Genomic DNA, 72,089 nt, shown 5'->3' on the forward strand with positions numbered 1-72,089 from the left:
CGGAACAATTGGGAACAAAAGAGAGAAAAAATAAAATAAAAAATAAAAAAATATTCGATAATGTAGAACATAAAGCAGGTAGTCGTAAAAATATAAGTTTAGATGAAGAAGCACATAAATTAATTAGTAAATCTTTAGAAACTTTTCAATCATAAATGGACAAACTAGTTTCATACATTCCCAACGATGAGAAAGAAAAATGGAAAAAAGATTTAAAACCTATTATTACTGAAATAGACAGATTAGAAGATGGAGCAAAAATAGTCGGTTTCAAACAAGAAGTAGTAGATAAATATATTGCAAGAAAAACAGCTAATTTATTCCTTGAACAATTAATTATGACAGACTGTGAACTAGAATCCGCTAATAATAAAATCGATGAATTGGAATATAAATTAGACAACTACAATAATTATGATCCTAAGAAATTAGCAGAATTAAGAAACAAAACAGTAGTAATACCATCAAACATCGGTGATGTAAAGAAAAGAACTCTCAAAATATTTGAAAGACATACTAAAAATATGAGAGCAATAAATGAAAAAACTCAAAAATTGTAAATTAAATGTATTCAAGAATTTAAATATATTCAATGAAGAATATCCAAAATTCAGAAAAAAGTTTTCAAGTCTTATTCAACAAGTTAATAAATTAAAAATTATTATTTTTATTCTTGCGTTTATTATCGTAATTGTTATTATTGTTTTCTTAATTTATTACTTCAACGCTAATAAAAAATAGTTCAACAGTGTCCATGAACGTACCTATGATGATACTAATACGTGTCCATAAGCTAATGTATCTGTAGAATTAGGTAAAAGATATCTTTTATCATCTTTCCAACTTAGAGACTTTTTCTTTACTTCTTCAGTAAAAATATCATGTTTATGACTCCTAATCACTCTCTGTCTATGGAAGTATTCAGTTTGATTGAATAAGCAATTTTTGTAATCTTCAAAACTTATTTCTTTCTTCAATACTGCTTTCTTGATACCTTTTAATTTTTTTGAAACACACGTTTCAGTTCTGTAACTGTACATTTTTGACCTTAAACCTATGTATTCTAATATCTTAATACCATTCAATTCATCTTTGAATTTCCCTATTACTTTCTTATTTTTATCAGAATATAATGGATGGTCCTTTGGATAATCAGATGTATCAAAATAGTCGGGCTTGTTTTTCATAAATTCATAGAAATCAGCCATTTTAATCTCATATATGAAACTGTCGGTATCTCCATAAAGAAGTTTTATTTTTTCATTAAATTCTTTTTTAATTACATTGTAATGGAAGTTATACATTAATAATTTCGATAAATCTAATACGGCTTGCCCAATGTAAATTGGTTTATTAAACAATACTTTGGTTTTATAATTGTGAACTGCTGCCAGGTGTTTGCTAAATATAGTTCTGTGTTTAAAATTAGGTTTGTTTATCGCTTTTTGTAATTTTTCTTCATCACAATATAATTTAATATTTTGTTGGTTTCTAACAGATTGCATAGACTTACCATATGGTGCATTAACCATTAGTTTCCAGAAATCTTTTTCAAAATCATTTTTCGCCTTCTGTCTTTGTTCAGTATTAAATTTTACATATGGTGCTATGAAATTTGACTGAGTAAATTTTATACCTCTGTGAACCTTTGTTATTCTAATACCTAAACTTTCGTAAAGTTTTAATGTTTTGTAATGAATTATATAATTTTTCTTATCATAGAAATGACAAAGTAGTTTTTCTACTTTTCCGCCCGGGGGAATTTTATTTTCCGGAGCCAAAGGCAAGTCATTGAATTTGTTATGAATAGCCAAGTCTATAGGGAATGCTAAATCAACTTCTAAAACATAACCGGTATCACTATCTGATAACAGTATACCATCAACATTTTTAATTTCATCACAAGTCAACCATTTAAAGTTTTTTTCTGGTAATCTCTGAGATAAAGCCCATCCATATAGATTATTAGCATCTATATAGATAATCTGAGTATTTTCATCTGCCTGCGAATACCTGTTACTACTCTGTGAAATACCTCCTCTAATTCCGTTTTCAAAAAACAAATACATTTCATAATCAGTTAATAATTCCAACTTCACTGAAGTATATTTGAGCATACAGTCCCAAGCTAACCCCGGAGTTGTATAATACCAAACAGGATCCAGTCCATAACTCTTTTCTAAACATAAATCTCTAAAATTTTCAAATACATCAGTTAATAGCAAAACATCTAGTTTTAAGTATAAATCATGCCATTCACCCAAGTTTTCAATTTTAAAATATTTCCATACTTTCACTGCATGTTTGAATTCTTCTTGAGAAATTCCTTCTTTTGTGAGCGAAGAATAAAATTTATCTATTGATGGAAGTTTTGTTTCAGAAAATTCCTTTTCTAATTACCTTGCTTTTTTCTTTCCTAAATAACACATCTAATTCATGATTTGAAAAGTATTTAATTATTTCTCTCAACTGACTTGATTCCAGATTAGATGACAAATTGTCTAGGCTACTTGCTAAAAATCTAAATGAATCGATAAATCTCAGTTCGATATATCCATTATCATCCATTCTTAAAATTTTACTGAAAGAAATATATTTCTCTTCGTTATTAGGTATTAATTTCAATTGACTTTTATCTTCTCCTAGATTTTTTATAAACAAATGACAATCGTAAGCGCTTAAATTATGAAACAAAATTGGAATAAACAATGGTTGTCTATATTTCAAATTGCATTTTCTACAAGCAGCTCCTCTATATTTTCCAGTGTAGTGATCATGATCTCTTACTTTTGGGTTTTCTATAGAAAAAAGATAACAAATTTTTGTTTTTTTTTATATTCTTCTAGTTCGATATCTTTTATGGGTTTATTTTCTTTTAATAACTTGTATATTGTTCTGGCATATTCAGTTATTCTTTTTATAAAACATTTATCACTTTCCTCTCCTCTGTAAATTTCCAATGGGTTACCAATATTATTATAAGCACTCTTAATGTATAATCCATAACCACAGGGAATATGAAATTGTGTTTTATGAGTATATGATGATTCAGGATTTGGTTCGCATGTATGAATAGGTTTCAGAATAGATTCAAAATCAGAATAAATTACATACGGATGTCTTAACATTCTTTGAATATTTTTAAATTTTAATATATTATCTTCAGGCATGTTCGGAACACATGGTTCATTACTAAAGCACACATTTTGATGTTTCTTTAAAGCATCTTCAGTTCTAGCGGAGTAGTTTAAACATCTTCTACAGAAATGTTTTTTGTTTCTATTTACTTCCAACTGATCATTCAACAATCGACTCAAATTCTTGATCCAACAATAATGATTTTTGTCTTTATTTCCAAAGTATAGTAAGTCGATATTCATTTCATATATTTGCTTATTATTATGATACAAAGGATAAAATATTTGTTCTTCGTAACTAAACACGGTAACATTAATTTTATTATGTGATTCAAATTTAGGTATGTCCTGGATTTTGACAGGAATTTAATTCATTTATATATTCCGGCTTATTATAATGATTCAGTCTATCTACTTGTTCTTTTGCTTGATGTAAACATGATATTACGCTGTACATAAAGCATTTATTATCGTTGTTTTTAACATTAACGCAAGCTTTTTTATCTTTAATCCACTTGGGTAATTCTACATATGAATTTCCGCTTAACGGTGTATATTTGTTTATATTAATGCGCAAATAATTTATATTTTTCAAAGTCCATCCAGATCCCTTATCTTGCAATTCATCACATCTTGATATAAATAAATCCTTTTGTTCATCCCAATATTCCTCCAGATCATCTTGTTCTCTTAGTATAACATTTGGTAACTGAAATTTATGTATCATAATAAAGTCTTCATTTTCCAGTTTCATAAACTCGCATTCCATCTCTAAATTGATTTTAATATTTTTATGGAGATTTAAAGCATTTATAACTACTTTAATAGCCTTTTCTTTTATCATATCCATATATGTTTCTATATCTATACCTTCTTCTAGATTATTATGCTGATAGGTTAATAATCTTCCTTTAAAAGCAACCTGAACTAAAATAAAATCTGGCTCTGGATTATGTCTTGCTTTATGCAACTGCATTCGACTTTCCTTAATATATTTTCCACATTCATCACACTTGATCTTTTTTACTCTTTCTTTTTTCGGTTTAGAAAATATGCCATCATTAAACGGAAATATTTCCAAGCTCTTTTTGTTTTCTCTTGTTATTTTTAATTGCTCTTCAGCATGAATAATCTCGTTTACCAATTCTGCCTTATTGTATCTTTTAATGTATCTTATACCTAAAGATTTTGCCATATTACGTAATTCAAGCAAACGACGACTATTCAAATCATGTTTTAATTTATGCAAATGTATTCGAGTTTCCTCGATATATGTTCCACATATATCACATTTGATCTTCTTTACTCTATTTTTTTTTGGTTTAGCAAATATATCGTCATCAAACTGAAATGTTTTTAGGTTCTTTTTGTTTTCTTTCTCTTTATGTAGCTGCATTCGGGTGCTTTTGATATATTTTCCACATATGTCACACTCGATTTTCTTAACTCTCTTTTCCTTTGGTTGAAAATGAAAATATTTCTGAATTCGCTTCGCTCATTATTTTGTTTTCGTTTTTTATTTTCTCATGTAATTGCTCTTCAGCTTTAATAATAGCTTTAATCAAGTCTGCTTTATTATATTTTCTAATATATTTAATGTCTAATGATTTTGCAATATTAAACAGATCAGATAAACGTAGATTACTCAAGTTCCTTCGTTCCATTTATTATAGAAAAAAATCTAACAAACAATTTTTAGCAAATAAATAAATTCAATCCATTTTTATGCAAATCTGTTTTTATATGCCTTTTAAAATTAGTTCTAGTGTAATATCTACCACAAACACATACCAAACGAGTAGAATTAACTGCTTTTTTACATTGTTTACATGTTTTTTCATATTTATTTCTATAGTTATAAAAATCACCTGGACATTTTGGTTCTAAACAAACCGAGCAACGACTAGTCATTTATTAGAAAATTTATTCATCAAAGACTTCAAGATTAGGAAAGTGTATTTTAAGAAAACCTAATTTTGCCAAGTTTAACATATTGTTTTCATACATCTTAAATTGATTATGCATATTTTTAAATACTAATCGTTCAAAGTCATTATTTGGTTTGCTTCTCATATCGTTAAACTTTTTTTGAAACAGTTGCCATGCTTCTTGGTCATCGTTATGTAAGCGATTCATTTAATTTATTACATTTTTTTTCACAAGAAATTATCCATAAACAGTGAGTGCTAAAACACACTGTCCCTGTTTAGGTAAAATTGTGAGAAGCCTCGAGATTCAAAAAATATGTGTTGTATATGGAGGTGATCAATTTAATGTTTATTTAATTAATTGTCGAAAAAAATAATACTTGTAATCAATCAAATTACATATGAAGAAATAGAGTAGATGGAATGAATGAATATATACAAAATGATTAAAAATTTTAAAGAATTAATAATGATGTTGAATAACAATAAGGCAAAAAAAGTTATGAAATATTATTTTAATTAAAAGAGTTGGTAGATAAATAGGAAAATTACGGTAACGAATATAATCTTTTAAAGCAATATAAAATTAATCCTAATCCATTAAACCAGTTTGAGTTTATAAATACAAATAACTAGTCCTATAAAATTAATTTGAGTACGTGGTTTACCGATCTATGGTTTCCGTTATTCAAAAGAAAAATATAATAATAACAAATGATCTTTTATGCTTTATACAATATGGAATTTCAGTGGAGGATAGCTATCTCCCACTGAATTTACACGATATTAAGAAAGATTTAAAGAAAATTTTAGGAAATTATAAAATACAATACCAAATAATAAATTTATGATAATATTAAAAATGAATTATCATATTATAAAAAAAATAATAACAAAAGATATTATATAGGTTTCACCAAATAATTTAAAAAAAACAATAAGGATTTTATTGGGTGTTCGTAATTTTAAATCCCTAATTATATAAAAATTATTAAATACAAATACAAAAACAGCTCAAGAAATTAGAGAATACTATAATATTACTTTGGAAGAAATATTTTATTCATATTTGGAATACACTAAAGACTTTTATTTGAATATAGAAAAATCACTCCATAAAGCAAATTGAAACGATAATCTGAAATTAAGAGAGATTGTCATGTTTTTTAGTCCGCATAAATCTAAGTGTGGGAAAGACATGTTTTCATGATAATTTAATCGATGATGACAACGTAAACAGATAACTCATCTTTTGATAACAAAAATTTTTGGACTGCAGATGTAAGGATCATTTTTAATGTATTTTGACACGCTGAATTCAAATCTGTGCTCAGTTTTTCTCCATCAAGTCTAGATTTTGAAATAGCATATGATTGTTGACCCCTCGTGATTGGTCGCGGGTCTCTGTCAAACTGAAAATATATTCAGAAATGGCAAGTAGAAAGTGTATGTTGTGAGTATGTTTTGCGTGGCTGTGATAATTATAACCTAAACCTACCTACCCAGTGTCATTTGTATCCAAACATTCCCTAATGTAAATTCTGAAAATTCTTGGATGTAAGTTGCTGTAGGTACGTTCTTTTTGGGAAAATCTTGTGAGAAATTACTGGATGACAAGTGCGAAGTCAAATAATAAACGTTTTTATAAACTGAATATAGGTAGGTATGCCCCTTTAATTATTCTATTAATTGCTATCATGTTTTGGGCGTGAAAACAACGTTTCTTCTTTTACGACATTGGAAAACGATACACTATACCACGTGGCTGTTCAGATGTTTCATTTATTTTAATTTTCGACACAACCGTTAAAAATTACCGAAAAGCAGACGACTTATATTTAACTTATAAACTTATAATACTATTAATAAATAACAAGACATTTTATTACTTACCAGCAGCTTTAACAATTAACACCAAACCAAAACTGAAACGACTGAAACTGTCAATCATCTGTCAACGCAGAACGCAGCGGAACGGACAAAACTGAATTATCGACCGAAAGAGCGTCGCGCGCCATCCTGGTCTAGATGGCGCTAAGCATATTATCGTTTCAAGACCGACTCTATCCGTATAAGAGGCCTGTTCGCTCCCTATTAAAACGGGTTCCCGTCTAGCAAGCCATGGACGTGCGGATTGTGGCGTCACCTACCTGCTAATTCGAATAACTAAATTGTCAAATCTCCGCTGTCAATCATTTTCCGATTCGTAATTCATCGTTTTGGTGTCTTTAAGTTCCTCTTTTGTGGTTACCAGCATTTCTCATCTAACAAACCAACCCTCTCTTGCGTTCTCCTGCCCACGGACTTGCTTTGTCTTCGTTACTTCGTGTTCAGGACTCCACTTGACCTTGATGCCGCAGTTTAGAAGAAACGGTGGGTGCTGTGCGGTGTGCGTCTCGTTCATTTTCATTTAGGGGGGTTGTTGATCGAGTACGTCGCCTTTTTTTCACTTTGGCTAACGCGGTTTTAACTATTGAGATCGAATTTCTTTGATCTCCATGGCATGGCTGCACCCGACTACCTTCCGCGGATTGTTTCTTATTAGACGGCACCACTTTATGAAACGGTTGCGTTATATTGTAGAAAATCTCATGTATCCGTCGATTACTACCCCAAAATCTTCGCGGAGTCCCGCGCAGAGGGTTCTGTTGTTACTTCCGCACCGATAAGGGCTGTCAGACTTTCTCTTCGAACCCGCTTCACGCGCCTGGCGTAGAGAGTCATCATGCGTTCCCAATATTAGCGTAAAAGTGCCTATTTTCGATAAACAGTGTAACTACTGGCGTAATTGACAAATCAACATAACCTATTTGTCTCGTTAGTGCATTGACTTTAACTAAATAACCTAGATGGTGCAAAGTACCCGCCATGATGTTCCTACTCACCAGCCATATTGGAAATAGTGGATTCAAATTTTTTGACAAGCCGCAATTCTCAAGAGTAATGTTTTACTCTAAGTTGAAATAAACCACCGAAAATAGTTTGAAGAAACATGCAAAATTTAATAAATTATGACTAAAGTTGTATACCAAACAACCAAAATAATAAACAAGAGCTTTAATTAGAAAATGCTAGGTTCTATTTGACCAGTTTAAAAATTTTCGAAACTTATCATTATCACTCCTACATTTTTAAATATTTTTATACAATATAAAAACTACAGACCATTTAGTATTTACACTTATTATTATTAGATTACAATAAATTAGGAACTAGTTTATCAAAAATCACTGGAAATTCTACGGCAGCAAAGAAAAGAAAACAGACTATTTAACTTGACTTTTTACAAATAAATTTTTATTATAAAACTCATTATTTTAATAAATAACGATGCTTGTCAACTTGTGTTAATGACGTCGTCGAAAAAACATCTTAGATAAATTAAAATTACATCTTTTTTGCTTTTCAAAATGTAAAACGGATTTTGCAATATAGGCAACATTTGATACACCGGTGTACCAGATTTATATCATTGCATACACAAATGCTATTTCCAAGATGGCCCATGCCAGGAACACGGATTTCTACCACCACCACCGGCTTTTCACCGTCTAGGTATATTATATACTTTTCCAATTTGAGACTCGTTTTTATGAGGGTGCTTCTTTGTGTAAAAGTTAAATTTCTTCACAATGCAGACCATAAAGTGCGGTTGCAGGTCATCAGTAGGGTTCGACCAGAACCGCACCGGACACAAAACTTGCATTTGGTGCCAAAGCTATCCGTGACACTAAACCCTAAATATTTTCTTTTATTTTTTTTTAAATATATGTACCAATTTTACTAAGTAGTGTTAGGATTTATTACATTTGCTAAATTTTAAAAAGAAATCAGAAAAAAATTAGAAAATGTCAGCAGCCCTTCCTGGTTTGAGATCTCTCGGACTACCTAGGAAATAATTTATGGCAGGGTTCTTTACAACCTTGAAACCACTGATAATGTTAGCGGTAACCGTTATTGCAGGGCCATAATAACGAGTCTCAACTTGGAAAAGTGTAACATGTCACTGCGTTAGTGACAATGACTGTCCCAGTAGTAGGGGAAAATATCACAAGACGGCGCCACAATCCGCACTTTTTGGCAGGAACTTCTAAAAGGCCCGAGCGGACAGGCCTCTTAAGGATATAGTCGGCCTTGATCGTTTTTATTATAAAAATGTGTAATCACAAAATAAAAAGCCTCAAATTTAGTAAGTTGTGTAACAAAAACAAATTATACTTATACCGTTCGCACCGTTACTACAAAACAATAATGACATTATTGGTTGCCTACCGTTGAATACAACAAACAATTTCTATAACGGGAAAAACGAGTTCTAGGGTATTTTTGAGGGATGTTTATAGACCATACCAAGATACATATAAGACTGGTACGTCAACTCCCTACTGTAAAAATGTGTCGTATTTTTGGGTCCAGATAAAACCTCACATAGATGGCGACACTCTAGCGAAGGACTGTCAGGTAATTGTCAATTTGTGATTTTGAGGTTAAGAAAATTTTGTACTGATCTTCATGTTGATTAAGGAGTAATTTTTCAAATAAATATGTAGGTGTATATTACCGAAGGAACTCTAAAAATAGAAACATCACTGTTTAAAGGGCCCCACAAACCTCGTTCTTGCACGACGTGTTTGAACGACGGTTTCGACGGTTGGAACGAAACGGTCGGAAAAACCGAGGTTTGTGGGCAAAAACCGCCGTGTTGACCGACAGTTTTACCCACAGACCTCGGTTTTTCCGACCGTTGAAACCGTCGTTCAAACACGTCGTCCAAGAACGAGGTTTGTGGGGCCCTTAAAAGTTTAACGTGTCCACAAATGACGCACTTCTTCATTTTTAACCTTTACACTGCTCGGCCCGGAAAAATCCACAAAATAATATTTCGCTCAAACTGCTCCGAACGGATATATTCGCATTGATTGCAATGGTCAACTGCTCAAAACAAACACAGTCACAATAGCTTTAATTTTTTTAAATACATTTTTTTTACCGTTCCCTGCTCAGAAAGTATATATCCGTCTACGACTAAAATTCATTTGAAATCTATTCCATACATTTTTTTATCCACGCAGTTTAAAAGTAGGTCCGAACTAAGGGCCAGGTAATATCACCATAATAATCAGCTCTCATCTCAATGTTACCTTGTTAATATATTGACTTTGTGGAAAATTAAAATCTCTATGAACATTTGTAAAACTAGTTAATCGGCCCAGTGCTCAAGACGTTAATAAACGCCAAGGCAAAACAGCGATCAACTGCTCGGAACGTATATTAACGCAGGAGCTGACAAACCGCGCAGAGTTACAAAAAATTTTCCAAAAAACATTGCGCAGTGAAAAGGTTAATGGTTCTTGTTTAATGTTTAAACACAAAATCACCGTACAGAGAACTGAAAAACTGTGTCTTTTATTAGTAACGGTTGGGTTACGGGTTGAGGTAACGGCTTTCAGTTTAAGATTGACAGTTAATTGACAATTGTCAGTACGATGACAGTCCTACACTATCCTAGCGACACCTAGCGAGTGTTTGACCTGGGCCCAAAATTACGACACAAAATGGCTACCGAGTTGGCGTACCAGTCTTCTATCTATCTTGGACCATACCAACGCTCGAGCATCGGCCGTCTTCTGTTTAATGAAAACGCTCAAAAGTCAAAATGCGTTATTCGTTATTAAATTTAAACGCTGGACGATCGAGCGTAATATAGCTATTTATTTGAGAAGGATATTAAGTAATTCATAATGAACGAGGACGTTACTTGTTAACGTCCGAGTTTTTTATGAATTACTTAATATCCGTAGTAAATACAAAGCTTTATCGAAACATGTACGAAGGTGGCAATGTTACCACTCAACAGTTCTGCAAATTTCCAATTTTTGACGGAAGTTTTGAACGCGATGAAACAGCGAGAAAAGCATTATCCAAGATATTTTATGTTAGAATTAATATAAATAAATGCAGATCTTCAGAATGTTTTTAATTTTGGTCTTTGGATTTGCTTTCGTTTGCATAAAAACGTTGAATATTATGGATTAATGGCAACTGTGTTATTATGAAACGGTAACTATGCTATTATGAAACAGTAACTATGCTATTATGAATTATTTGTATCATCACTATTATGATGTACTTTACACGTAAGCATACAAAGGTATTAGATACATCTTAATGTTCATGTTTCGATAAAATAAATTTAGATACAATTGTTATAATTTGTTATAATTTGGACAAAGACCTCATGAGCGTCCACGGTGAATCGAGTATATACGGTGGCCGCATCTCTCTAGCCGAACAGAATGATGACGTCACAATCGCCCTGTAGACAGCGCTTGCATGAACATTTTACGATTATTTCAATTAAATTTCGCAGAAATAATGTTTAAACTTTTATTAACATATCAGAAAATTATACAGCGATTCTTTTCACTTTAGGGAAAAGCATTTTCAAACCATTTCTTAGCTATAATTTAGCAGAAATATTATTTTAACAGTAGACTATAAAATGTTACTTCTGGACCACGGCATTTGGCGTCTTAAAAATCACGGCAAAATCCTACAAATTTAACTGTTTGCCTAAAAGCAAACAACCAAAAAAGGGCTAAAACCCTTTAAAAAGCATTAATTTTTATGCACCCCAAAAGTACCCAAATATCTGTAGACCACCAAAAATTGGGCACACGAAAAAACGGGGTAGAATTCTACAAATTTAGTGTTTTTCCAAAAGTAGACAACCAAAAACGTTCCAAAAAACTTAGAAAATGCCTTGTTTTTAAACACCCCAAAATGGCTTTCTATTTCTGGACCAGGGCATTTGGCGTGTTAAAAAACAGGACAGAATCCTACAAATTTAGCTGTTTGCTCAAAAGTCAACAACCAAAAAAGGCATTAATTTTTATCCACTCCAAAAGTACCCAAATATCTGTAGACCACCAAAAATTGGGCACATGAAAAAACCGTTAAAATCTCCCAAAATAATGCAAAATCATCTCAAGAGCACTCTGAAAAACTTTCCAAATCCGTTGTTTTTAGACATTCCAAATGGCTTTGTATTTCTGGACCAGACCAGTTGGCGCATGCAAAAAAAAGTAAAAACATTACCAAATCAAAGAGGTATATTTGGCGCCCTACAAAACAAGGCAGGATCCTAAAAATTTATGTTTTCCCAAAAGTTAACAACCGAAAAAGACATAAAATCCTTCAAAAATCATAGTTTTTAATGTGAGCAAAAAATACTCTAAAGTTTCTTTTCTTGTAAATCAATAGCCCATCAGAAATTGGACATATGAGAAAACTGTTGTAAATCATCCAAAATCAAACCTAATTATGTTAAAAGCACCCAAAAAAAACCTTACCAGAATTCCTTGTTTTGAGTCACCCCAAAATGTATTTACTTCTAGACCAATACATTGGCGCATGCGAAAAATTCACCGGTCGGAATGGCGACTGGTAAAAATATTAGACAAATAAGAGCTCTTGTTTTTAAATACCTCAAAATAGATGAACCAAGTATTATGCTTCCCATCTACGATTATGCACATTGTTAATATTAGTTAATAAAAATCTGCCATCTAGCAGACAAAAAGAGAATAAAGTCTTCCTGTCTGCGACTCACAGATCGTTAAACCTAGCTTAATTGTCTATGCTGTGACTAAACATAAGGCCCTTTAAAATTTTTTGGAATTTTTTGATTCGTTTTGAAATTCAGGCGAAGCCCTCATGAGCGTCCACACAGTGGACTAGTGCGTAGCATGCGGAGCGAATTTTATTTTACAACTAGAATATATTCTATCGCTATGAAAAAGATTTTGCGCTTTATCAAGATTTGAACACGCAACAAATGAGCGCACATGTTTAAAGTGCGACGCTTAAACTTCCGGGCTAACACGGTTCTGTTTTATCAGCACGCCTATAATGGATTTTATACAAACGGTTTCGGATTGAATGTATTACGTTTATGCTAATTTTCTTATTAATTAAAAAAAATAAATTTGCTTCGCATGCTACGCACTAGTCCACTGTGTGGACGCTCATGAGGTCTTTGTCCAAATTTAATTATAACAAATTATAACAATTGTATCTAAATTTATTTATTACGCTCGATCGTCCAGCGTTTAAATTTAATAACGAATAACGCATTTTGACTTTTGAGCGTTTTCATTAAATAGAAGACGGCCGATGCTCGAGCGTTGGTATGGTCTATAAACATCCCTCAAAAATACGCTAGAACTCGTTTTTCCCGTTATAGAAATTGTTTGTTGTATTCAACGGTAGGCAACCAATAATGTCATTATTGTTTCGTAGTAACCCTGCGAACGGTATAAGTATAATTTGTTTTTGTTACACAACTTACTAAATTTGAGGTTTTTTTATTTTGTGATTACACATTTTTATAATAAAAACGATCAAGGCCGACTATATCCTTAAGAGGCCTGTCCGCTCGGGCCTTTTAGAAGTTCCTGTCAAAAAGTGCGGATTGTGGCGCCATCTTGTGAAATTTTCCCCTACTACTGGGACAGTCATTGTCACTAACGCAGTGACGTGTTATAATATACCTAGACGGTGAAAAGCCGGTGGTGGTGGTAGAAATCCGTGTTCCTGGCATGGGCCATCTTGGAAATAGCATTTGTGTATGCAATGATATAAATCTGGTACACCGGTGTATCAAATGTTGCCTATATTGCAAAATCCGTTTTACATTTTGAAAAGCAAAAAAGATGTAATTTTAATTTATCTAAGATGTTTTTTCGACGACGTCATTAACACAAGTTGACAAGCATCGTTATTTATTAAAATAATGAGTTTTATAATAAAAATTTATTTGTAAAAAGTCAAGTTAAATAGTCTGTTTTCTTTTCTTTGCTGCCGTAGAATTTCCAGTGATTTTTGATAAACTAGTTCCTAATTTATTGTAATCTAATAATAATAAGTGTAAATACTAAATGGTCTGTAGTTTTTATATTGTATAAAAATATTTAAAAATGTAGGAGTGATAATGATAAGTTTCGAAAATTTTTAAACTGGTCAAATAGAACCTAGCATTTTCTAATTAAAGCTCTTGTTTATTATTTTGGTTGTTTGGTATACAACTTTAGTCATAATTTATTAAATTTTGCATGTTTCTTCAAACTATTTTCGGTGGTTTATTTCAACTTAGAGTAAAACATTACTCTTGAGAATTGCGGGTTGTCTAAAAATTTGAATCCACTATTTCCAATATGGCTGGTGAGTAGGAACATCATGGCGGGTACTTTGCACCATCTAGGTTATTTAGTTAAAGTCAATGCACTAACAAGACAAATAGGTTATGTTGATTTGTCAATTACGCCAGTAGTTACACTGTTTATCGAAAATAGGCACTTTTACGCTAATATTGGGAACGCATGATGACTCTCTACGCCAGGCGCGTGAAGCGGGTTCGAAGAGAAAGTCTGACAGCCGTTATCGGTGCGGAAGTAACAACAGAACCCTCTGCGCGGGACTCCGCGAAGATTTTGGGGTAGTAATCGACGGATACATGAGATTTTCTACAATATAACGCAACCGTTTCACAAAGTGGTGCCGTCTAATAAGAAACAATCCGCGGAAGGTATACTTTTCCAAGTTGAGACTCGTTATTATGGCCCTGCAATAACGATTACCGCAAACATTAGCAGTGGTTTCGAGGTTGTAAAGAACCCTGTCATAAATTAGTTCTTAGGTAGTCCGAGAGGTCTCAAGCCAGGACCGGACCGCAATTTTTTTTGGTTTTCTCCTTTCATTTTAAAATTTACTAAATAAAATAAATCCCTGATTAGTATAATTTGTATATTAAAACAAAAAAAAACAAACAATTGAAACAATTAATCGGAATCATAATCACTTACAGAGTCATCGCTATCTTCTTCTAAATTAATTACAAAAGGTGTAAAATTTGGCGACATAAAAGTATTCTCTACATCGACAACATGCCTGATACGATTTTTCCAAGTTTCCGACGTTATATCTGCAGCTTCTTGGCGAATTAAATCTAAAACTTTTGAGCTTAGCGTCGGGAAAGTATTTTTTCTTCTAATTGATCTTTTTAATGTGCTCCAAATCAACTCGATTGGGTTGAGAACACAGTAGTATGGCGGAAGACGAAGAACGATGTGGCCCTGTTCTTTTGCATATTTATCTATCAAGGAATCTTGAAAAAGACTGTTTTAGTAAAATCACAACCAGAAAAACCAACAAACAAACAGAACGCAACCGATCACCAAAAAAAAGCTCCTTACTGCACTGAGTACGAACGAGAAATAAACTTCTACGTGAAAATAGAAAGTTTGCTCAAGACTACCTGATTATCCCTTAAAACCTGCCCTTATTAGGATTTACCAACGGGTTGAGGGTATTATGGAATTATCTCTAAATTTTACAACAAGACAAGAGGAAAAAGTTTTTCTAAGACTATTTGAATAGAGTTCAAGCAAACTTTTGTACCTGGCAAACGTCATTAAATTATTATTTGTACAAAATCTTTTTTTCCAAATTTTTCACCAAATGTTGCCCTTGTGCTTGGCTACAGAAATTGAGATAAACTAACGCTTGTGATAGTACAGTTTCAGATACAGAAAATTGTTGGATCAAATCTTGGTGTTGGCAAAATTTTTTTTATCAAAAATACAATTTACATATTTCCAAACACCAAATTTCGTCAAAAAATGTTGACGCGTGTTTTAATAGCAATCCTACCATTACCAGAGCGATGATTAAACAGTTTAATCTAATTTAAAACTAATTTTATCCTTATCCAATGTACAGCATCATTACGCTAATTAGCAAACTTTTGTCAAATTATCATTGGACACATCAACAGCATTTAAATCATGACAAAAAAAGTTTTGATCGTATTTGATCGAAGAGTTGGCACCAAAAGCACTGTTGGGTCCGGTGCGGTCCTGGTCGAACCCTAGTGATGAGTTGCAACCACAATTTATGGTCTGCATTGTAGAGCCATTTAACTTTTACACAAAGACGTACCCTCATAAAAACGAGTCTCAACTTGGAAAAGTATAGTCGGGTGCAGCCATGCCATGGAGATCAAAGAAATTCGATCTCAATAGTTAAAACCGCGTTAGCCAAAGTGAAAAAAAGGCGACGTACTCGATCAACAACCCCCCTAAATGAAAATGAACGAGACGCACACCGCACAGCACCCACCGTTTCTTCTAAACTGCGGCATCAAGGTCAAGTGGAGTCCTGAACACGAAATAACGAAGACAAAGCAAGTCCGTGGGCAGGAGAACGCAAGAGAGGGTTGGTTTGTTAGATGAGAAATGCTGGTAACCACAAAAGAGGAACTTAAAGACACCAAAACGATGAATTACGAATCGGAAAATGATTGACAGCGGAGATTTGACAATTTAGTTATTCGAATTAGCAGGTAGGTGACGCCACAATCCGCACGTCCATGGCTTGCTAGACGGGAACCCGTTTTAATAGGGAGCGAACAGGCCTCTTATACGGATAGAGTCGGTCTTGAAACGATAATATGCTTAGCGCCATCTAGACCAGGATGGCGCGCGACGCTCTTTCGGTCGATAATTCAGTTTTGTCCGTTCCGCTGCGTTCTGCGTTGACAGATGATTGACAGTTTCAGTCGTTTCAGTTTTGGTTTGGTGTTAATTGTTAAAGCTGCTGGTAAGTAATAAAATGTCTTGTTATTTATTAATAGTATTATAAGTTTATAAGTTAAATATAAGTCGTCTGCTTTTCGGTAATTTTTAACGGTTGTGTCGAAAATTAAAATAAATGAAACATCTGAACAGCCACGTGGTATAGTGTATCGTTTTCCAATGTCGTAAAAGAAGAAACGTTGTTTTCACGCCCAAAACATGATAGCAATTAATAGAATAATTAAAGGGGCATACCTACCTATATTCAGTTTATAAAAACGTTTATTATTTGACTTCGCACTTGTCATCCAGTAATTTCTCACAAGATTTTCCCAAAAAGAACGTACCTACAGCAACTTACATCCAAGAATTTTCAGAATTTACATTAGGGAATGTTTGGATACAAATGACACTGGGTAGGTAGGTTTAGGTTATAATTATCACAGCCACGCAAAACATACTCACAACATACACTTTCTACTTGCCATTTCTGAATATATTTTCAGTTTGACAGAGACCCGCGACCAATCACGAGGGGTCAACAATCATATGCTATTTCAAAATCTAGACTTGATGGAGAAAAACTGAGCACAGATTTGAATTCAGCGTGTCAAAATACATTAAAAATGATCCTTACATCTGCAGTCCAAAAATTTTTGTTATCAAAAGATGAGTTATCTGTTTACGTTGTCATCATCGATTAAATTATCATGAAAACATGTCTTTCCCACACTTAGATTTATGCGGACTAAAAAACATGACAATCTCTCTTAATTTCAGATTATCGTTTCAATTTGCTTTATGGAGTGATTTTTCTATATTCAAATAAAAGTCTTTAGTGTATTCCAAATATGAATAAAATATTTCTTCCAAAGTAATATTATAGTATTCTCTAATTTCTTGAGCTGTTTTTGTATTTGTATTTAATAATTTTTATATAATTAGGGATTTAAAATTACGAACACCCAATAAAATCCTTATTGTTTTTTTTAAATTATTTGGTGAAACCTATATAATATCTTTTGTTATTATTTTTTTTATAATATGATAATTCATTTTTAATATTATCATAAATTTATTATTTGGTATTGTATTTTATAATTTCCTAAAATTTTCTTTAAATCTTTCTTAATATCGTGTAAATTCAGTGGGAGATAGCTATCCTCCACTGAAATTCCATATTGTATAAAGCATAAAAGATCATTTGTTATTATTATATTTTTCTTTTGAATAACGGAAACCATAGATCGGTAAACCACGTACTCAAATTAATTTTATAGGACTAGTTATTTGTATTTATAAACTCAAACTGGTTTAATGGATTAGGATTAATTTTATATTGCTTTAAAAGATTATATTCGTTACCGTAATTTTCCTATTTATCTACCAACTCTTTTAATTAAAATAATATTTCATAACTTTTTTTGCCTTATTGTTATTCAACATCATTATTAATTCTTTAAAATTTTTAATCATTTTGTATATATTCATTCATTCCATCTACTCTATTTCTTCATATGTAATTTGATTGATTACAAGTATTATTTTTTTCGACAATTAATTAAATAAACATTAAATTGATCACCTCCATATACAACACATATTTTTTGAATCTCGAGGCTTCTCACAATTTTACCTAAACAGGGACAGTGTGTTTTAGCACTCACTGTTTATGGATAATTTCTTGTGAAAAAAAATGTAATAAATTAAATGAATCGCTTACATAACGATGACCAAGAAGCATGGCAACTGTTTCAAAAAAAGTTTAACGATATGAGAAGCAAACCAAATAATGACTTTGAACGATTAGTATTTAAAAATATGCATAATCAATTTAAGATGTATGAAAACAATATGTTAAACTTGGCAAAATTAGGTTTTCTTAAAATACACTTTCCTAATCTTGAAGTCTTTGATGAATAAATTTTCTAATAAATGACTAGTCGTTGCTCGGTTTGTTTAGAACCAAAATGTCCAGGTGATTTTTATAACTATAGAAATAAATATGAAAAAACATGTAAACAATGTAAAAAAGCAGTTAATTCTACTCGTTTGGTATGTGTTTGTGGTAGATATTACACTAGAACTAATTTTAAAAGGCATATAAAAACAGATTTGCATAAAAATGGATTGAATTTATTTATTTGCTAAAAATTGTTTGTTAGATTTTTTTCTATAATAAATGGAACGAAGGAACTTGAGTAATCTACGTTTATCTGATCTGTTTAATATTGCAAAATCATTAGACATTAAATATATTAGAAAATATAATAAAGCAGACTTGATTAAAGCTATTATTAAAGCTGAAGAGCAATTACATGAGAAAATAAAAAACGAAAACAAAATAATGAGCGAAGCGAATTCAGAAATATTTTCATTTGATGATGATTTATTTGCTAAACCAAAGGAAAAGAGAGTTAAGAAAATCGAGTGTGACATATGTGGAAAATATATCAAAAGCACCCGAATGCAGCTACATAAAGAGAAAGAAAACAAAAAGAACCTAAAAACATTTCAGTTTGATGACGATATATTTGCTAAACCAAAAAAAAATAGAGTAAAGAAGATCAAATGTGATATATGTGGAACATATATCGAGGAAACTCGAATACATTTGCATAAATTAAAACATGATTTGAATAGTCGTCGTTTGCTTGAATTACGTAATATGGCAAAATCTTTAGGTATAAGATACATTAAAAGATACAATAAGGCAGAATTGGTAAACGAGATTATTCATGCTGAAGAGCAATTAAAAATAACAAGAGAAAACAAAAAGAGCTTGGAAATATTTCCGTTTAATGATGGCATATTTTCTAAACCGAAAAAAGAAAGAGTAAAAAAGATCAAGTGTGATGAATGTGGAAAATATATTAAGGAAAGTCGAATGCAGTTGCATAAAGCAAGACATAATCCAGAGCCAGATTTTATTTTAGTTCAGGTTGCTTTTAAAGGAAGATTATTAACCTATCAGCATAATAATCTAGAAGAAGGTATAGATATAGAAACATATATGGATATGATAAAAGAAAAGGCTATTAAAGTAGTTATAAATGCTTTAAATCTCCATAAAAATATTAAAATCAATTTAGAGATGGAATGCGAGTTTATGAAACTGGAAAATGAAGACTTTATAATGATACATAAATTTCAGTTACCAAATGTTATACTAAGAGAACAAGATGATCTGGAGGAATATTGGGATGAACAAAAGGATTTATTTATATCAAGATGTGATGAATTGCAAGATAAGGGATCTGGATGGACTTTGAAAAATATAAATTATTTGCGCATTAATATAAACAAATATACACCGTTAAGCGGAAATTCATATGTAGAATTACCCAAGTGGATTAAAGATAAAAAAGCTTGCGTTAATGTTAAAAACAACGATAATAAATGCTTTATGTACAGCGTAATATCATGTTTACATCAAGCAAAAGAACAAGTAGATAGACTGAATCATTATAATAAGCCGGAATATATAAATGAATTAAATTCCTGTCAAAATCCAGGACATACCTAAATTTGAATCACATAATAAAATTAATGTTACCGTGTTTAGTTACGAAGAACAAATATTTTATCCTTTGTATCATAATAATAAGCAAATATATGAAATGAATATCGACTTACTATACTTTGGAAATAAAGACAAAAATCATTATTGTTGGATCAAGAATTTGAGTCGATTGTTGAATGATCAGTTGGAAGTAAATAGAAACAAAAAACATTTCTGTAGAAGATGTTTAAACTACTCCGCTATAACTGAAGATGCTTTAAAGAAACATCAAAATTTGTGCTTTAGTAATGAACCATGTGTTCCGAAAATGCCTGAAGATAATATATTAAAATTTAAAAATATTCAAAGAATGTAATTTATTCTGATTTTGAATCTATTCTGAAACCTATTCATACATGCGAACCAAATCCTGAATCATCATATACTCATAAAACACAATTTCATATTCCCTGTGGTTATGGATTATACATTAAGGCTGTTCTACCCCTCAACTAAAATTCGTGTTTTGAAAAATATGCAACCCAACATACTAATCATTTGACACATGCCAATCATCCATAAGGCTATGTCCTACCCCGGCCGAAGTGCATAGGAAATAGCGCAAAACGCCATTACTTTTTGGGGCCACAAATTAAGAGTTGGAGTTTTCATTTTTTTTCTACGTGTAGACAATATCGAAATGTACACGGGAAACTCTGTGATTTTCAAAAATTCTTAATAGATTTATTTAAAAAAAATAAAAACTGAAAAAACGCCATGTCGTTTTACGGGCACAGTTTTAGGAATTTTTGCTTGAACTACGACTTGATAAATAGAGAATTGTATTCTACACCCGGGAAACTCCTTGATTTTTTTCAATTATGAATAGTTTTTTTAGAAAAAAATATAATGTAATGTAAAAATGGTCCCCAATTTTCTAAAAGTCGGCAACCAACACTTCAAAATACAAATGATTTACAACCCCTCACAGCAGGGGTCTCTAATCCTAATGACGGTTCGACGACTACGGCTCGACCGAGTCGGGATTGACCATTGGAACCCCAACCAGATATATAAACCTACTCACTACCGAGAGCTAAAGCTCATGAATCCCTTAACATTTTAATCTCATTCTTATCAAGATTATTATTACTAAATTTACTTGCCAGGCATAAAGCTGGCCCAATTACCAACGAACGAAAATTGTAATTATCAATTAAATTACACTCAATTAAAAAAATAAAGAAAATGAATTATAATAAGAAGAATTATAATACCCCACTTTTTTTTTAAATTACCTAGTTTACCCCTTCAGATTGACACATTTCTAAGAAGTAAAATTCTGGTTTGCTAATGTTATTTGCAATCAGTGTTTACAAATATTTAATACTTTTAAAATAACAACTTCTAAGTTAAAAAAACCTTATCTTTCGTATAATTGAGATGCACTCTTGTTTTGAGACGTCAAATTTTGAATTATCTTTTGGATCTCAAAGTCTATCCTTTGGATTTCAAAAATATGTACCTAATAAGTAATTCAGTAATCGCTATGCTTTTTCCATCTGTTAGACTTGATCTTTATTGATTTATCGACTACAAATTCCAACTCGAATATAAGATACATTTCAATTTTCGAGATGCAAAAATAGTAAGGTAGTAAGGCTAAGTATTTTTTTTGACCCAAGATTTTTATTGTTTGTTAGTTTGTTGCGAATTAATCTCATATTTTCCAAAGCGATGAAAATAAAAAATAAATAAATAAACAAAAAAATAAATAACAACACATACACCCGCGGACACAAAATCTTAAACGTCACTTTTCTGACGTTTCAAAAATTTGTGTGTAGTCTGTGCTTTATTGTCATTGCTATTACTGACGTTTAAAACATCAAAGTATTGACAAGTTGACAATTAAGAATTATCAAGACTGAAACGAATAAAATTAGAATATTATCTTTAGTACAGAGCGGTATGATCCTACAATCAGTTCCTTGCAATATTGAAAACACTGAAAATTTTGAAATTAAAAAATTATAACTCAAAATTGACAGAACAAAAAAGTACGGTTGCATATTTTAAGTGGGGTTTTACACCATGTGACAATTAAATGACATTGACGTCTAAGATTTTTTGTCCGCGGCTGTATATGTACAGGTGTCCGAAAAGTGGCACACCATCTTGAAAGGAGGTAATTGGGTGGTCAGCAGAGTACCAAAATTTTTTTTAAAAAAGTGCAGACTCTATTTTTGCAGGAGGACTAAAAGAAAATTAGGAAAAAGAAAACATTGCTGAACTGTTCCCCCAATAATATAAATTTCTAGTATTCAAAGCCATAGGAACGTCGGTGTTGTATTGTTGGCGTTAGTCAGGTCGGTTCATGAACGAATAATGTAACTATGGTTTCAAGTGAACGATGCCACACTGATAGAGATTGTTGATTACAAAATCTTATAAACAGTTTTCTGGCATTTTTAACAAGTTTTTTTGTTTTTTTTTTGCACCATGCCTTTGCGTAAAATGTCCTTTAGGTAAAAAATTCTTTTGAACGTAAAATTTCTGCACAGAAATCGTTAATTTTGGCATTAAACTTTTCCTCTTTAATCCATCAAAACTCGAAAAATTGGAGAAAAGTGGTGCGCTACTTTCCGGACACCTGTATGTATCGAGCGATCAAATAAAAACTCACCCTCAGTTGGGTTTGTTTCTTTTGATTCTGTCATGTGAAGTGTCGGTTAATCACATTTTAAAGACAATTTAATATAATACTTAGAATTCTTCTAGAACGATGGATTAGCTTTCTTGCTTTTAAGATTCTACCTGAAAACTAGTAATGACTATGGTTTCTTCGCAAACCTCACTCTAATTTCTCTACCTGTCAAAGCACATTTACACAGATTTTAAAACTAATTTTGTTTTCCGAAATAGTTTACCTGAAATATTTTGTTTTATTTTGAAGTGCTCAAAACACACATGCGCCAGATTTTTAAATTTGTTGCAATGGATTTTATTAATAACAGCGTAAACATTGAAGCAAAAGAAATAACAAGATGGGAAAACATCTTTATTTTATTCTTTTTAATTTATTATCATTAATGATAATTTTTTCAATACATTAAATTAATTTCGAGGGACATCGTATTTCGAAATAAGAAAAATCTATGAAACAAACTCTGAACCAAGGCAAACTTATCTGCCTGCTTTATTGCTGTACTGCGGTAGAAAATATGCGAATTTTACAGACGATTTTCACCCTTATGAATGATTGGCATGTGTCAAATGGTTAGTATGTTGGGTTGCATATTTTTCAAAACACGAATTTTAGTTGAGGGGTAGAACAGCCTTAAGGGTGAAAATCGTCTGTAAAATTAGCATATTTTCTACCACAGTACAGCAATAAACCAGGCAGATAAGTTTGCCTTGGTTCAGAGTTTGTTTCATAGATTTTTCTTATTTCGAAATACGATGTCCCTCGAAATTAATTTAATGCATTGGAAAATTATCATTAATGATAATAAATCAAAATGAATAAAATAAAGATGTTTTCCCATCTTGTTATTTCTTTTGCTTGAATGTTTACGCTGTTATTAATAAAATCCATTGCAACAAATTTAAAAATCTGGCGCATGTGTGTTTTGAGCACTTCCAAATAAAACAAAATATTTCAGGTAAACTATTTTGGAAAACAAAATTAGTTTTAAAATCTGTGTAAATGTGCTTTGACAGGTAGAGAAATTAGAGTGAGGTTTGCGAAGAAACCATAGTCATTACCAGTTTTCAGGTAGAGTCCTAAAAGCAAGAAAGCTAATCCATCGTTCTAGAAGAATTCCAAGTATTATATTAAATTGTCTTTAAAATGTGATTAACCGACACTTCACATGACAGAATCAAAAGAAACAAACCCAACTGTATCATAATGCCATAGATCACCGGAAAAATGTTAAAAAAAATCATGTCTTAAATTTTTCGAGTTTTGATGGTTTAAAGAGGAAAAGTTTAATGCCAAAATTAACGATTTCTGTGCAGTAATTTTAGGTTCAAAAGAATTTTTTACCTAATAGTCATTTTACGCAAAGGCATAGTGCAAAAAAAATTGAAAAAATCTTGTTAGAAATGCCAGAAAACTGTTTTTCTATTTCGCGTTCATAATGAAGATATTTCGATACGCGTTTCAGCGTATTTCGGTATCGTAATGGACCAATCCCGTGCCAATATTTCTAGGAGCATAAATTTTTCTTACGTTTGCAGCAGTACCGTCAACCTGCCGTCAACGTTGACAATTTAGATTTTGGTTTTGATAAATTTCTTGTTGTACTTGGCTTAATAATTCATCGGAGAAAAACTCTTTGGATGCAAGAGAACCATCATGATCATGATCAACATCTTTGCTCTCTTGGCTCCCTTACCTCAAAACGTCACAACTGTCAAACTGACATTGGATTTGACTACTTCGAATTTTTTTCCCGAACATTTTGCAAATGCCAACGACCCTAAAATTCCCTAGATTTCGAAATTAAGTTTTTTCGTTTAAAACAAGACGAAATAGAAAAAATAGCGTATGATACTTGTTCATAATGCATTTTGCCGCACTTACTACTTTACTTTACTTACTACTTACTACTACTCGCTGCGCTCGTCGTGTCCTAAAAACATGCGTGCGGCAAAATGTTCATTATGAAACGCCTTTCATAATATACTATTATAAGATTTTGTAATGAACAATCTCTATCAGTGTGACATCGTTCACATGAAACCATAGTTACATTACTCGTTCATGAACTAACCTGACTAACGCCAACAATACTGCAGCAACGTTACTATGGCTTTGAATACTAGAAATCACGACCTGCTGTATATCTACGACCTGTGCAAAATCTCATTTCCCCGTATCAAGAATGTTTCCGAGAAAACGCATTTTTTTGCCGAGGAGGGCGCTGCTGCTCGGGCGCTTTTGACATTGTTGACAAATTGAATTTGGGGGTTAGTAAGATTTTTGACTTTTGAAAGCTAGAAAAAACACAAACGTAGAACAAAGTAACGATCGTAAACAAAGCACACAACGAAAACTTGAAAAAGCAACAAACAACATGTAATAATTTCAATATTCAAACTTAAAATTTGAAATGTCAAAAACAATGTTGGTAATAAACCCAATATGGTAAAATGTTCCCAAAAGTGCCCGAGCAGCAGCGCTTTCCAAAGCATATGCGGAGAAACAGTGGAACTACACGAATGCACAGGTCGTAGATATACAGCAGGTCGTGCTAGAAATTTAAATTATTGGGGGAACAGTTCAGCAATGTTGCCATTTTCCTAATTTTCTTTTAATCCTCCTGCAAAAATAGAGAGTCTGCACTTTTTTAAAAAAATTTTTAGTACTCTGGTGGACCACCCAATTACGTCTTTTCAAGATGGTGTGCCACTTTCCCGACACCTGTACATATACAGCCGTGGACAAAAAATCTTTGACGTCAATGTCATTTAATTGTCGCATGGTGTAAAACCCCACTTAAAATATGTAACCTTACTTATTTGTACTGTCAATTTTGAGTTATAATTTTTTAATTTCAAAATTTTCAGTGTTTTCAATATTGCAAGGAACTGACTGTAGATCATACCGCTCTGTACTAAAGATAATATTCTAATTTTATTCGTTTCAGTCTTGATAATTCTTAATTGTCAACTTGTCAATACTTTGATGTTTTAAACGTCAATAATGGCAATGATAGTAAAGCACAGACTACACTCAAATTTTTGAAACGTCAGAAAAATGACGTCTAAGATTTTGTGTCCGCGGCTGTATGTGTTGTTATTTATATTTTTATTTATTTTTTTATTTATTTTTTATTTTCATCGCTTTGGAAAATATGAGATTAATTCGCAACAAACTAACAAACAATAAAAATCTTGGGTCAAAAAAAAATACTTAGCCTTACTACCTTACTATTTTTGCATCTCGAAAATTCACTCAAATTTTTGAAACGTCAGAAAAATGACGTCTAAGATTTTGTGTCCGCGGCTGTATGTGTTGTTATTTATATTTTTATTTATTTATTTATTTATTTATTTATTTATTTTTTAGTTTTATCGCTTTGGAAAATATGAGATTAATTCGCAACAAACTAACAAACAATAAAAATCTTGGGTCAAAAAAAATACTTAGCCTTACTACCTTACTATTTTTGCATCTCGAAAATTGAAATGTATCTTATATTCGAGTTGGAATTTATAGTCGATAAATCAATAAAGATCAAGTCTAACCGATGGAAAAAGCATAGCGATTACTGAATTACTTATTAGGTACATATTTTTGAAACCCAAAGGATAGATTTTGAGATCCAATAGATAATTCAAAATTTGAAGTCTCAAAACAAGAGTGCATCTCAATTATACGAAAGATAAGGTTTTTTCTTTTAGAAATTTTTATTTTAAAAGTATTAAATATTTGTAAACACTGATTGCAAATAACATTAGCAAACCATAATTTTACTTCTTAGAAATGTGTCAATTCGAAGGGGTAAACTAGATAATTTAAAAAAAGAGGGGTATTATAATTTTATTATTTTCTTTATTTTTTTAATTGAGTGTAATTTAATTGATAATTACAATTTTCGTTCGTTGGTAATTGGGCCAGCTTTATGCCTGGCAAGTAAATTTAGTAATAATAATCTTGATAAGAATGAGATTAAAATGTTAAGGGATTCATGAGCTTTAGCTCTCGGTAGTGAGTAGGTTTATATATCTGGTTGGGGTTCCAATGGTCAATCCCGACTCGGTCGAGCCGTAGTCGTCGAACCGTCATTAGGATTAGAGACCCCTGCTGTGAGGGGTTGTAAATCATTTGTATTTTGAAGTGTTGGTTGCCGACTTTTAGAAAATTGGGGACCATTTTTACATTACATTATATTTTTTTCTAAAAAAACTATTCATAATTGAAAAAAATCAAGGAGTTTCCCGGGTGTAGAATACAATTCTCTATCTATCAAGTCGTAGTTCAAGCAAAAATTCCTAAAACTGTGCCCGTAAAACGACATGGCGTTTTTTCAGTTTTTATTTTTTTTGAAATAAATCTATTAAGAATTTTTGAAAATCACAGAGTTTCCCGTGTACATTTCGATATTGTCTACTCGTACAAAAAAAATCAAAACTCCAACTCTTAATTTGTGGCCGTAAAAAGTAATGGCGTTTTGCACTATTTCCTATGCACTTCGGCCGGGGTAGGACAGAGCCTTAAGACTGCTTATAATAATATTGGTAACCCATTGGAAATTTACAGAGGAGAGGAAAGTGATAAATGTTTTATAAAAAGAATAACTGAATATGCCAGAACAATATACAAGTTATTAAAAGAAAATAAACCCATAAAAGATATCGAACTAGAAGAATATAAAAAAACAAAAATTTGTTATCTTTTTTCTATAGAAAACCCAAAAGTAAGAGATCATGATCACTACACTGGAAAATATAGAGGAGCTGCTTGTAGAAAATGCAATTTGAAATATAGACAACCATTGTTTATTCCAATTTTGTTTCATAATTTAAGCGCTTACGATTGTCATTTGTTTATAAAAAATCTAGGAGAAGATAAAAGTCAATTGAAATTAATACCTAATAACGAAGAGAAATATATTTCTTTCAGTAAAATTTGAAGAATGGATGATAATGGATATATCGAACTGAGATTTATCGATTCATTTAGATTTTTAGCAAGTAGCCTAGACAATTTGTCATCTAATCTGGAATCAAGTCAGTTGAGAGAAATAATTAAATACTTTTCAAATCATGAATTAGATGTGTTATTTAGGAAAGAAAAAAGCAAGGTAATTAGAAAAGGAATTTTCTGAAACAAAACTTCCATCAATAGATAAATTTTATTCTTCGCTCACAAAAGAAGGAATTTCTCAAGAAGAATTCAAACATGCAGTGAAAGTATGGAAATATTTTAAAATTGAAAACTTGGGTGAATGGCATGATTTATACTTAAAACTAGATGTTTTGCTATTAACTGATGTATTTGAAAATTTTAGAGATTTATGTTTAGAAAAGAGTTATGGACTGGATCCTGTTTGGTATTATACAACTCCGGGGTTAGCTTGGGACTGTATGCTCAAATATACTTCAGTGAAGTTGGAATTATTAACTGATTATGAAATGTATTTGTTTTTTGAAAACGGAATTAGAGGAGGTATTTCACAGAGTAGTAACAGGTATTCGCAGGCAGATGAAAATACTCAGATTATCTATATAGATGCTAATAATCTATATGGATGGGCTTTATCTCAGAGATTACCAGAAAAAAACTTTAAATGGTTGACTTGTGATGAAATTAAAAATGTTGATGGTATACTGTTATCAGATAGTGATACCGGTTATGTTTTAGAAGTTGATTTAGCATTCCCTGTAGACTTGGCTATTCATAACAAATTCAATGACTTGCCTTTGGCTCCGGAAAATAAAATTCCCCCGGGCGGAAAAGTAGAAAAACTACTTTGTCATTTCTATGATAAGAAAAATTATATAATTCATTACAAAACATTAAAACTTTACAAAAGTTTAGGTATTAGAATAACAAAGGTTCACAGAGGTATAAAATTTACTCAGTCAAATTTCATAGCACCATATGTAAAATTTAATACTGAACAAAGACAGAAGGCGAAAAATGATTTTGAAAAAGATTTCTGGAAACTAATGGTTAATGCACCATATGGTAAGTCTATGCAATCTGTTAGAAACCAACAAAATATTAAATTATATTGTGATGAAGAAAAATTACAAAAAGCGATAAACAAACCTAATTTTAAACACAGAACTATATTTAGCAAACACCTGGCAGCAGTTCACAATTATAAAACCAAAGTATTGTTTAATAAACCAATTTACATTGGGCAAGCCGTATTAGATTTATCGAAATTATTAATGTATAACTTCCATTACAATGTAATTAAAAAAGAATTTAATGAAAAAATAAAACTTCTTTATGGAGATACCGACAGTTTCATATATGAGATTAAAATGGCTGATTTCTATGAATTTATGAAAAACAAACCCGACTATTTTGATACATCTGATTATCCAAAGGACCATCCATTATATTCTGATAAAAATAAGAAAGTAATAGGGAAATTCAAAGATGAATTGAATGGTATTAAGATATTAGAATACATAGGTTTAAGGTCAAAAATGTACAGTTACAGAACTGAAACGTGTGTTTCAAAAAAATTAAAAGGTATCAAGAAAGCAGTATTGAAGAAAGAAATAAGTTTTGAAGATTACAAAAATTGCTTATTCAATCAAACTGAATACTTCCATAGACAGAGAGTGATTAGGAGTCATAAACATGATATTTTTACTGAAGAAGTAAAGAAAAAGTCTCTAAGTTGGAAAGATGATAAAAGATATCTTTTACCTAATTCTACAGATACATTAGCTTATGGACACGTATTAGTATCATCATAGGTACGTTCATGGACACTGTTGAACTATTTTTTATTAGCGTTGAAGTAATAAATTAAGAAAACAATAATAACAATTACGATAATAAACGCAAGAATAAAAATAATAATTTTTAATTTATTAACTTGTTGAATAAGACTTTTTTCTGAATTTTGGATATTCTTCATTGAATATATTTAAATTCTTGAATACAGTACTTTCCATTTAATTTACAATTTTTGAGTTTTTTCATTTATTGCTCTCATATTTTTAGTATGTCTTTCAAATATTTTGAGAGTTCTTTTCTTTACATCATCGATGTTTGATGGTATTACTACTGTTTTGTTTCTTAATTCTGCTAATTTCTTAGGATCATAATTATTGTAGTTGTCTAATTTATATTCCAATTCATCGATTTTATTATTAGCGGATTCTAGTTCACAGTCTGTCATAATTAATTGTTCAAGGAATAAATTAGCTGTTAGCTCTTGCAATATATTTATCTACTACTTCTTGTTTGAAACCGACTATTTTTGCTCCATCTTCTAATCTGTCTATTTCAGTAATAATAGGTTTTAAATCTTTTTTCCATTTTTCTTTCTCATCGTTGGGAATGTATGAAACTAGTTTGTCCATTTATGATTGAAAAGTTTCTAAAGATTTACTAATTAATTTATGTGCTTCTTCATCTAAACTTATATTTTTACGACTACCTGCTTTATGTTCTACATTATCGAATATTTTTTTATTTTTTATTTTATTTTTTCTCTCTTTTGTTCCCAATTGTTCCGATTTGTTCTCTTTTGTCCCGGATTGTTCCCGTTTGTTCTCATTTGTTCTCGTTTTACATGCAATCTTAATTCCAACTGAATTTAGTCCCATATTTAGGGAATTTCTAGAAATATTTTTAGATTTGCAAAATTCTGTCTTTGTTAGTTTTTTATTTACAGTCGAATTGAGATATTCAATGGCAAAATTACGATTTCTCATTTGAGTTACTTCATTGAAATTGTTGGAGTTCAGATGGTTGTCTTGTTTTTAATGGTGTATAATATTCTGCTACAATTTTGTTCTCTTTAGTATTGGTCATTTTTTTATTTATTGTAAAAAATTTATTTTGAATCTTTTTAAATCATTTTGAACGGAACTTTGTTAATATTTTTTTACTCATACAGATTACAGATAAAAAAATTCGTTGAATATAAAATTTTTTTCAGGTAGATTTGATGGAGGGCTCCTCATCCTCATCAAAGCGCAAAAAAGTCGAAAGTAAACCTGTCTATTCAGACCAAGTAAGACCAGACATATTATTGTATCACACGGTAACATGGTATTACACTTTTGTTATAGGAATTACTTGGATTAAATTTACTGGATGATGTAACATCTTTGGACACTTCCGGAGGCTCAAATGAAAGTGAAGACGTAAGTAACTTGCTTCGAACAAATGTACAATTTGTTTTATGTTCAAATAGGAATTCATGGAAATTACAATTTGTTATGTCTTTTCAGGATCCTGACTTGGTTTTTGAAGTTCTTCGTTGGACATCGACTTTTGTGGACAAGTCTATGTTTATTAAATGCGTTATGAAGGATGCACATAGAATACTTCTCACTGCACCGCCCAGATTTGGCAAGACTATGGCTTGCAAAATGCTGGAGAAGTTTTTTGAAATTGTCAGCAGTGAACAACAAAAGTTGGAGAAATATAAACTTTTCCAGGATCTCAGAATTTACAAATGCACTGAAGAATGCATAGAGAATCATGGTTGTGGAAGTAAAAGATTTTTTCGCAAGCATTGCGGACAGCATCCAGTAATTTTTCTTGATTTTGCACAATTATCAGTAAGGTCATATAGCGACTTTTTGGAGAGTCTTAGAAATATGATAATGAAGCTGTTTAGAAAATATAAAACATGTTTAATTCACGAAGATGGTGAAAAATTCAGCTGGTCAAGTAACAATATGGGAAGACTGGATATTGAACCTTTCTTGCGCTATTTGAAATATGCCGATGATAATGATCATTGGAAAGAGGCAATGGATCGTAACACAGCACAATCATACATAAAAAGGGCTTTTAAATATTTGATCGAGGTTTTGTCGGTCCACTATCAAACAAAACAAACCCATAAGAAAATTATTATATTGATTGACGAGTTCGACGCACCTTTTATGAATATGTTATTTAGTGAAAACTCATCAGACCGACAGATTATGTTTTTCATACGAGAACTAATGCGTCTTTTATGTAAAGATGAGATATCAGCACAATTTGTTCAACGAGTAATAATTTTTTCTGTCACTGCATCAGGCGGTATGCTTTCATTAGGAGCTAACAATGTGCAACGTAGAACATTCTTGGACAAGGATTATGATTATTATAAATTCTTTGGATTTACCAGAGAAGAAGTAAACGCTTTAGTTAACAACTGTGTCAAAGAAGGAAGTCAAAGAGAAAAAGCTCTTGATGAAATTACTCTGTGGTACAACAATTACACTGTAGTGGGAGACAAAGATACAACTATTTCTAATCCTGTGTCTGTTACCAATTATTTACCGAATCTCGTACGAAAAAGTTATTGGATTGAATCGGTTGGAACCAAATATATCTGCCAACTATTTAAATTCGAAAAAATGCGGGAGAAGGTGTTTCCTGCCGTTAGAGACAATGAGAAAATTTCCATCATAGCAAAAACTATAGAGTTGAACGATATTTATAATCTGAAATCATTACGTGAATCAATTTTGAATTGTATCGAACTAGTGCAGGTAGACTTAGCTCTTCAGTTTCTCACACAATGTGGGTACTTTAACGTTATTGACAAGAATGATGGGAATTGGACATTACAAATTCCGAATCTAGAATTGAAACAAGTATTTACGGACAAACTTCAGGAGGCTTTGGTAAAATTTAAAACTAACCTGTTTACTGTAGAACAACAAGAGTCATTTGTGAATGCATTAAAGTCTTTAGGAAGTGGAGAGAAGCATGAACCTATGAAATATGTTGCGTTTAAAAAATCTGTGGAAAATTTGTATACCGACCGAGAATTACCAAAAGCTCATTTTCACTTTCACTGTGACCTTTGGATGTTAATTTCTAGTTGTGGGAAGTTGGATTGCTTTTCAGAATTTGCAATCAAAAAGGGATGCTCACCCAAGCTTGATTTAATTATTATTTCAAAATGTGCAGTAATTATAATTGAACTAAAGCGGCATAAACAAGATTCTGCAAAGAAGGCCCTAAAACAGTGTCTACGGAAAAAATACTATGAAGCATTTGAACTTGAAGGAAATGAAAGAAAGGGTTTAAAGAAAATTTTAATTGGTCTTCATCTCTCTGATGATCGTAAAGTTAGCATCAGGTATTTAGAAAATTTTGAGAAAAAAACACTGCAAGATGAACCAAACATAGAAACAATTGTAGAGGATAGCTATGAATGTTAAAATCATTCTCTCTGTTAGTTATGTACCCTGTTTTATTTTATGTGCATTTCGCTGATTTTAAGGTAGTTTGAGAATCTGTAAATTGTAATGGAAAATAATCTCATTTTTTTGCCCTTAATCTTTGATTAAATTATACATTTCTACTTGAGTATTTTTTAATATTTCATTAAACCGGGACTTACGACTTTATGTTAGTTGGTACATAATATTTGATATGGTAAGAAAATAAGTTGAAAAAAAACCAAACTATTATTATTTATATGTTCAATGAAAATTATAACTAAATATAAACAATTCTCTTAATTACAACAAAGTAAGATAAGAAAATCTGTACCTTTTTAATATCAAAATAAGAAAATCAATTTTAGTTAGTAGTTGTGTTACAAAAACAAATTATATAATTATAAAGCAAACAAACTAATTTTTCGTTCGTGTCGTTACTTTGGTGTAATAATAATTTATTTTTTCTACTCCCATAGTAGTAAGTAACTAGGCAAGAACCCTGTCGTTTGTTGATTAGTAACTATGACACTATGAAACATGCATGTAATATGTAGATATATGTATGTATTTTCATTATACGGAACTAACTCACGTGACTTTAGTAACTTTTCGACTGTGAAACCAACGTTTTAGTTCCACCATGCCATTTTTAAGGTTAGAGTTATCAGATGTCACTAATCTGACAAATTTCAAAGAACTAGTCAATTATTTTATTTATCAGTTATTTCACTTATTATAATAATACATAATTAAAAGTGTCACGCCAAATATACAGAAATATTCTTATTTCGTTTGCTCCAATTTGAATTCACATCAATTCTCAAAATAGTTGTGGATGTTTGTTGAAATCTTGAGACAGCATAAAGATGTTTGTGAAGGAATGCTGTAAAACTTTGGCGGATTTGAAAGAATCTTTCCGAAAGTGTAAGCGAAATTTTGAAATGGCTGGAAAGTGGCAATCCAGAGCAGACTGAACTTTTGATTCACATGAAATGTGAATGTTTAAATGGCCGTGGTTTAAAATTTTGTCTCTAACTTTTTATACTATACTACCTATATTGTAACAAAATTTAATTGTGATATAACAAAAACAACCTAAATTCAATTTTTTTAATTAATAAGAAAATTAGCATAAACGTAATACATTCAATCCGAAACCGTTTGTATAAAATCCATTATAGGCGTGCTCATAAAACAGAACCGTGTTAGCCCAGAAGTTTAAGCGTCGCACTTTAAACATGTGCGCTCATTTGTTGCGTGTTCAAATCTTGATAAAAACCGCAAAATCTTTTATTCACAATCAGTCAACAATTGTTCATTTTCTAACTTTTCGTAAGGTGGAAAGTGAGCTGTTACTACGGTAATTCACTTCCCAACTCGCTGGGAAGTGACCATTTCCCGACCTCCAAATGCCAGATATCTAGATTTTTATAAATGAAGCAGGCCGCATTACTGAATTTGACATTTCTATCTTTTCATTTGGCGTCGAAGTTGATTTCAAAAAGTGTGTGAAATGGATGTTGAAGCTTCTAAACCGTTTAAAACTAGTACATTTTCCGGTGAATTTTACAAAAACTGAGAGGAATGTGAACATTTTATGAGGAGAAACAACCCGCGATCTGCAGGAGTTTTAACTTTTCAAGTGAACAACGGAAACAAGGTCTGACACTGTATGTTGCAGGTTATGATCACACTTCGTTCACATTCAACATTAACAGTGTTCCCTCTAATATAATTTAACTTGTTAGTTTTAAGTTTCGTTGGTTAAATATATTGTTCATCTTACTATTCAAGATATTTATAATAATAAAGTTGTATTGAAATCAAAAATTCCTAACCTAAAACTTCATGAGTTGACAGTAGCGACTTTGGTAGGAGGTTGAACCGACCAAATTGAACTCTTGATGCGTGCGCGTGTGAAAAAGTGGTTGTCTAGATATATCCACTCCAGCAGATGAGTCATTTCCAATGTAGAGCATGGACGGAAGTAATTTGGTAACAGTTTTTGGAAGCAAATAAACGTTTAACAATATTGGACTTTTAACTTTCTATATTATTTTTTTTAAATGATTGTGAATAAAATAGTAGATTACATACCGAGGTGGGAAGTTCATGATTCCTCTCGAGAGAAAAAGTTTGTCACCGAGGCGTCAGCCGAGGTGGACAATTTCTCGAGAGATAGGAATCGAACTTCTACCGAGGTTTGTATACTATTTTATTCACAATCATTTTAAAAAAATAATATAGAAAGTTAAAAGTTCAATATTGTTAAACGTTTATTTGCTTCCAAAAAGTGGTTGTCTAGATATATCCACTCCAGCAGATGAGTCATTTCCAATGTAGAGCATGGACGGAAGTAATTTGGTAACAGTTTTTGGAAGCAAATAAACGTTTAACAATATTGGACTTTTAACTTTCTATATTATTTTTTTTAAATGATTGTGAATAAAATAGTATACAAACCTCGGTAGAAGTTCGATTCCTATCTCTCGAGAAATTGTCCACCTCGGCTGACGCCTCGGTGACAAACTTTTTCTCTCGAGAGGAATCATGAACTTCCCACCTCGGTATGTAATCTACTATTTCATAGCGATAGAATATATTCTAAAATAAAAATTTCTAGTTGTAAAATAAAAAATTCGCTCCGCATGCTACGCACTAGTCCACTGTGTGGACGCTCATGAGGGCTTCGCCTGAATTTCAAAACGAATCAAAAAATTCCAAATAATTTTAAAGGGCCTTATGTTTAGTCACAGCATAGACAATTAAGCTAGGTTTAACGATCTGTGAGTCGCAGACAGGAAGACTTTATTCTCTTTTTCTCTGCTAGATGGCAGATTTTTATTAACTAATATTAACAATGTGCATAATCGTAGATGGGAAGCGTAATACTTGGTTCATCTATTTTGAGGTATTTAAAAACAAGAGCTCTTATTTGTCTAATATTTTTACCAGTCGCCATTCCGACCGGTGAATTTTTCGCATGCGCCAATGTATTGGTCTAGAAGTAAATACATTTTGGGGTGACTCAAAACAAGGAATTCTGGTAAGGTTTTTTTTGGGTGCTTTTAACATAATTAGGTTTGATTTTGGATGATTTACAACAGTTTTCTCATATGTCCAATTTCTGATGGGCTATTGATTTACAAGAAAAGAAACTTTAGAGTATTTTTTGCTCACATTAAAAACTATGATTTTTGAAGGATTTTATGTCTTTTTCGGTTGTTAACTTTTGGGAAAACATAAATTTTTAGGATCCTGCCTTGTTTTGTAGGGCGCCAAATATACCTCTTTGATTTGGTAATGTTTTTACTTTTTTTTGCATGCGCCAACTGGTCTGGTCCAGAAATACAAAGCCATTTGGAATGTCTAAAAACAACGGATTTGGAAAGTTTTTCAGAGTGCTCCTGAGATAATTTTGCATGATTTTGGGAGATTTTAACGGTTTTTTCGTGTGCCCAATTTTTGGTGGTCTACAGATATTTGGGTACTTTTGGGGTGGATAAAAATTAATGCTTTTTGAGAGGTTTTTTTTTGCCTTTTTTTGGTTGTTGACTTTTGAGAAAACAGCTAAATTTGTAGGATTCTGCCTTGTTTTTTAAGACGCCAAATGCCCTGGTCCAGAAATAGAAAACCATTTTGGGGTGTTTAAAAACAAGGCATTTTCTAAGTTTTTTAGATCTTTTTCGGTTGTTTACTTTTGGAAAAACACTAAATTTGTAGAATTCTACCCCGTTTTTTCGTGAGCCCAATTTTTGGTGGTCTACAGATATTTGGGTACTTTTGGAGTGGATAAAAATTAATGCTGTTTGAGAGGTTTTTTGCCTTTTTTGGTTGTCGACTTTTGAGCAAACAGCTAAATTTGTAGGATTCTGTCCTGTTTTTTAACACGCCAAATGCCCTGGTCCAGAAGTAACATTTTATAGTCTACTCATTCCTGTTAAGGCAGTCTCTTAAATAGGTTTCCATGTGCCTAACGTAATTTGGCAATGCTGCTGTGTTACTGCCTCAGAAGTAGTATGTATTTTAGCATACAAGTCACCTTCATTTACTGGTTGACTTATTTTAATAGTATTTTTCCACTGGTTGAACAACTCTTCTATAGGGTTTAAAAAGGGACGTATGGGGGGTAAGAATATTAGAAAATGACCATGATTTCTTATTAATTGTTGGATTTCTTCAGTCCTGTGAAATCTCACGTTGTCCATCACCAAATGAGCGCCTCTAACATTGTCTTGTTGTAAATGATTGATCAAGTTTATCAAAAATTCTTCAAAATGTTTAATGTTGTATGGCCTGTCTTGAACTGTAAATAAATACAAGGAATTTACAGACATTGCGGCAGCAATAGAGTAATTTCGACCCCGTAATTGTGCTTTTACTTTGTTTGCTCGACAGTTTTTGGTGCGACCGTCTTGAGTGTACTTGAATTCCATATTCATCGATGAAAAACACTTTTTCTCGTTCAACCATTATTCTATTGTATTGTATTGCATATTCAAATCGAGCTTCAATGGTTTCTGGTGTATTTCGTCTATCTGGAACCCTCGAAATTCTCTTAACAGAAAAATGAAATTCTTTAGTAGCCTTGTTTATAGTTGATAGACTTATTTGCAACTCGGGAACCTATTTTAATAGTTTTTTTTTATCTATTGAAGAGTTAACGAAGAATCGTCATCCATCCAGTCACAAATTTCTTGTTTTTGTTGTTCGGTTAATTTTCTTGGACGGTGCCCACCACTTCTCTTCGCCACCTCGTTGGTTTTCTGGTATGTTGCGAAAATTTTTCGACAGTGTTTGCTAATACATTGAATTGTTGTCCTATACTCGCTGCCGTCCGACCGCTGTTAATGCCTCTAATAATTAATGCACGCTTTTCGTTTGAAATTTTTGTGCTTCGTCGTATTTCACGATCCATTTCAAGAAATAAATCAGTCGTGACTTTCAATTGACAAAACGTGAAACTGTTTTGACAAATGAGGAATGTGTTTGAAAACCAGCACTCTATTTTTTGCCGAGGGGAAACACTTTTGAGAAAAGGTGAAATGCTTTTGACAAAAGAGGAAAACCAAAAGAAAAACACTGTAATGTTACATATTAACTTATTAGTTATCATTACAGATCTATCAATGTTTCGTCCTTGTCTTCATTTCTACTAGTTCCATCCCCAACAAAACATTTGTTATCAAAACTTGTTCTTGTCGATCTCTTCGAAATTTGCAATCGAATTCCATCATCATTTTCAGGACATTTTTCATACTTCAACAGTCGCTCGAACGAGATCATTTGAATATCCAATTCAGTCCATTTGTGGAATCCTAATTTCAACCACCACGCTAAGAGAGTTATTTGTATAATGGTAACACTTTCATTTTCTGAAAAAACAATCTTATGCGATATTTTTAAAATTTCGCTACTTACGATTAGTACAAATAAAATAAACTACAATTATTACAGTGTAAAGTGTAACAACTAAGTCTTGTAGGAAACCAAACGCTTTTAACATGCAGTGAAGAGTGTAAGACGCAGAAGTGTGTTGGTTTATTAAATGTTCATGAAATTCTTCCTTGAGTTTGTTATTCATGTTAAAAGAACCAATTGTTGTTAAACCGTTCATAGTTGCACTGATGTATCCAATTATAGGACTAACACCTGAAAATATAACTCAGTTTTAGGAAGTCAGACAAACTTACCATTACTTGATGCTTCAAGAGTTTTGAAATTTCTTAGGCTTTCGAGAAACCACTGACGAAGTATGAACAACACAACAAAGAGGACAAACGTTGGAATCAAAAACAACACGTTTATGTAAACTATCGCAACAACGATTTCAAAAATTTGAAGTAAGATCTATTGGAAAACAGAAGTAGAGTGTTGTATTCCAATCAGTTTTGTTACCTGAAGTAGATCACCAAACAAAAAGGGTATCACCTCATCAACTGCACTGAGGTCTTTAGAAAATCGGTTAATGAGGCTTCTAATGGTGTTGTTTTGACAAAACTCCATCGAAATGTTGTTAATCAAAGTTTTGTGCAATTTCATCGAACACCTCTTGGCGAAGTTAAAGACGACGAAGCTTTTTACCAAGAAAGTCGCTCCAAAGAGCAGATTCATGATTCCATATGTTTGGTACCAAATTCTTAGTTTCGGGCTTTTGGTACTTGTCATGTTCGTCCTTAAACAAATCGTAAGTTCAAAGTTTACACTCGTAGCATACATACTCAAAAGTCAGTAAATTATTCATGTAACTATCTTCAACTTGTAGCATTACAAAAGAGGTGAAAACTATCATAAACGTGGCAAGACCACCCGTCAGAAGAAAGTACTTCTTGTAAGATTGGAGCCTGAACTTGCTGGAAAAGTCTTCTACGTCTAACAACTTGTCGTCTTTATCTTCGTTATCTTTAAAAGAAACTCGCGACTTGTCCAAACTTGCAGTCCAGAAATCCTCGCCCTTTTGTGTGTATGTAGCTCTAGCAAAATGGATTTTATACTTCAAGCTACAACTCGAGTTACCATCAACCATCGCCAGGTCACGATTCTCCAAGCTGTCCACGTCTTCCGATAGTTCACATAGTTCTAAGACTTTTTCGTAACGACCCTCATCAAACTGTTGGCCAAACAAGATATTCTGGCGAATGGTAGAATCAAAGACCCACGGCTCCATCAAGTCAGTTCGAGAGGTTTGGAGCAATCCTACTTCTTCAAAAACTTCTTCATACTTTCTAAGCGTTGCAAGGAACTCCGATGTTGAATAAACTGCTTGTGGAAGCTTCGTGCTCAGACTTTCCGACAACATAGAAATGTAAAAAAGAAGGTAAAGCAACGCCTCACTTCCCACGTGAAGATGAGCTAAAATTGACACATACAATATCGCCCTCATTGTTAAATGCCCAATGGTAAAACCGAACGCTTTCAAGTAGAAGAACTTCTTGACTGCAAATTGACAGTTAATTTGATTTAACACTTTGACACAAATACACCTTCTAGCTTCCAAAGTTTTGGACCGGTTTTTCTTCGCCAGGAAAGAGAGTCGTTGCGCGGTTTCCCCAAACATTTCTTTTTTAAAAAACATGATGTTTTCTCCAATCAAACCTGCAACATTGGAGGTTGAGCAATTCTGAAATATTTCAAAGCTTACCATGCACTGGTAGTACCACTAAAATTATACATGTAACGACTAAAACTGTGGGCCCAATTCGCAAGTAGAGAAAGTACGAAACTACAGTTAGTTTTACGAATGTTATCCACAACTCGTTCGCAGTTTTCATGAAGTTATCGATGACGATGGCGTTTTTAGCAAAGAGGCTGACAACAGTTCCAAATAACGTGTCTGTGTGGGTCAGATTCGATGTCAATATTTTCGTGTATAGTAAAGAGCACAGTCTTGTGCGCACCTTGAAGCAGAAACCTTCCATGTAAAGAGAGTAATTCTGTGTAAAAACACTGTTTAAGAACTTGAAAAGTGTCATTACCACCAGATAAAACCCCGCAGTAAAGTAATCTCTTTTCAAATAATACAACACTTTTTCTAAAAGATAAGGTTCGCTGATACTGTAAAATCGGTCGTATTAAACGCTCAAAGCGATTTTATTCCTTACATGAAAATTGTATCGGCTAGTAGTTTCATCAGTCCAAGACTAAAAAAACAAAGTCCAAAACATTTTAGAAATGTTTTGCGAAAAGCACTGTTGTCCTCCAAGGAGATTTCGTACATATTTTCTAGTTTTTGTGATCTCAGGTTTTTGGGAACTTCGTATAAATCGTCTTCTGTAAAAGGAGTGTGACACCCTTTTTTCAACAACTTGATGGCGTAGCTAAATTAAATAATTGAAATGTGATGTTGGCAAGTTTAGTGTACTCACATAAAACATATTTGAGATAAAGTGCTGGCGGTGTCTTTGGGATGTTTGATTCTTTGGTGTTTTGGTTTGTGATCCATTGTAACATTGACAGGACTGTAATGATCTGTAACCCAATTCCGCCAAAATTCAAATGAACCGCCAAACTCAAGAACCGCGAAATTTAAAATAAATAAAATGGCCGAATATCGTGATCGTCTGAAACGGCTAGGACCTACGTTGTGTTGTGAAGGCGGATGTTCGTTGGATACAAAGCAGTGCATCGTCTTTTGGGGAAGAGCGTACCAACACAAAGCAATAAAATACACCAGACCAAATGTGGTTTAACTTGTTTTATTCAGACTTTAAAAGTTTGAATGGTTTTGATTTAAATTTTACAGCTAATTGTTCAAGAATTACAAGCATTTGAACAGACGAACTGATCATGTTACAAAATTCTTAATAATCTTTAATGTCAAAAGAAGTCACTTTACAAAGAAACGTTTCGGTACAAAAATGCAATAAACAAATTAACGGAAAGTGAATTACATCAAAAGAACTACAAAAATCTCCCATTCGCTCTGTTGTGAGTGTGATCAAACTACAAAAATTATTGAAAACAATATAACAATGAAAAACAACACACAATTTACCAAGTAAACATATACAAACAATTTATCAATAAACATTAATAATAAAAGTTAATTATTTTCAAAGGCGACACACAGAAACAGGACGGGATTAGGTTTTCGGAAGACCCGAAAATAATCCTTCCTATTCCGCAAGCATAGTACAGGCGGTGCCTTATCGAGAGTACTAACAAATTATGGCCAGATTAAGAGTAACCAACATCTCACCCGCGGAAGACCCGCTAGTTAGGTGAACCCTGACTACCCCGCGAGTCCCACGTAACAAGCTTCCAGCACTGGAGGGTTTTCGAAAGTCAAAATCAAAGTTTAATTTTGAATTGATCACACTCTGAAAAATCTACTAATATTAACGCGAGAGGCTGTTTGTTATGTTGAGTCTTTTGTGACGAAGAAAATCTGGAAAGGAGCATTGGGTTCGGACAAGTACAGAGCAGCTACGAAAACAAGGGACATACATAAAATACATAAACATATAAATTTTCAGTTTCAGTTTCAATAAAATACAATGGAAGAGAAAGTCGTGGACTTTAGGAAAAATGTACTCGTTTTTGCTCACGAATGACATAGAGCGATTCAAAAAGACATTCCCAGTTAATTTGATGTATTTCACAATTTCTTTAAAATCCTATTCTATTTTTAATCCTTCGAACTCAACAGTAAAAATTCCTTGAACAGAATCGAATAAAATTCAAGTTCCCAAAAGTATCGGGTTTCCACGAATCTAAACTGCTTCTGCACGTGTCTTATCGGACGGTGGGCGAACACTGATTGAATCCAGACGCTTACGTCATCGGAAAAACGCGTTACTTTAGAATTGTACAGAAAATAGCTACTTTACATGAATCCGGAGAAACTTCCTTCTTAAGACAACAAATGACAAAAATTATTACATACCAAAAGATGACAACACACAAGCGCTTCTACAAGAAGCCCTAAAAGAGTCACTACACGCCCGTCAAAGCCAATGGGTTTAAAAAAAATTATTTACAAGATTTTGACAAACTACAAATTAACAAAACACAAAATGAAAAATTAAAACAAAATAGGAATTAAAATTAACACTTGGAAAAATTTGGCGAAACGCACTCGATAACACAGCACCTTGGTAACTACCAAAGTCGTACCAAGAATGAATGCCTCCGGCGTCGCCCGCCTCCTCCGCTGTGGCGGCGGTGAACTACCAAGTCCACCAACTTAACGCAAAAATTCCTGCTGTCGTTGTGGCGCGAAAAGTTTGAAATTTAAATTTGAAGTGGGACACTACAGTACTGACTAGGTAAAGATTTCTGGTTTGGTATTAATTAATCTTTACACAATGACAGGTAATAAAGTACGAGATTGTCCGGACGAAAATATTTTTCTGGTAATTGCTTGATACGTTGTGGCTTATTAGCATCATAGAAAAAAACCGTAAATGAAGATAAACATCACGATAAAGGTACAATTAGGAACGTCGTTGAAGTTAGCGTCATTTTATCGGATTCATTTTCATAAATTAAACGCCGCAGTACTTCGCCTCAAATGACGCATGCATGCCGGTCGCACTTTTCACATGCGAATTTCCACCGATCGTCGTCTTTTTTTCACACAATTTTTGACCAAATGACACCGTAATGACCTTCTGCCCCATCTTCAATCAAAATTCTCCTTCTACATGAGAACAAAGTGGTAAAACTCAACCCTTAACCTAACTAGAAAATTATTATTCATTTCAACCTTCAATAGTAATGTAGCTTCTTCATAAATACGACATCAAAAAATTACAAATAAATCACTTAGTAATCCCCCCATATCGCATATACGCCCACCACCCGTCAGAGGGTGGCAATCTCAACCCCTCAAACACCACCTCCGATTATTTTGAAAAATCCGCAATGTAGCCTTTTGAATTTGACATGGAAAAATTACAAATAAATCACTTAGTAATCCCCCGTATCGCATATACGCCCACCACCCGTCAGAGGGTGGCAATCTCAACCCCTCAAACACCACCTACCACTATTTTGAAAAATCCGCAATGTAGCCTTTTGAATTTGACATGGAAAAATTACAAATAAATCACTTGGTAATCCCCCATATCGCATATACGCCCACCACCCGTCAGAGGGTGGCAATCTCAACCCCTTTCTACAACTTTCAACTTTTTTCAAAAAACTTTTATTTAGTCCGATGACATCGCTAATTTCTTATATCCGGTTTACACCCTCCAACTGTTAGAGGGTAAAGGTGTAATTGTTTAAACAAAATAATACCTTTTAGTCTGGCAACCCAGAATGCACCTTGTTAAATTGTAGGTTGCATTCTAATTTTTTTTATTGAATTTACGGCCATTGTGTTTTTGACTATGCACCAGAATTTTTATGAAGTAATTACTGAACATGGGATTTTTTACGAGAATACGTTAAAATCGATATTTTATCTGAAAATTAAAACTGCCCGTTTTTGCCGTTTAATCTTACGCAAAATGTCTCGAGGTTTTCATTAAATTTTCCTTTTAGTTTCTTTAAACTTTAGATACAAAAATAGAGGTTTTATAGATTATAGATTACCAAGCAGGTTTGCTTGACTTTTTTGTTATTTAAAGGAAATAGCTATCTGTTATGTCCCCTTCTGCTGTCTCTTTAAAAAATAGCTGCAGCAGGTTTTCGTAACACATTTGAAATTTCAATTTTGCATGGACTTTGGATTTTTATTTTAACTAAATTTACTTTTTATTTATAAGGTAAATAAATACAAATAATTTTGAGAAAATCAATGCATATACTATGTAGGTGTCTCAGAATTTCTGAACGACTCGATAACCTCAGGTTCTGGCTAATTATTGCATTAAGCAAATGAAATTGAAATAGCTCCTTAGATTTTACATTAGAGCAATGTAACGCTAACCAATCACAAATATTTTATGAATCAATATTCAAATGTACCATACATTGTTAGATACTTAGCAACATCGTTTTTGTTATAAAAAGAAACGTATTTGATTGTTTAATTTTATATTGCATTAATTAATTTGTTTTTAGCAAATTAACTCATCTTCGCCAGTTCTGAGACACTCTGGATGTTATATGTTTTGAGTACCCACCTAATTATCTAATTAGACTAATAACAATAAAAAATTCGCTAAGTTGGTTGTTTTGTTTTGACCATCCTTTTCGTTGACACGTCACCAGCAAGGAATTGTTGTGTGCCGTTGTGTTTCTCTGTCGTGCTTACGGGGATTAACTAGTGAAAAAGCGAGATTCCTTAAATTGTGGTTTATTGCTAATATTTACATTCCGGGTTGGAGTCCGGATCAGTACCTCTTAAGAACTAAATCTAAAATCTAAGAAAAATGCGTGGTCGGAATACTCGCACCCCCACTCCGTCTTAAGGGAGAGTTATGAGATGTGACTAATTGAACATATGTGAATGAGGGTGGCTGGAATTAATTACAACACCTCCCCCCTTGAATTAAAATTTTGCGGCTAGTCGCAAAATTTTTACAAAAGTGAAACAAAAGGAATAAGAAAATATATAACATAAAACAATGCATGAAGTCTCAATCTAATAGTAGTAATAACTAATATAAAATATACAAAAATTGAAATACGACATTAACAAAAGAATATTTTGTGAGATAAAAAAAACAATTAAATCATAATTAATACAAATAATATATGATAGAAACTATGCTAAAAAATATATATACAGGGTCCGGCAACACTTGTGTCCACCCCCAAAATCGTCTTTAATTTTAAAGATAAAATTTTGAAAATTTTGCACTCGCTCACAGTTGACAAAGCTCTAGAAGCTGACGCAAAAATTTGTTTTTTATCACTGATAGTTTTGGCGTCGCGATGCCTTAAAATGTAATTTTTAGGGAATTGTGAAGGTCTGTGATATCAACCCTTAATTTATTTTTTTTCCAATATAAATGTGTTAAGACTATCTCAGTTGTTATTTTAGATCCAATGCAAATTCTCTTCAAAATTTGGGAAAAAAATGCGGTTTTATCAAGTTAGTTTCCAATTTCATTACGTCAAAATTGGGAACTACGTTTACACCCATCTGTCAACATTTTGTGTCACAAATGACATCTATCATTTGGCTCGCTTTAGATTGTAACAAAAGTCATACTTGGTGAAATTGTCGCTTTGTCGATGTTATTTAACGATTTCTGGTGTCCATAAAGTGTAACATGCCCGTGTTAATCAAAATTAACCTTTATAAGAATGAATGAAGTGACTTGTGAAATTTTGGTGTAAACGTAGTTTGCCGCTGCGCTGTCAGAATTTTGAAAACTAACTTGATAAAACAGCGTTTTTTTCCCAAATTTTGAAGAGAATTTGCATTGAATCTAAAATAACAACTAAGAAATTTTTAAGACATTTATATTGAAAAAAAATTAAATTAGGGGTTGATATCACAAACCTTCACCATTAACTAAAAATTACACTATTAAGGCGTCGCGACGCCAAAACTAGCAGTGATAAAAAACAAATTTTTGCGTCAGCTTGTAGAGCTTTGTCAACTGTGAGCGTATGCAAATTTTCAAAATTGTAACTTTAAAATTAAAGACGATTTTGAGGGTGGACACAAGTGTTGCCGGACCCTGTATATACATATGAAATTAATTCCGACATTATACAATATATAATGTGGTACATACATACATATTCGTGGGACATAACATCAAAAATAGAATAATGTATTTAATTTATTAATTTGATACGTGATGATAGTAAAACACTCCTAATTTAAAATGAAAATAGTTGAAACGAGGATCAATTCGGATGTGTGAAAAAAAAATCGTAAGAAAGAGAAACAAAAATAATTATACGTCGTTTTCTGGTAAATTATATTTCTTTAAACGATTGAAATGGACTTTTTGGTGTTTTCTGTTTACTAAAATGGTACAATTGACATCAGAGTCGACGGAAACAATTTCATATGGGCCTTTGTAAATTGGTTGGAGCTTTTTACATTTACTAACAGGAACACTTTCATCCTCTAACAGAACCAAATCGCCCACACTAAAATTTTCAGTTTTAGAAGTTTTGTCGTAATAAATTTTGGCTTTTTGTTTGGCGTTAAGTAAATTCTCTCGAGCTGCTTGATGACAATGCTGTAATTTAGATTTAAGTTCATTGGCGTAATCGTCTAAGTTATAGGATACTTCTGGGGATTTTTTTATTGAGGTAGGTAATTTGGGTAGTCTGCCATAGACTAATTCAAAAGGTGTAAATTTTGTAGCTGAATGAGGAGTAGAATTGTATGTAAAGGTGGCATAAGGAAGAAAATTATCCCAGTTGTCACTGTCTTTGTTGACAAAATTTCGCAAATACTCGTTTAATGTTCGATGTGATCTTTCTACGCTTCCTTGGGTTTGTGGATGATAACTAGTTCCATGTAACTTTTTAATTGACAATAATTTACAAATATCTTTGAATAAAGTAGACATGAAATTCGTTCCTTGATCGCTTAATATGGAATCGGGTATTCCGTGCTGACATATTACATTTTCAACAAAACTTTTTGCAACTGTTGTACTTTCCTGATTCGGTATTGGTGCACTTATAACAAATTTGGTTAAGTCGTCCACGATTGTTAAAATGTATTTATTGTTATTGTCGGTAATTGGGAATGGTCCAGAAATATCTAAGTTTACTTTTTCAAATGCTTTTATTACTGATGTTGTTGATACTTGCATTGGCATTTTGATTTTAACTGTTATTTGATTTTAATCTATTAAAGGTTCTGTTAACACCTTGATGACCACCTAAAGGTGTTAAATGATATTCGCGTAATATTTCCTGTATTTCTTGTGATGAATATTTTTTTTTTCTAATTTGCTTCTAGAATAAATCTATTCAAGTACCCGAATGACGTATTTTGGGTGTTAGAATAAGACGTTGGCGTGCGAGAATAAACTAGTAAAATTTACTCTATTGATGTTGGTAGCGTTGATCTTGAATTGTCAACCGCTGTCAACGACAAACGTGAAAAATGAAACTCACCAATAAACGAAAAGAAATTGTGTTTAATTAATTATTGTTAAGAAAAGTGCAGTTATTATAAACATTAACTGTTATATGAGAAGTGTCATGGGAATTTACAGTGACACCATGGACATTCTTGTCTGATACAATATTCTGTTGCAAATTATTTTGTTCTAAATTAACAGAACAGCTTGGTAGGTTCGAAGCAACTGACCCAAGCATTTCAGACACTTCAATTTTTTTTCTTGTAGATGCCTCAACATAACCTTCAGCAACAGCTGAAGATTTCCAGCCTCCGTGGCGCTTAATGGTTAATAGATCACCACCATGAGAGCCGTTGCGCTGGTTCTTCGGAAACAATGTCCTGTAAAACCTTCTGGGTTTGACAACTTGAGAAAAACTGCGATTTCTTTTGGCACTTTACCCATGGTATTAATGCCAATTGGAGAATTCACACAGAAACCTTTCCGATAAGTTAAGAAAAATCGCTTATGTGTCACATTTTTAGGTCTTAAGTTAGCATATTTCTTGATTAAATTAATCCATTGTGGATGTGTTATTAGAAATTGTCTTGGAACGTTGTTTTTTGTTTTAAGAATCGACACCATGATAGAATCTAATCTATATTCAATATCCTCAATCGACAAATTCGTTAATTCCTCACGCCTACATGCTCCGTTATATCCAAATATCAGGATGACCTAAAAGTTCACCAGTTATAAAGCAACAATCAAAAAAGTAAAATTTAGTTACTTTCATCGCCAAGTATGTTTCATCATTTGCTTCTTGAATAAATTTATGAATATCCCCTTCTTCTAAGATTTCAGATTTCTTTGGTTTGTAACCTAACGATCTTTTTAACAGTGCCTGTAATTTTCGGTATTTGGCGATATCTACATCCATTTTGATGTTTATACAGGATCTTAACATCGAATAGATCCTCCATAAGGTAGATGACTTATACTTTTGGCGTTGAAGATCAAAATACGCAAGTAGAACACTTTCGGATATTCCTTCTATGTCATTTTCATGACGCCACTCTTAAAATTTTTGAAATTCCTTTTCATACTGGGATCTCGACTTGTCCGGCAGTAATGATTCTAACGTTTTTTTCGCAATTTCTTTAATTTTTGGCGGCGTAAGAGATGTATTTCTTTCAGCATTCATTTTACGCAAAAATTGACACTGACGTTTTAAATTAATTTTTTCAAAGCCGCCTTAAAATATTGTACATAAATCTTACCAACCACTTCCAAAATCCCTAGATTGAAATTTTTTCTGTTTTAATTTATAAAAGTGCATGAGAGGGCAAATTAGAAAAAATAGTATAAAACACTCATTACAGAAGGGCATTCAAGCACTCATTTGTTCCTCAACGCGCCACTTCGCGGCTTGTTTCGGAATTTCAAATTCGTGCTTGAATGCATGCCTTCTGCAATTCGTATTTTAATATACTATTCTGGTGTTGTCATGAAAAATTAGAATTTGAACTGGTGATGATTTAAAAATGTATCGAAGCATTGAACGAACTGCTGAAGTTTTCAGATTTTGAGCTTTTATGGATGCGCTTGAAATAGCAATTTTTGTGATTTTATTATGTTCACAAAAACTTTTTAAATTAATCAATCCTCGAAAAACGTTTTGATTGGAAGCTGTATCTGCAACGTTATCTTTTACGATTAAGTATATCAAAAATCTTCCATCTGACTTTAAGTGAGCAATTTCTTGTATGTCGGCATTTTGCGCTTTTAGCTCGAATAAACTGTTGTAGTGTTCAATTTTTGTATCAAAGTTTATGTCCGTAAAATGTAAATGATCGTACTCATCGGAACAATCTGCGATTGAATCCGTAGTATCAATGATATTAGGATTGTTGATCACGGTTTTTTCTACAGCTGATTTATATTGTTCGAACTCTTCATCTCGTTCACTTTGTGTTAAGTAAATTCGGCTTAGAGCATCGGCATTTGAATTTTGTTTTCCTGGCTTATAAATTACTTCGTACTCGTATTCTTCTAATTTTAATCTGAATCGCATGAGTCGTGAAGATGGGTTTGAAATCGAAAATAAGTAAATTAAAGGTTTATGATCTGTTAAAATTTTGAATTTCTTTCCGTAGATGTAGGGACGAAAGTGTTGAACACCATAAATAATCGCTAACAATTCTCGTTCGATGGTGGAATAATTCTTTTCCGATTTGTTTAATGCTCTGGACGCGAACGCGATTGGCAAGTCTCGACCAATTGGTCCCTGTGACAAAACAGCGCCGATTGCATTTTGACTCGCGTCTGTAGTCACTATAAATTCTTCAGCGTAATTGGGGTATTGTAAGATTGGCGGATTTGTTAATTGCAATTTTAATGTTTCGAAAGATTCTTCGCACAGTGCGGACCAAACAAAAGGAACATTTCGTTTTAATAAATTTTCGGTAATAAGAGGCAAGTCCAAGAAATGATCTAACTTGATCAGCATTTTTTGGTCTAGGGTAATTTTTTACGACGCTGATTTTACTCGGATCCGGCTTAATACCTTCGTCGGATATTAGGTGACCTAAGTAAGTGATTTCTTTTCTAAGGAATTCACATTTAGAAGGCAGTAATTTTAAATTATATTGTCTGAGTCTTGAAAAAACTTCAATTAGTTTAGTATTATGATCCCGTAATGAACCACCGTATATAACTATATCGTCAAGGTAGACGAAACATTTTATCCCTTGCAGACCTGAGAGTACAGTATTCATCAATCTTTGAAATGTTGCTGGTGACGATTTTAATCCCATAGGTAAACGTTTGTATTGGTAATGCCCTTCAAAAGAAAATGCTGTGCACGGTTTACTTTCATCATCTAATAAAATTTGATGAAATCCTGTTGCCAAATCAATAACTGAAAAATATTTCGAATTTCCTAATTGCTCTAAAATTTCGGAAATATTAGGCAAAGGATAAGCGTCTGATTGCGTAACATCATTAAGTTTCCTGAAATCGACCACTAATCTCCACTTTTTATTACCGTTACCATCTGTTTTCTTAGGGACTATTAAAATTGGCGAATTATAGGGTGAATTGCTATTTTCAATTACATCATTTTGTAACATGTCGTTAATTTGACGACGAATTTCGGGTTTTTGATTTTCGGGTAACCGATAGGGTTTAACGTGAACAGGCTTGTTAGATAATAGGGAAATATGATGTCTTAGAGCATCTGTATAAGTAAGTTGATCTCCTTCTAAATAAAAAATATCGTTGAATTCTCTGCAAATGTTAATTATTGATTCTTTTTCCTCTATATTCATATAATTTGTTTGAATTAAGGATTCCAATTTTTTCAATCTTTCGGATTCAACATTATTTTGCGATAAGGATATGGCGTGATAATCTTCGAGATTATGGAATTCTAAGTCGTGCGGATCAAATTGTACAGCTGTCTAGTTGGTATTAATTACGTTTAGGATAAAATGACCTTTGGTGTTTCCGACGATGCAGTTGGGAACGAACAACCCTGCTACTAATTCCTTTTGCACGCATAATTTAGGTTTTTTGACTGAATCGGCGTCGATCGGCACCTGCACTCTGATTTCGGATCAGGCGGGTATTTCACGCTTATTATTTGACATCTGTTTAGGGGAGCTTAGATTGACATTAGTTTTCGGCAAGATTTCCAACTGAAATCCGTGTTCAAAGTTGACCGCATCCTGATTAAAATTTATTACTGCCCCTAGTTTTGCTAATAAATCTCGGCCAAATATACCATCATGGGGTATGGGAAAGTTCGAAGGAACTATATGAAACGGGTGGATTACGACTGTGTCGCCTAATTGAATTTGTGCGTTACAAACACCAAGAGTTTTAACGTTTTCATTGGTAATGCCTTTTAATTTCATCGTCTGTGCGGTATTTACTATAAAGTCTTGATCTGCCACGTTTCGTTTAAAAATACACAGATCAGCACCGGTATCTAGAATTAAATTTGCTGTTTTAGACGCAGCTAAATCTATCGGAACAGTTACAAAATTTGGTTGTGACTTTATTGTGATGTTGAAAACTTTTGAATGAATTTCTGCGGTACCATTTAATGGGCGTTTTCGAGATTGCGCATCCGAGTTCCGTTGCCCGATGAACTCGGAGCAGGCTCGTTTCCCGGATTGTTTTGAGAATTTTGTGAGTTATTCGAATTATTATAACGTGAATTATTATATTCTCTTTTTCGGCATACATCTATGGTATGACCCCTTATTTTACATTTTATCGACAAAAATTGTTATTATTATTTGGATTTTGAAAGAAATTATTTTGTCGATTTGAATTTGTGAAAGGTCTTTGATTCGTGTTATTAGAATTATAATTAGAGTGATTGTTGTGAGACCTTTGATTTGCATTGTTGGAATTGTGATAAGAATTAAAAGAGGATCGATTTAAATTTAAATTATTAGATTTTTGAGAACCTTGCAGTTTAGCTGATTTTTCTTCCTCAACTGCAGCCTCTATAGCTTCATGCAATTCTTGAAATCGCGACGCTTTGATAATTAGTTTACTTGGCTCATTCAGACCGTCTACAAAGGCCTTTAACGCTGAATGTTTATTTAACTTTTTGACGTACTGAGACGCATCTGCGCCTTGTTCTTTGATGCACGCGTCGTCCAGATCGGATGTCAATTGTATGATTTTATTTGCAAATTCTCGCACCGGATCTTTATTTTGTTTAATACTCAAAAGTTCTGTTTGAATTTGAGCAATTGATCTTTTTTCTCCGAACTGATTCTCTAATTCATTTTTTAGTGATTCCCAAGATTCAAAGTTATTATGTTTTACTAGATCATACGCGGGACCTGACAATTTTGTTTTTACGACATTTAAAAGACTAATTTTGTGTGAATTTTGGGTACACATCCCATAGACAATATCGACACAAGTTAAAAATTTATGCAGATTATATTTATTTCCTGAGAAATCGGGTATCATTTTTAAAGCAATATCTAGTGAATACTTCATTGTGTTGTCTTGGGGATTATCTTCACCAGATTCTGGCATTTATACTAAAATAATATTAAAACTAACGTGCATGAAATGGAGCGACAAAATATCAAAATTTACCTAAAGTTAAGCAATAAAAATTTCAAAATAAAGTAAAAACAACACAACACTTATCTTGTTGCTTTGGATCTTGTTGTCCGTTCTTGATCGGAGGTAGAAGACGGCGATCGAAAGGTAATTCTCGATGACGACAGATCAATTGATGAATCTCGATGACGATGGATGATTAGATGAAAATTCAAATGGGTACTGATGATTTTGTAGATGGACACAATTTCTGTAGATGGACTTGGAGCACTCGACTTTTCCCAAAATAATTTTGGACACTCCGTAAATTTTTCGCACTATCGCACTTTTATTTCGTAATTCACTTGGACTGCGAATGCGTACTAATGAGTACCGACTTCCAAAGTAATTAGAAAAAACAATGCACAGAAATACACTTCGACGAATTACACACACAAAAAAACTTTAACCCCACACACCTGACACCACTGTTGTGTTTCTCTGTCGTGCTTACGGGGATTAACTAGTGAAAAAGCGAGATTCCTTAAATTGTGGTTTATTGCTAATATTTACATTCCGGGTTGGAGTCCGGATCAGTACCTCTTAAGAATTAAATCTAAAATCTAAGAAAAATGCGTGGTCGGAATAGTCGCACCCCCACTCCGTCTTAAGGGAGAGTTATGAGATGTGACTAATTGAACATATGTGAATGTGAGGGTGGCTGGAATTAATTACAACAGAATTTATGTATGTGATTGTTATCATTAATCGTTTACTTATCAGACGTACGTGATTTTGTCAAGGCTCGGAGCTGAGTCGACACGTAGGTACAGTTCACGCAACGATTTAGTGCTGTTATGGCTTTGACTTTTTAAATCGTTTACAGCTACTTTACCGCAAACCCCCATAAACATAAACATTCTCTGGTGGTTAGATCTGAACCGGAATACACATTTTTACCCAGCTGGTCAGTCTTACAAATCGAAACAATAGAATTCTTCAAAATACGTCTATCCTAGGGGTTTATTTTAATGCAGATAAGACCCAACCACTTGAGGACGATTATGTTTATGAAGGTTTGCGGTAAAATTGCTATAAACGGTTTAAAAAGTCAAAGCCACAACCGCACTAGATCGTTTGGTGAACTGTAATGGAAAACCCTGGGTGGTGTCTACCTTACACAGGATAATAATTGATATTTTAAGGAATAGGAACATGCGTATAGATAATTTTACTTGGAATTTGCAATTTCGATTTGTAACATTTTGTAACCTCTTGCACATTTTGTCATTTAGCACCTATTAGGCATGAAATTGTAATATTTAGTTTCGTGACGGAACCATTTAATTTCCTTTAATTTAAATTAATTTACCTAGCTCTTTATTGATTTACAATATGAAATGCACTTGGCTACATAATCAGTCGGCCCGCCATTTTGTCTACGATGTTTTCAAATGAAATAACGTTTCTTCAGATCCAACTTGAGGAGCAGACTTTCAAAGTGCAGTTTATCCATTTTTTCACAAATTGAGATATTGGCGCCATTTTGTTTTTTTGCGAAATTCTCTTCTATTCTAGTCGTGAAATTTGTGTGCAAATAGTACATAATTTTCCTCATTTTATTGCCACATGTTTAAAAATGCAAGTTATTTCTTAAAGGAGCTGCAAATTTTATTAATTTCTAAAAATATGCAATTAAGGACAAACTGCATTTTGAAAGAAAGTCTGCTCCTCATTTGTAAAATGTATCCCCTGTAAAGTCTGCAAATCTAAAAAAGAGAATCTGTATTCTGGGTTGCCAGATAAAAAAAACTGGCTATTTTGTTTAAATAAAACTCTTTGAGAGTTAGTAAAGCTATTTTTGAAATTAAACATTATTCAGTAATTTTTTTTATTTTTTTTGATACTAATGACGTTATGCTAAATTTTAAATTTTTTACATTTACCAGAACGTGAATACATAAAGGGTGCTGGTTTTCTACTCTTTGACGGTGGGGGCAAATCCTTATGTAAATAAATTAACAGACGATTTATTTATACATTTTTTTATATTATTTTGAACGGGCTACATTGAGGTGTTTCGAAAAATGCCGGATACTGTAGAAAGAGGGTTATGATTGCCACCCTCTCAAAAGTAGTAGGAGAAAACGCAATATGGGGGATTACTAAGTGATTTATTTGTGATTTTTCGAGTTTAAATTCATAAGGCTACATTGCGGATTTTTCAAAATAATCGGAGGTCGTGTTTGAGGGGTTGAGATTGCCACCCTCTGACGGGTGGTGGCCGTATATGCGATATGGGGGATTACTAAGTGATTTATTTGTAATTTTTCCATGTCAAATTCATAGGGCTACATTGCGGATTTTTCAAAATAATCGGAGGTGGTGTTTGAGGGGTTGAGATTGCCACCCTCTGACGGGTGGTGGGAGTATAAGCGATATGGGAGATTACTAAGTGATTTTTACCTAGAAGACTTTGGAGGCTTGGACCCGAAGTAAAAACTACTTTGAGATCCAAACCCTGGAAAATTCTTTCCAGTCCCTTTGTCACTGAAGGTGAGTAAGGGATGGTGACAAAAGAAGTCTTCTCAGGTGTTTTCTGAAAAGTAGTACATTCATTGACCAATTTCTTAAATCTAAATTTTTAACAATTTTATCAACAATGTTGGAATCGAAACCGTTACACCTGGCAGCATCTTTAATTAATTTTAATTCCTTTGCGAATCTGAATTTGTTTAATGGAAAATTCAAAAGCCTGTGAACAAGAAAATTTAGACTTGCCATCTTATGTTGAGGACAATGATGGGAGTCTGCAGTGATGTAGCGAAGAGTACTGGTTTCCTTCCTATAAACATCAAACTCTAATCTAACTCTAAACTAATCTGTTGTTATTTTTAATTACAATTGTGTCTAAAAATGGAAGTTTTCCGTCTTTCTCTATTTCGCAAGTAAATTTTATCGTTGGATAACGGTTATTTATTTTGATTAAAAAGTCATCAATATTTGACTTGTTTGTATCAAAAATGGCAAAAATGTCATCCACATACCTAACCCAGATTTTTGGAAAATATTCAAGCTCGGATTCAAGTTCCTTTTCAAAGCGGCTCATGAAAAGGTCAGCAATGAACGGAGACAATAAATTACCCTTCATGCTGGAAAAAGAAATTCCCGGAAAATTGAAAAATGTTTTGCTTCATGCAAAGGTCTGTGAGTTGAATATATTCCTTGACAATCTTCGGGTTGAAATTGTTTTCAACTAGGAGTTCTTCCAACCAGAGAAGTGTTTGTGGAACGGGGACACTTGGAAATAGAGAACTTACATCGAATGAAACTAATAATTCACCCTCTTGCAGCTGTTCGTTTTTGATTTTACTGATGACTTCAAGAGAATTTTTGACTGCAAGGCTAGGCTGCTTTTTGGTTAAATTATTAAATTCATTTGTCAACCATTTTGAAATTTGTGAAGTCGGTGCATTAATGGCCGAAACAATTGGTCGCACTGACTTCCCCGGTTTATGAATTTTTGGCAAACAATTCAATTTTGGAACAATCGGGTTGGAAATGTTTAATCTAAACTTAAGCTGAGGGGTGATAAGGTTGTTACATTTTTTCAAAGTGTTAGTGACTTCTCTGATCATTTTGGGCAATGGATTTTTCTTTAGTGACTGGTAAGGACCATTAGTGATTAGGTTGTTCAACCTTTCATAATAATCCTTTTTGTCTAAAATAACAACCTTTATCAGCCTTAACGTAAAAACAATCTTTCTGTCTCAAGGATTTGATGATTTGGAGGTTTGAATTCTGGACTCTACACTTTGACTGGGTTAAATTACAAGAAATTTTTTGTCTGCACGCCTCCCTGACAAAATGTTTAGTCGGTTCATTAAACCGGTGGATAGATGATTCAATTCCGGCAATAACTTCCTCGACATTTGATCTAGCAGGTGGCAAACTCAATTTCAAACCCTTGTTCAGCAAATTGATTTCATTTTCATTAAATACTTGAGATGAATGATTTTCAACAATATCAATGGCCTTCATAGGAAAACTTTTTCTTGAAATTTGTGTTATGAGGTTTATAAGTTTCTTCTTATGAGAGAAGATCTTCTTTTTTAGTTTACAATCAATTGAAGTAAACATTTTCCTTTGATAGTCAGACCAGTGTTGAAATTCTAAATTATTAAGACCTAATGTTAGTTTAGTGCCTAATTTTAGGCAAGTCTAAATTTTCTTGTTCACAGGCTTTTGAATTTTCCATTAAACAAATTCAGATACAGGAATTAAAATTACTTAAAGATGCTGCCAGGTGTAACGGTTTCGATTCCAACATTGTTGATAAAATTGTTAAAAAATTTAGATTTAAGAAATTGGTCAATGAATGTTTTACTTTTCAGAAAACACCTGAGAAGACTTCTTTTGTCACAATCCTTTACTCACCTTCAGTGACAAAGGGACTGGAAAGAATTTTCCAGGGTTTGGATCTCAAAGTAGTTTTTACTTCGGGTCCAAGCCTCCAAAGTCTTCTAGGTAATCCTAAAGACCGAGTAGGAACAAGAGAAAAGTCGGGGATTTATGAAATTAAATGTAAAGATTGTGATCAGAAATATATTGGACAAACAAGAAGGTCAATTTTAAAAAGGATCAAAGAGCATCAAGCTCATCTCAAATTTGGATGGTTTGAAAAACCAAGCGTTGCCCAACATGTTTTTGACAATGACCACCACATTGATGAAAGTTGTCTTCGTTTAATTAAAAAAGTAAATAATTGTAAAATTCTAGACATTTATGAAAGTCTAGAAATTTTTAGGAACAAAAATGTAATAATGAACTCAGACAACGGCCCCATCCCCTCCTCCTCCCTCTAGTCCCTTCTACCTGCGCCAAAGGGTGCGCGTCGACAAGCTTTTAGTATATAAGGACGAATTATTTGTTAGTTTTTAGTTTAATCATCGCTCTGATGATGATAGCATTGCTATCGAAACGCGCGTCAGCATTTTTTGTCAAATTTGGTGTTTGGGGAATAAATTGTAATTTTTAACTTCTAGGTTGCAATTTCTAACTTTTAAAATAGCTTGTAGCTTCTAGATGGCGATCTGCAAATCTAAATTTTGGCTTGCAGCTTTTAGGTTCTAGTTTGTCCATTTTAGCTTGCTGAATTCCATTTAGAAGCTTCTAACTCTTTGTTTCAAAATTGTTGTTATTACCTCTAGCAACTAATTTGTAGCTTCTAGTTCTTGCCTTTAACATTGTAGGTTTTACCTTCCAGCTTGGAGCTCTGAACTTTATTTTCTTTTTTGTGGTGTAAAATTTTCTATTTAGACTGTTTTGAAACAAACATCACTTTTTAGGGACGCAAAAATAAGAGTCTTAAAAGCAAAAAAAATATCATATTCGCGCCAACATGAAAACGGCATGATTTCAAACGAAGGAATGCGAATTCTGTCCCAAGCCATCGAAATGGCGATGGATTCCAAAGACACAAAGATCCGCGTAGAGGATCTCTACAGACGATTTTCTGAAGAAGTGAGTTTCTAGAATTTATAACCGATTTATTTCACTTTTTGGTTTAGAAATGGTACGAACGATTGGCGAGGAAACGTCTTGAAGCTATTAAGAAAAGCAGAAGAAAGGTTCGCCCACCGTTGACATATTGGCGCAGACTTTGTTACCATTTGGTGTTGGAATCTTCCTTCGAGAAGATAATGATAGTTATAGTAGCTGTACATTGTTGTCTTTTACTGGTGGACTATAATTATCATCCATCTCTTGTAATGGGTGGGAGAAAAGAACATACTATCTATTTGGACTATTTTATCACAGTGATGAAGTCAATTTTTACCATCATATACACTGTGGAGTTTATCATCAAAGTGTTGGCGTTGTCTTGGAGAAACATCATCCAAGATGGCTGTGTTTCCTACTTCAAGTAAGTTTTCCAATTGATTGTCACTTTTACACTTTTTAAAAAATTGAAGATGATTTAAAGAAAATCAATAAAAACATGTCTAATTCAAAAAAGATCTAGAGGGACTTTGAACCCAAGAAAGGTTTAAAAAAAAGTATATTATAATGATTTAGAAAGAAATGGCGTTTATCATAATTTTTAGAAACTGGTAAAACTCATCACTTCCTAGGTCTTTTTGGAACATTCAAGACTTCGTTTTCATGATCATCTCCTGGTGCAGCACCGAAATCAGCATAAACGAGCTGCGCAACTGCGCCAACAAAACCTTGACTGTGAAACGCAGCGTCGTCGAAATATTCGAAATGCTACGTTTCCTTCGTCTCCTGCGGATCTTTGGAACCTTCTATCAGAACATCCTGAAACAACTGGAAAAAATCGCCGAATCTGAAGTTCTTGGGATGCTCCAGCACATCATCGCCAACGAGAAAATCCGCGACGACATCCGAAGACAAATGGAGATCGACCGGGTAACCATCACCAAGCTCATGGGAATCGTCCAGAAGGAGCGTCCGTGGATCGCCATCACCGTTAAGACCAAACAAGTCATCAGAACCATCCTCAGCGGCTTATAAGATTCTGTGATGGTTCTGAAATCGAGCGGATTTGTCGACACCCAAGAACTCGATCTCCTTCTAGAGTCGCTGAACGAATTGCATAAGAACGTGAATTTGATTAAGAAAGTGCAACCGAGCCCGCCGAAAGTCGTATTTAAGGAAGTCCCTTGGATGTCTGACGACGACGAAGTGATTAATTTCCTGTTTGAAAACGTCACGGCTCAGACGTTCGAACCTGGAGAAGTCATCTTCGACGAGGGACATGTTGCCAATGTCATCTACATCGTAGTAACGGGAGTGTTTATGGTTTCGTACACCCCGAATCCGTACATCTTGAGGAGTTGCAAGGAGTACGGCGTTTTGCCGATTGTCGATTATCATTTTGGATCGACCTATGACGAGCAGTCTGTAGATTATATTGTTTCGGGGAATTGTATAGGCGAGCACAGCATTTTGACTTTGAGGCCTTTCAACTGCAGGGTTACGGCGGATACGCATAGTCAAGTGTACGTTTTGAGCTATGGGATTCTCAACAGGGCCATGCAGCTCAGCCCGGATCCGTCTTTCGGGTGAGATTTTGAAAATTTTCTAGGCTGTAGATTTAAGACTAGTAGTGGCTTTCTTTAGGATCAAATATACAAGGTGTTTATAAATGTTTCTCAGCATAACTGCGATAAAAATATTATATCAATTTTTATTTTAAATCTAATACAAATAATGTGTAAAATTTGGAAAAAACCTATCAACTTAGTTTTGAAGATTGCAAACTACATTTATTGTACATTTATTGTAAGAAGGTCAATTTCAAGTAACGCGGGCGTGTTTAATTTTTCTGGACCCTACAAATTGTTAATTACCATCAAAAAAACCACAATTTAATTTTACGATTTAAAGTGAACTAAAGGGTAGATGACATTTGTCATACAATATGTTGACATTTGGTATAAAAGTAGTTTCCAATTGTGGCTATAAATTTGAAAACTAACTTGATAAAACAGCATTTTTGTTTCTCATCAAACTTTGAAAACAATTTGCATAAATTACAACTAAGATATTGAAAAAAATCAAAGATTGGTTCCACAAACTCTCACAAATCGCTAAAAATTACATTTTTAAAGCGAGCGTCGCAGCCGCCAAAACTATTAGCTAGATTTTTCTGCATCTTGCACAATATTATGAAAGGAAGAAATACAAACAGTAGCAACTTTAAGTAAGTTTTTGTCTCTGTCAACATGCATTTTTGGGCTAAAAATAAACCTCCAGTCGAACATATAATTTTTTCTGCATTTCGTAAGAATAAGCCTTATAGCGATTTTAATGGGCAATTGTATGAATCACACAGCGTGTTTGATGCAGTTTTTTGCCCGTAAGAAAGGAATCTATCAACAAGGCGACGAAAGCGCATTCTATTATAAGATAGAAAAAATAATTTGAATTATTTCCAGGCCGTTTGGGGACACCACTTCCTATAGCATAGTTTTTGATCGAAATGTGCCAGCTTTAATTATTTTTTTTCCGACTATTCTGTGCTACAAAATGTATTTGTTTGATCCTAATTTATGGTAAATACAGGGCTATTCACATAACTGTACGACCTGAAATTTAAAAAAATGCAATCAACAATACATTTCCAGTGTTGACTTGGGTTTTCTAAATTAAAATTTTAAAAATACAATCAGAGATGCTTTATATCAACCAATGGTGTCATAAAGATTTGTCAATTTTTGCCATTTTTGCAAACTAAACTTAATACTCCTAGTTATCTTATCTATTCTTATCTTATTATCTTCGCGAAAATGTTCTAACGACGAGAAAAGTGATGATGCTGTAGCGGCTGCAGATTTATATGCACAAAGAATCCTGACCCTGTTGCACATCCAACAGACAAAATTTTCCGAAAATTAGAAAAAGATTTAAGAGAAAACTGGCCCCAACAGAAACGAGTTACAATTAGAACAGCCACAGGTATGAAGAATGAAGTTGCGATTCTTCCAGATGTTACAGAAAATCCGCACGTCAGTCAAAATTTTGTGTCACGTCAAGTTGGAACCAATCTGCCAGCAGTTTCAAGAATTATTTCTGCTAACCAATTTTATCTATACCATATCATGAAGGTTTAAGAGCTGAAGGAAACCTAGAAGAGCAAAGATTACGGTAACACCAGAAACTTTGAAGCGCGTGCGGCGATCCTTTATGAACAGAATAGCTTGTTGCAAAGCAAAGAATGGGCAGAATTTTCAACACTTGTTACGATGATTTGTCTCCAATTTTTTTTAAATTTGTTACTGTTACATAAATTTGGCTTCCAGTTTTGTCATCTTAATAAATCGTTGAGCAATAAATGTCCGGTGTGATGATTTTTTAAAATGTCAAGCATCAACCATGCAGGCATCGTTGATCGATTTAATATATTTCAATTTACTAAAAGCGACGGTTGCTTTGAAAATGTATAATGGGTTGCATTTTTTGAAATTACAGGTCGTACAGTTATGTGAATAGCCCTGTATATGAGAGAAATATTTAAATAACTTGTACATTGAAAAAAAAAAAAAGCAATTATAGTAGATATTAACGAAAGTTATCAAAAAATACACATATCTTAAAAACTGTAAATTCAAAAATTATAAAAAAAATCCCACATTTTTCTGAGTCTACAAGGCAAGTCATGTTAAAATTTGAAGTGACTCTAACCACCAGTTTAAAAGAAAACAGCTAAAAAGTACCTAAAAACTAAGTTTTTTGAAATTATCATGAAAACCGCAGGACAGATTTTTTTTTAATTTTATGTGATGATTTAGAATAAATTTTACATCTTCAGGATTTTTTTCAAAATTTTTGAATTTACCGTTTTTGAGATAGGGGGTACACTTGAACCTTAAATCCTGATTTGCAATCCAACAGGCTGTAAAAGAAACACGTTTTTAAAGGAAACACTGCCTAATTTTCAGAAATGTCAAAAAATTGACAAATATTTTCTCACTAAAAATCTCCCTAGGCAACGTTGTCGGGTGTAATGCAGGGGAAAATCGCGGTGTTGGTGGTGTTTTTTTTTTAAAACGGACTTCATAATTTTTTTAATTATTTGTCTCTAGCTATAAAATATAGTTTTTTTTTAACTTTGCCATAAAAATACATTTTCTGTCATTGTTTGGGACCTACGAAACTCAAATTTTCTTCATTTTTTTCACTAGTAATTAACTTATGTTTCTACTAACTAGCAAGTGAAAAAGTTACAAAACAATGAGAGCAAGTGATTTGACATGTCAAAATTGACAATTATATTTTTATTTAATTTAAGCGAAATTTGAAAAATTTTATACTGCACTTTTAAGCTAATCTAAATTTTAATCATTCTTCAACTCTATTATTACAAGTTAACATTAGATTAAAACAAAACTTAACTTCACACGTTGAGTAATCTACTATATTTTGTCTGTATGTCCTGAAACTTTATTTCCAAATATTTTTTTTCCAATTCCAGTAAATTTGAATCAACAAAAAGCTGTAATTTATTGGGGATTAATTCTGGTCATCAGACAAGACCTACCACTTGAGGGTGATTATGTTTATAGGGTCTTGCGGTAAGTTTTGTGGAAACTGTTTAAAAAGTTAAAGTCATAAACGCTCCACCGTATTTATACGTTTCTTTTACCATCACAGCACAGCAAAATAAGATCGAAATAATTTTAGCACAGGATTTTTGCAAACATTGAAAAATTACCATTTTATGACTACCCAGATGTGCTGGGACGGTCAAGAACGGACTTGTACCCCGGCGAGGCCTTCAAAATGTTTTCCGATGCTATTTGGAAATAAGCAATTTGATGGTGCATTATTTTTGGACGCAATTGTACATCACTGCTATCGATCTACAGAATTCCGAGAGCCACCTAGTTCATCACTGTTATCGTAAAAATCCAACATCTACCCCGGTGGCATTAGTCCCAAAAAATAGAGAAAAATTCATTGACAAATCTCCCATATTGCTTCCATCAGTCGTCAGAGGGTTATGTAGTATCCCACTTCAAATTCGAATTTCAAACTTTTCGCGCCACAACGACAACAGGAATTTTTGTGTTAAGAGGTTGGTGGACTGGGGCATTCGAAAGCGCCATAAAAACACGAATGAGTCACGAAACACAAAAAATATTTTTTCTACAACCGCTAGTAATCGAATAAAACTCCTCCTGTAAAAAAAATGCAGAAATTAGAGCTACCAGCGTCGCGCGTATTTAGGGAAATGCACTTGTTGTTTTCATAAACAAAAAACCGTTTTTTGGCGTTTTTCCAATTTTGGAGTGCAAACAATGGATTTTACTAGCGAAGAGACGATGTAGAAGCAGTTGCTGCTGCATCGAGTTCAAGTTCGCCAAGTCATGAAACGTGAATATTGTTTGCTGTCTGTGTTCAATATCTTTTTCTGATCAAAAAGATATAATCCTGTGTACAGGTTGTTTTAAGTCTTTTCATAGTAAATGTGCAAATGTGGATCTTCGTGGTTTTCACAAAAAGAAGTCTGCGTGGAAATGTGCTAATAAGTGCAGTGTTCCTCCACAATCATCTGCTGATCTTCATTTATCATCTGAACCCAACAAGAAAAGAGCACGTTATGAGGGATCATCGATGTCCATGGACGACATTATGTCACATTTTGCCAACCTTACATCTTTGGTCGTTGATCTGAGTGGTAAGGTCGATATGCTTCTTTCAGAGAATAAAAAGCTACATGTCGAGATAAGGAATCTAAAAGAAAGTGATAACACTCTCACTAAGATAAAACCATCTTTTTCGAATGTTGTAGAAGGTAAAGGGCAAGTAAATTTGTTAGATACTGCACATAAACACTTCCCTACTTCTGTCATTGAAACAAATTGTAATGGATTTAATTTCACGCCTTCAATATCATTTAATAAAAATACAAAATTACCTAATTTTGATTCAACGTGTTTGTCGTCACTCAATCTCCCGTCCAATCTATCTTCCAACGTGCCTAAATTCAGTACTGATGCTAAAAAGGATAACGGTGTGGGTGTTAGTTCTCATAGCCCTAATTTTAATATGGAGAGGAATAAACCTAGTGATGTTGTTGGTTACAATGTCCGGACAAGATCCCAAAAATCTAAATATGTCACTGGAACTGAAAAGTGTATCTCTGGTCTGAAAAGTGTTCCACGTAAAAAGTATCTGTACGTAGGCAATCTTGCACTTGACACAACGGGTGATAATGTGCAGAAGCATCTAAAATGTAAATTCCCGAATGAAGAATTTACAGTCGAAATTCTTCCTAAAAGAGATCATGCCAAGAGTTCTTCATTCAAAGTTACAGTCAATGAGAATATTTTCTCTCCATTGCTTGATGGTTCACACTGGGCTGAAGGAATTATGATTAAAAAGTTTTTTTTTTTCTACAGAAAAAATCAGATGTACCACCGATAAGGCAGGTCGAGCCAGATGTACAAGTCAAGTAAAAAGTCTTTCAATTTATTATCAAAATGTTCGGGGATTGAAGACAAAGCTTCAAAAAATATATTCATCTGTATTGAGTGAAGATTTTCAAGTTATTGCATTAACGGAAACTTGGTTATCCCCAGATATTCAAAGCAAGGAAGTGTTAGATGACAGATATATTGTGTATCGAAATGATCGCAGTGAAAAAAAATAGTTTAAAAAGCTCTGGTGGAGGCGTTCTATTGGCAGTTAATAAGGCTTTCAAATCTACCCAACTTAATGTCAACACCTCAACAGAAGAAGCCTGGATAAAAGTTTTCTGTGATAATCGTGAGTTAATAATTGGTTGTGCCTATTTTACTCCTGGCTGCGAAATCTTAAAATATTCTAGTCATCTTAATTGTTTGGAAAGCATCTGTGATAAAAATTTTAACTGTGATGTTGTTGTGCTCGGTGATTTTAATCTGTCGTGCATTGAGTGGTGTCAAGCAAAAGGGAGCGCTGAATTTATTCCTATCAAAACAAGTCTTCCAAGTGAAATCATCGTCTGTGATACATATTTTAGTCTATGTTTTAGTCAATTTAGTGGTTTCAAGAATGTCTATGGAAATACTCTTGACCTGTGTTTCTCGAAATGTCTTGATATTGTTACGTCACTTTGTAGTCCATTAATTAAACCAGGGTGCAAAAAATTTCTTTTCGGTGTGTAACAGTGCATCACGAGTGCAATCCATTGTCATATCGATTTTTGATCAAGTCCAAAAAATATATTTTTATAAGGGATGAAGGCGTTAAGGGTTGAAGTTAAGTCCAAAGTTTTGGTGGTGCATGATGGTGCATTACATGCAGAAGACACAGAACGTATTATTTTTTCTAAATGAGTATAGTGGGGTTCTGGTGTCACGTGACAGCAGCACGCCAAGTTAAAATCCTTTATAACTTGGTTATTAAAAGGGTGCAAAAAAAACCTTTTTACGGTGCATGAGAGTGCATCATGGGTGCATTCTATTAATGTATTGATATTTAATCAAATTAAAAAAATAGATTTTTGTAAGGGATAAAGACATTAAGGGTTGAAGTAAAATCCAAAATTATAATGGTGCATTACATGCTGAAGACAATTAACGTATTATTTTTTTCAAATGAGTATAGTGGGGTGTTGGTGTCACGTAAATGGTGCAAAAAAAACTTTTTGCGGTGCAAGAGGGTGCATCATGGGTGCATTCATTTCGTAACGTTCAAACTTTGTTTTTCTACTTTCGGGGTGCTAATGTCACGGACCCTATTTTAGAGCTTCTTGTAGAGACGTTTGTGTGTTGTCACTTTTTTGGTATGTAATAATTTTTGTCATTTGTTGTTGTAATAAGGAAGTCACTCCGGATTCATGTAAAGTAGCTATTTTCTGTACAATTTTAAACTAACGCGTTTTTTTCCGGTGACGTAAGCGTCTAGATTCAACCAGTGTTCGATCGCCGTCCGATAAATCACGTGCATAAGCAGTTTAGATTCGTGAAAACCCGATAGTTTTGGGAACTGGAATTTTATTCGATTCTGTTCAAGGAATTTTTTCTTCTATTGTATTTTATTGAAACTGAAACTGAAAATTTATATGTTTATGTATTTTATGTATGTCCCTTGTTTTCTTAGCTGCTCTGTACTTGTCCGAACCCAATTCTCCTTTCTAAATTTTCTTCGTCATAAAAGACACAACATAACAAACCACTTCTCGCGTTAATGTCAGTACATTTTTTGAAGTGTGATCAATTAAAAATTAAACTTTGATTTTGACTTTCGAAAACCCTCTAGTGCTGGAAGCTTGTTACGTGGGACTCGCGGGGTGGTCAGGGTTCATCTAACTAGCGGGTCTTCCGTGGGTGAGATGTTGGTTACTCTTAAGGCTGTTCTACCCCTCAACTAAAATTCGTGTTTTGAAAAATATGCAACCCAACATACAAACCATTTGACACATGCCAATCATCCATAAGGGTGAAAATCGTCTGTAAAATTAGCATATTTTCTACGGCAGTACAGCAATAAACCAGGCAGATAAGTTTGCCTTGGTTCGGAGTTTGTTTCATAGATTTTTCTTATTTCTAAATACGATGTCCCCCGAAATTAATTGAATGTATTGGAAAATTATCATTAATGATAATAAATTGAAATGAATAAAATAAAGATGTTTTCCCATCTTGTTATTTCTTTTGCTTCAATGTTTACGCTGTTATAATAAAATCCATTGCAACAAATTTAAAAATCTGGCGCATGTGTGTTTTCAGCACTTCCAAATAAAATAAAATATTTCATGTAAACTATTTTCGAAAACAAAATTAGTTTTCAAATATGTGTAAATGTGCTTTGATAGGTAGAGAAATTAGAGTGAGGTTTGCGAAAAAACCATAGTCATTACCAGTTTTCAGGTAGAGTCCTAAAAGCAAGAAAGCTAATCCATCCTTCTAGAAGAATTCCAAGTATAATATTAAATTGTCTTTAAAATGTGACACTTCACATGACAGAATCAAAAGAAACAAACCCAACTGAGGACGGTGAGTTTTTATTTGATCTCTCGATACATACAGGTGTCCTGAAAGTCGCGCACCACTGTGATACTGTATCATCGAACAATGCCATAGATCACCAGAAAAATGTTAAAAAAGATCATGTCTTTTTTATGGATTAAAGAGGAAAAGTTTAATGCCAAAATTAACGATTTCTGGGCAGTAATTTTAGGTTCAGAAAAAATTTTTACTTAAAGGACATTTTACGCAAAGGCATGGTGCAAAAAAAAAATCGAAAAATTTTTGTTAGAAATGGCAGAAAACTGTTTATAAAATTTTGTAATCAACAATCTCTATCAGTGTGACATCGTTCACATGAAACCATAGTTATATTACTCGTCCATGAACCGACCTGACCGACTAACGCCAACAATACAACACCGAGGTTACTATGGCTTTGAATACTAGAAATTTAAATTATTGGAGGAACAGTGCAGCAATGTTGCCATTTTCCTAATTTTCTTTTGGTCCTCCTGCAAAAATAGAGAATCTGTAATTTTTTTAACATTTTTTTTTGTATTCTGGGGGACCACCCAATTACCTCCTTTCAAGATTAGTGTACCACTTGTAAGTACATATATGTGTTGTTATTTATTTTTTTATTTATTTATTTATTAATTTATTTACTTATTTTTTATTTTCATCGCTTTGGAAAATATGAGTTTAATTTGCAACAAACTAACAAACAATAAAAATCTTGGATCAAAAAAAATACTTAGCCTTACTACCTTACTATTTTTGCATCTCGAAAATTGAAATGTATCTTATACAGAGTGTCCCAGAACTCGCGCCCCAGAGAGCAAGGGAGGGTGCCGACAACAATACAGATGGTAAATTTCAAAACAAAAATTGACTAAGTTTAATAGTATTCGAGAATTGATAAAAAGTTAACAACCAATCCCGAAAGCTTATTCGAGAAGTGGAGTAAATGGCCATCCCAATTTCCTAGGCAACGAGAGTCTAATGTTTAACTGACCAATGGATGATTCAAATTCTGTTCAGCTTCGGGATTGGCTACAGATTTTTTGACTTATCTCGGTTATTTTTTGAGTTAAAAAATTACGGTTTCAAAATTTTGGTTCAGAATTGTTGCCTCCATAAGCCCTTTCTCTCAGGGGCGCGAGTTCAGCGACACCTGTATTTGAGTTGGAATTTATAGTTGATAAATCAATAAAGATCAAAGCTAACATTTGGAAAAAGCATAGCGATTACTGAATTACTATTTAGGTACATATTTTTGAAATCCAAAGAATATATTTTGAGATCCAATAGATAACTCAAAATTTGACGTCTCAAAACAAGAGTGCATCTCAATTATACGAAAGATAAGATATTTTGTTTCAGAAATTTTTATTTTAAAAGTATTAAATATTTGTAAACACTGATTGCAAATAACATTAGCAAACCAGAATTTTACTTCTTAGAAATGTGCCAATCCGAAGGAGTTAACTAGGTAATTTAAAAAAAAAAAAGAGGGGAGCTTTGTTTATCTTTATAAGAAGGGTAAGAAGTCGAATAATGGAAGCTGCCATAATTTTAGAAGGGTTTGAAAAGTCGTTAAAGCACCACAATTTAAGATATATGTAAAAGAATAATTGGCGATAGCGACAGCAGTGTTTTAAAAAAAATAGAATACGGAAGCTGTATGGTCCGGCATATTTTATAGAAAAAATTGAATGTCGGAATCATATTTTGCGTAATTATTGCAATAAGATTAGGGAAATTGCTAAAACACCGCGGACGGTCACTTTACGAAATTTTTTGAAGTTTCGAACCTCTGTGGTTTGCGCAATTAAATTTAGAAAAAATGAAGATTGTCCACTACAAGAGAAGATAGCTAATTTGAAGAAAGATATTTTGAATGGCCTACAACACATTTTTGGCAATCACGAAAATTGTGCGGAGTACTTTTGTAAGAAAAGTGGCCAATTAAATGAAATTCAAATTTTATCATTTCAAAACTCCATTTTGTACAAAACGTTTATGCAGTCAGTGAATAGAGTTGCAAATTTATTATTTTTTTAATTGAGTGTATTTTATTTGATAATTAGAATTTTCGTTCGTTGGTAATTGGACGAGCTTTAGCCTGGCAAGATTTAGTAATAATAATCTTGATAAGAATGAAATTAAAATGTTATGGGATTCATGATCTTCAGCTCTCGGTAATGAGTAGGTATCTGGTTGGGGTTCCAATGGTCAATCCCGACTCGGTCGAGCCGTAGTCCTCGAACCGTCATTAGGATTAGAGACCCCTGCTGTGAGGGGTTGTAAATCATTTGTATTTTGAAGTGTTGGTTGCCGACTTTTAGAAAATTGGGGACCATTTTTACATTACATTTTATTTTTTTCTAAAATAACTATTCATAATTGAAAAAAATCAAGGAGTTTCCCGGGTGTAGAATACAATTCTCTATCTATCAAGTCGTAGTTCAAGCTAAAATTCCTAAAACTGTGCCCGTAAAACGACATGGCGTTTTTTCAGTTTTTATTTTTTTTAAATAAATCTATAAAGAATTTTTGAAAATCACAGAGTTTCCCGTGTACATTTCGATATTGTCTACACGTACAAAAAAAATCAAAACTCCAACTCTTAATTTGCGGCCGTAAAAAGTAATGGCGTTTTGCTCTATTTCCTATGCACTTCGGCCGAGGTAGGACATAGCCTTAATATAGCCATAATTTTTGTTAGTACTCTCGATAAGACACCGCCTGTACTATGCTTGCGGAATAGGAAAGATTGTTTTCGGGTCTTCCGAAAACATAATCTCGTCCTGTTTCTGTGTGTCGCCTTTGAAAATAATTAACTTTTATTAATGATGTTTATTGATAAATTGTTTGAATATGTCTACTCGTTAAATTGTGTGTCATTCATTGTTGTTTTGTTTAAATAATTTTTGTAGTCTGATCACACTCACAACAGAGCGAATGGAAAATTTTTGTGTTTTTTTTATGTAATTCACCCCCCCCCCGCTAGTTTGTTCATTGCATTTTTGTATCGAAATGTGTCTTTGTAAAGTGACTTCCTCGGACTTCCACGGACATTAGAAATTTTGTAACATGATCAATTCGTCTGTTCAAATGCTTGTAATTATCTTGTCTGGTGCATTTTTATTTTTTTGTGTTGGTACGCTCTTCCCAAAAGACGATGCACTGCTCTGTATCTACGAACTTCCGCCTTTACAACACAACGTAGGTCCTAGCCGTTTCAGACGATCACGATTTTCGGCCATTTTATTTATTTTAAAGTTCGCGGTTCTCGAGTTTTGGCGGTTCATTTGAATTTTGGCGGAATTGGGTTACAGATCATTACAGTTGTAATCTCGCCCCATTTTAATTCACCCTCTGTAAATGTGAAAAATCGAATATGTACCCCAATGGCATTAGTCCCAAAAAATAGAGAAAAATTCACTCATAGATCTCCCATATCAAGTTTGCCTCCACCAGCCGTCAAAGGGTTGTACTCTCGCCCCATTTGAATTCACCCTGCAAAAATGTGAAAAATCGATAATGTACCCTAATAGCATTAGTCATAAAAAATAGAGAAAAATTCACTGAAGGGCTCTCTTAATTTCAACATTAATGACTCCTAGTTACGTCATCACCATTACCACAAATACCACATTTTTATTATCTTACCCCTGTTGGCAATTTTGACGTATGACAAGTGCCACTATTGACAGAAGTTAAAGTGACAGAATCGATTAATTTGTACGAAATAGCGCACTGTATATTATGTATATACTATCGAGGTAGAAATCAGCAAGATTTTGCTCTACACAATTCAAGAGGTGCAGATTATAATATTATTAGCAATGAAACAAACATGTCTTTACTTAAAATAGTACAATAAAGAAAATAGAGAGTTTTACATTAAGTGCCAAAATTACAGAGATAAAACTGGCTTTCTGTATTTGCAAGTAAATTCTAAGAAACAAATATCCTTAAAGGAGAGAACTATTTTCTACTTATTTGAATTGTAATTCGACTGCTTAAAACGCCTCAAAACCGAAACCATAGAATAAATCGACTTGGATATCTAAAAATACATTTCAGTTAAGTTAAAAATAACATCAAATATCGTATAACTTACCGAAACGCCCAAATTATAATTAAGGCTCACGCCTTCTGTAAAGTTTAGTTTTACAGTCTTTTGTGAATTGATAAGAAGTGTAATATATGTTTTTTGATTTTCCAAGTTCCAGTTGTACCAATTTGTCTTTTTCAAAACGTCCAAATACTCGGCTGACTAAATATCATTTAAATAAAAAAAAAACAATTAATAATCTTACCATATCTTCCAGTAGTTGTCCAGCTAGGATTACATGGGTAAAAGTAAGTCCTGCGGCAAAGAGCATGGAGATTAAACGAGGATAACGACCCTCAAAAGTACCTTGAAACTTAAGACAAAATTTAAGTAGACTTATAAGTAATAATTTTTTTACTGTCAAATAAAAAACCAAGATGCTGATACCAAGTATCACTCCGGAAACACTAAGAAGAGCGATAAAAGATTTTGTCCTTGATAGAACATCCCTTATTTTCCTAAAAACTACGATTGAGACGTAAATGTAAAAAACTGACACTCACCATGATAGATAAAAGTGTCGTTCACCGCAAATTTTTAGTTTTCGTCGAATTTCTTTTTGATACTCTTCCTCATAAACCATATTTTTCTCACAGTCAAGTCCATCGTCAATTTTTCTCAAAAAATCAATCAATAAATAAAATTCGTAACGAACAATACTCGATATATACACAGTCATAAAAACAGCTGTTGTAATTAAAAAACTCCCAGGAAAAAAACAGGCCCTTAAACTCCAGTTCAAGAAGTTTTTCCATGCTGGAAAATATTCCTCGAAAACAAAGATAGGAAAAAAAATATCGATATCGTCAGGAAGAGGTATTGCATGGGTGATTCCACCTACAGCAGTTAGAACCAGATTAAGAATAGCCACAGTGTACAGATAAAATTTGTCGTTT

The 72,089-nt window shown here is 33.1% G+C and overlaps 2 protein-coding genes, 1 long non-coding RNA gene and 3 pseudogenes across 3 annotated transcripts; 4 read left to right on the forward strand and 2 right to left on the reverse strand.

The window, feature by feature from the left end:
- Positions 1–2,798: 2,798 nt before the first annotated feature.
- Positions 2,799–6,151, reverse strand: LOC148170583 (uncharacterized; annotated as a pseudogene).
- Positions 6,152–16,566: 10,415 nt separating this feature from the next.
- Positions 16,567–20,716, forward strand: LOC148170584 (uncharacterized; annotated as a pseudogene).
- A 10,139-nt stretch (positions 20,717–30,855) lies between these two features.
- On the forward strand, positions 30,856–33,222 carry LOC148170585 (uncharacterized). The gene is made up of 2 exons (XM_088041362.1): positions 30,856–30,921; positions 30,980–33,222. Exons 1-2 carry the CDS (start codon positions 30,856–30,858, stop codon positions 33,077–33,079), a joined length of 2,166 nt encoding a protein of 721 aa, XP_087897488.1. The 3' UTR covers positions 33,080–33,222.
- Positions 33,223–38,167: 4,945 nt separating this feature from the next.
- Positions 38,168–40,579, reverse strand: LOC148170586 (putative multidrug resistance-associated protein lethal(2)03659). Its single transcript, XM_088041072.1, has 7 exons — positions 40,224–40,579; positions 40,066–40,177; positions 39,304–40,018; positions 38,981–39,257; positions 38,782–38,932; positions 38,504–38,734; positions 38,168–38,457 (listed from the first exon to the last, which is right to left on the reverse strand). Exons 3-7 carry the CDS (start codon positions 39,963–39,965, stop codon positions 38,198–38,200), a joined length of 1,581 nt encoding a protein of 526 aa, XP_087897198.1. The 5' UTR covers positions 39,966–40,018; positions 40,066–40,177; positions 40,224–40,579; the 3' UTR covers positions 38,168–38,197.
- Positions 40,580–47,488: 6,909 nt separating this feature from the next.
- LOC148170587 (uncharacterized) lies at positions 47,489–48,166 on the forward strand. The gene is made up of 2 exons (XR_015770394.1): positions 47,489–47,745; positions 47,803–48,166. It is a non-coding gene; the product is annotated as an uncharacterized LOC148170587 (long non-coding RNA).
- A 7,543-nt stretch (positions 48,167–55,709) lies between these two features.
- Positions 55,710–59,679, forward strand: LOC148170588 (sperm-specific sodium:proton exchanger-like; annotated as a pseudogene).
- The last annotated feature ends 12,410 nt before the right edge of the window (positions 59,680–72,089 follow it).

The sequence above is a fragment of the Gnatocerus cornutus genome, chromosome 7, assembly GCF_029298725.1.
Source record: "Gnatocerus cornutus isolate USDA-ARS CGAHR chromosome 7, icGnaCorn1.1, whole genome shotgun sequence".
Classification (NCBI taxonomy): domain Eukaryota; kingdom Metazoa; phylum Arthropoda; class Insecta; order Coleoptera; family Tenebrionidae; genus Gnatocerus; species Gnatocerus cornutus.

Coding starts and splice junctions, on each gene's coding strand:
- LOC148170585 (XM_088041362.1), top strand. CDS start 30,856: ATGGAGGGCTCCTCATCCTCATCAAAGCGCAAAAAAGTCGAAAGTAAA. Junction 30,922..30,979: donor AACCTGTCTATTCAGACCAA/GTAAGACCAGAC, acceptor CTTTTGTTATAG/GAATTACTTGGATTAAATTT.
- LOC148170586 (XM_088041072.1), bottom strand. CDS start 39,965: ATGAGGGCGATATTGTATGTGTCAATTTTAGCTCATCTTCACGTGGGA. Junction 38,735..38,781: donor CAAAACTCTTGAAGCATCAA/GTAATGGTAAGT, acceptor TTATATTTTCAG/GTGTTAGTCCTATAATTGGA. Junction 38,458..38,503: donor TTATTTTATTTGTACTAATC/GTAAGTAGCGAA, acceptor TTGTTTTTTCAG/AAAATGAAAGTGTTACCATT.